Source organism: Castor canadensis, chromosome 1, assembly GCF_047511655.1.
Source record: "Castor canadensis chromosome 1, mCasCan1.hap1v2, whole genome shotgun sequence".
Lineage (NCBI taxonomy): Eukaryota > Metazoa > Chordata > Mammalia > Rodentia > Castoridae > Castor > Castor canadensis.
Genome location: NC_133386.1, coordinates 169,569,675 through 169,641,061, shown reverse-complemented (window position 1 = coordinate 169,641,061; position 71,387 = coordinate 169,569,675). Strand labels below are relative to the sequence as shown.

At 44.9% G+C, this 71,387-nt stretch overlaps 1 protein-coding gene across 7 annotated transcripts; it reads left to right on the top strand.

The window, feature by feature from the left end:
- Positions 1-15,538: 15,538 nt before the first annotated feature.
- On the top strand, positions 15,539-58,586 carry Wt1 (WT1 transcription factor). 7 transcript variants are annotated; one of them, XM_020152843.2, is made up of 10 exons: positions 15,539-16,299; positions 21,743-21,865; positions 22,240-22,342; positions 30,949-31,026; positions 31,989-32,039; positions 48,546-48,642; positions 51,310-51,460; positions 54,146-54,235; positions 54,835-54,918; positions 57,170-58,586. In XM_020152843.2, exons 1-10 carry the CDS (start codon positions 15,855-15,857, stop codon positions 57,289-57,291), a joined length of 1,344 nt encoding a protein of 447 aa, XP_020008432.1. In that variant the 5' UTR covers positions 15,539-15,854; the 3' UTR covers positions 57,292-58,586. The 7 variants fall into 7 exon arrangements, with proteins under 7 accessions (XP_020008432.1, XP_020008431.1, XP_020008433.1 ...); XM_020152842.2 differs by having other exon boundaries at positions 15,540-16,299; positions 54,835-54,927; XM_020152846.2 differs by lacking the exon at positions 15,539-16,299 and adding an exon at positions 19,436-19,985.
- The last annotated feature ends 12,801 nt before the right edge of the window (positions 58,587-71,387 follow it).

Genomic DNA, 71,387 nt, shown 5'->3' with positions numbered 1-71,387 from the left:
CATTATGCTGTTTACCAAAATCACCAACATGAAACTATCTTTGTTATTATTTAACACCTCCATTTAGTAAACCCCACAGAGGCAACAGAGTGTCTCCTGTTCTCCATTACTGGTAGTGCTCAGTACACTGCCTGTGATATTGTAGCCCCTCAGTAGACATTTCTTGAATGGACAGATGGATGGATATACAGACTTATTACCTATTCCTGGGCTGGGTCCTATGAAGGAGTCCCCTTGTCAGGAAATAGTACAATTAAAGAACATTGTGTGGACATTTTTGATTGCCAGATTCTGGGCTGATTACATTGTTAGACGTAGTTAGATATGACATTCACGGACTCTCCCTTTCTGGGGCCTGTTCTCAGGCGTGTGATGCTCATTGCCAGGCAGATTTATGAAACATCTCCACAGACGCTTACATTCCATATGCTACAATTTACACATTCCTGCTGGGGTCAAGGTAGGGAATGGCATGCATGCTAATAGCTGCATTTCTCACATGAACTTTCATATAAACCCTCTTCCCAGCTCATTTTACTGATGTATTATAATATACTTTTATAAATGATATTTTAAGGTCATGAATGAATGCTCCCTAATTTCCATTTTTAGAGGATTATACATTTAGAAAGGGCAACTAGAGGTTTCTTAGTGTAGCTTATTTCACTGGCCAGAACTCTTTCTGAATCATCCTAGCCAATTGCCAAGAAAACAAAAAAAATATTTTTTTCCATGAAGTCTCATAATCTCTCTCCCATTCTTTTGTCCTAAACTTCGATTGTGATATGTGTCAACTGTGCATGTTTTACTCAAATTACGTTTACAGTCCTAGAGAAAGTACCCTTTTGCAAAAAATATTCAACAAAATTGCTGAATCTAAGTGGCCACCATCCAACCAGTCCGCCATGTTCCTGGAAACCTCCCACGGAGTGTTTGCTTCTTGGCAAGCAGCAGATGGACACAAGTCTGTGCCTTAATTTTTTTTTTCCTGACCTGAATTGTCTGTCATACTCTAACTTTGTTCAATTTGTCAAAACCCCATTGTTCTCTCTTTGCCCTGTGGCAGTTTCATTTCTATTGTTAAAAATATCAAAAGTCAGAGTAGCCTTGAGTTTATACAGCCAGGTCTTACTGTGTAGTGGAGCTTGTGGCTATGAGCCAGCTTCTCATTTTTGTGCTCAGCAGACCATGGAAATCATCTCCTCCCCAACCAACTTTGGCTCCATGAGGAGACTACAACTCACGAAAGAGTTTCTGCCACAATATACTGGATGGTGGGTTCCTACAACAGGACAATCTCTTCTCCTAGCTCTAATATCTTTATGTAAAATAATAAGCTCATTAAAAAAAATCACTTTTTCTTAGAGAAATATCTGGCAGGCCTGCTTTTTGAAGAGTTGTTGGTTCCAAATTGTTATTATAAAGACACACAGTTTAATGTGTGTCTGGGCCTGTGACCTGAGAGCCATTTTTATGCCACTTAATACTACCTCTGTAAAAGTAGCTGTTATTATTATCCTGTGCCACTGCTAACACCAAAAACTGCCTGTTCTATAAAGGACCCATGTGACCCAAATGAAGCCCCAAAGCTGTATTTGTGTCTCCTAAAGGGTTCAAAAGGAAGCTGAACCTAAGAGGGAAACTTTACGCCAGGACTAAGTGTGGCTTGGGTGGGGAGTGCTGCTCTTGCTTTCTGGGTTGAAGCTGGTAGGCAGGACAGTATCCTCTGGCAGCTGACTCCAAGTTTTGCCCACAGACTTTGGTTCATGATCATGGCACCCTTTGCCAGAGAAAAAAAGAGTTACTGGAACCCAGACACATTTCTTACAAGAGTTGTGATCCCCAAAGTCTTACCTGAGGACTTCTAAGGAAATCAGTCTGGCAGGCCTGGATCAGCTGTGGAGCATTTCACTCCTTGCTTGGGGTATCTAATCCTTCTGTCCTACCAACTGCATGAGAAGCCCCAGAAAGTCAACCTTGGATGGAGTTCTATCTTTTAGCACGTGTATGCCAGTTTGCCACTACAAAGCCATCTTTCTTTTTTATTCCCAATACTCACTACTTTAAGACTTCACAATTGTTTGTGTGATGGGGGCATGGAAGGAAAGAGGAGAAAGTGAGAAGTCCCAGCTCAGGAAATGATAGTTCACTGTGAAAGGGAAGAACAGAAACAAGTCTAACTGGGAGGAGTGCTGGTGGAGTGGCTCAAATGGTAGAGTGCCTGCCTAGCAAGTGTGAGGCCTTGAGTTCAAACCCTAGTACCACCAAAAAAAAAAAAAAAAAGCAAATAAAAAATAAGGAGACTTTAACATACAACATAGCTCCCATAATTCAGAAACGTGTGTACATGGGAATATTTGTACATACTCACGAGCCTCTGGGTTTATGAAGGAGCATTTTCTTCTCCCTGAGGCCCTCAGAATGGCCTAACTCTGAGATCTTTTGAGAGCCACCTTCAATCTAGCTGCCTGCGCTTAATTTAGATACAGTATTGTTGTGCTCATAATTCCACTCCCTCTCTTCAATCCTGACATATGAAATTAAAGTTCGGAGAGAGAGAAATAATTCAGAGGGGGAAAAATCACCATGGGATTCCTTGAAGTAGCAAATTCTTTTTGTAACTCCTCCACAGTGCATTGATGCTGTTATTCACACACACACAAATTAATGAACAAAAAAATTAATTTCAAGGACACAGGACGAGTATGCTAGAATTAGATACAAACAGGAAATGAGTGGGTCAGACTTGAGTTAGTGTTGTATGGGAGAAACATTCTGGGGCAAAGCAGCTGACTTTCACTTTGGCCTGTGGATCTTGGCATGCTTTGGTCAGATGGCAGATTGGACCCTAGGATAAGCTATGGCCAGGGTGTGTGCCAAAGTGGATCCCTAGCATTTAGTTTGTCCACTTCCTTCCAGAATTCTGAAGCTGTACTATCCAACCTGAGCACTGCTGCCCTGGGTACACCGTATTCTAGGCTGTTGAGAGTGGCTGGCCCAATCCAACCAGCTTCAACTTCCTTGCCTAGGACATGGTGGTGATAGCTTCTAACTGAAATACTGGTTGTGAGAAGCAGAGAGAATGGAGGAGAGGGCTTAACTCTCAAGACATGGTGGCTAACAGTAATAACAATTATTATTGTTAAAAGAAGAGGAGGAGAAGGTGGAGGAGGACAGAAAGAGGAGGAGAGCACATTTTCACTGCATGAAGAAGTCATTCCAAAGAGCCATATGGGCAGCGTAAGAGTGATTTTACACCATGCTTTGAAAAATCTTACTTAACAATCTCTTAAATAAACTCACTAATTTTCCTGATAGAATTATTTCTTTGTTTCTAAGCTTCAGCATTTTATTGTTTTAATTATACAATATTTTAGGTCTGGCATCACAACATGCATCACTGGTTTTTATTTTTCTCATCTATATCCTTGGTTACTGTTGCCCAGTAATCCTGGGGTCACCCAAGTACTTTTGTTCTTAGAGACCTTTTAAAATAAACCAAGGCAATGGTTTAGAAAACTGCTCTTGTTTGTAGACAAAAAGTACATTAAAACAACCAAGAAGAGTGATTGCTTTCAGGGATAATTATTTTTAATGCCTTACTGGACACGTTTGAAATGCTTTTCAGGTCCTTTGGGAGTCCAATTGGGGAAAAAAAATCTTTTTTTTTTCCTTGCTTGTATTTTTGTTTAACATCTTGGAATGTGATCTTTGGTAAATGTCTGTGATGTTTGCACATTGTGTAACACTCAGTTGACCCCCACCCCCCCAAAATGCTGTCAGGATTTCATCAGCCTCAAATAGGCAACAAAAATACAGGGTGGAGCAGATTAACAATCTCTTTGTGACTTTCTGGCTGTCTTTCTTTGTCTATGCTACTAAATGCAACTTTAAAAGACTTGTGCTTTCAGGTTTGATCAGTCACTTAGTCCAATTCAGTTCCAAACCAGAAGAGCTCCCCCTTCAGGCATCCTTGCTGCTAAGCTATGAGGCATTATTGACAAATTCAAGCAAAAAGATGCTTTCAGACTGTTACAGGTGCCTTTATAGGTTGGTTCTTGGGGAAGAACAGCAATGCTTTCCTACTTTTAATATTGTTATCAGCTAATTATTTACATACTCACCAGAGGCCCTCTCTGTAAAACTTAATGAAGTGGCTTTTAGTCTCCCTGAATAACACAGGAAGAGACTGAATTCTTGGGTCGGTGGCAGTGATGGTTGCGGTAAGGACATTTCTTAGAGTAGAACTTCTACGTCCTACCTCAATTAGGAGGAAGTACTGTGACTTAGCCAGACTGTAAGGCATTGGAGAGCCAGGACATGTCCCCAGTTAGGCTGCTGGGTCTGTAGAAGGTACTTGGTAAGTGTAAGTAGATGAACACCTGTTACAGGAACATGGCTTTCATTTCACACAAGCCTGATCTTAAGGAATGTTCTGCCACTATCTTGGTGTGTGATCTTGGTGTATGAACTCACATAATGTCTTCTCTAAAAAAGAAGGAAGAGGATCAGATGCACTCTGATGTCCCTTGGAGCTGTACCTTGCTGCAGAGCTATGTTTCAACCTGGAGAAAAACTATCATGTATCCTGTGCCAACTGAGTGATACTTGAGAAGGTGACAGATTGAATTAGGAAAATCAGATGGCAAAGAACTTCATGGTAAGTAACACTTAGATTCCTCTTACTTCACATGGTTACTTAAGACACAGACAATACCTATTTAAAAGCAAAGAAGATCAGCTGCCTACAGCATTCTCATCTTTTGGAAACAGCTCAGTGGATGGACTTCAGAAGAGAACTGCAGTCTCTATGCAGCTCTCTGGGCATATGACCTACCTGAAATAAGGTGAAATTTTTCCTCTTTAAAATCTGATTTCCAAACACAGAGGTGCTAAAGGAACAGGTTTGGCATTATATGCATCTTGGATCCATTCGTGACATACATAATTAGAACAGTGTGCAGCAATTCCAATTGCCTTTAAGGAAACAGAACAAAGTTGACCTCACAGATGTTCGTGCTTGTCCAATAATAATAATAATGATACACTGTGTTTATTTGGAACAGGACTAAGTTGTTCAGGCTGACTTCAAGGTCCCAGTGCAAAATTCTGGATTCAGATCCGGTGGATTTATCACACCCACCGGAGGACACTGGCTTTCTAAACCTCTGAATGGATTATCAGCTTCCATTAGAGTGGGCTCATTCTTTCCAAAAGATAACATCTTCCTTCTCTGGCCTGAATTTCCCTCCACTTCTTTCAAAACACAATTTGTGAAAACAATGTGTGAGAACACATGACAATGGGAAGTGCTCAGCGGGAATCCTGCAATAAATATGTCAGGTATATAAACTAGCTGATGATATTTATTTGGTTCTTAAAAGAAAGTATTGGGATACGATAAATTATGGTCATTTTTCACCATCTCAGATTTCTCTAGAAATGCATATATGTTGGCAGACCTTAGGAGATCATGCTAATTTATTTATAAATCATCAAAGGAAGACATAAAATATATGTCTCCAGGCAAGTGAATCTACTGAGAAGCTGAATTGGGCAATAGCAATATTTTCCTACGCCAGAAGTAAACATGTCAACATGGTGACGAGGGTTTTGTCCCACTCCTGGCTGAACTTTTGAGGGGTGAGATGGCTAATATCGAGGGACTCAGCTTTGTAGTCTTTTCTAACAAAGCGTTCCATGACTCAAGAGAAGGACAATCTGCAGCGTGACACAGAGAACTAGGTCAGAATAATATTTCTTAATGGAGATTCCTGTGGTGTCATATAATTACAGCAGTGATCCAGAATTTTTTGTGCCTTGATAGGTTGAGTTTTTTAAGGTGGTACCCATTGTTTAATGTGATATAAAACTCAGTTCCAACGAATCCCCCTTATGTAAGTGGTAAAAAAATGATACGGGGTAGAGGAAACAAAAGTATGTGCATATACTTATATACACTGAAAGCCAGAAGATCTTTGAGAACATAAAAGTTTATGCTGCCTTTGATTTGTGTGGTTTTAAAACATACTAACAATATTTAGAGGTCTTGGAGCAAAACATCAGGACAGAGACTCCTTGCCCTAAATTTACACGTACTCTGGGGCTTTCTCTATTATTGCTCAACGTGAAGTCACCTTCTTTTCTAAACTAGTTTATCCCCAATTCCCTTTGTGGAGCATCCCAAAGACGTGCCTTGCTTCTTCTCACCTCCCTAATTCTTTTCCTCAAATTCCTTGAGCTTGGGGAGAGACATTCTCCAGCCCCACTGGGTTGGGGTGGGAGAATCTAGTTCAAGCCCCCCTCTTTCTGTGAGGCTTTTTCTTTTTATCACAGCTAGAAATGACCCCATCCCTTCTACCAGTGGTACGCTAAGGCAGGTTTCTTCACTGCACATCAGGCTGAATAGTTCTTCCTTCTGTGGCTGTCCCAAGCATGGCATTGTAGAGGGTTTAGCAGCACCTCCTGCCTCTGCCTACCTGATGCCAGGGGAGCTCGCCATCACAAAAGTCTCTAGACAACACCAGATATCCTCTGGGGAGCAAGTCACCACACTAAGAACCCTGCCATTGAGCTCTCCTCTGTCCTTCACTGCTACTGGAGAGCAAGGATCAGTTTTTAGCTATGTTTGGGCTCATGTTCAAAGTTACTTAATGATTAATGACTAAAAGATGCTTTTGAAAAATTGCCAATGGGGATTTCTGAAAATTAATAAGTAAAGTTCATTTGAATCAGGTCAGATTGCTCATGCTCCAAAAACTATAAAAAAGGAAATATGTTATTACCTCTCTCAGAAAAAGTCTATAGAACTACAGTTTTAATATGATGGTCATTGGGTTGAAGTGAGAAAGCACCAAGTAGAGAATGTCTTAGCATCTTTTGAAACAAATTTGAAGTTACTAACCATTGTCTGATGATCCTATAGGAAAGCCAGTGTGGTAAGTTCCTCTTAGAGTTTAGTACCAGAAAAGTTTGTGTTTTCTGAAAAGCTGGGTTTCTTGCTTCTCTTACAAAATGAGAGATACATACCTAGTGTTTTTTTCCGAGTTGGCTGTCAGGGAGCTCAGAACTAAGTCTTACACTCACGGTAACTATTTTTATTCTTTGATTTCCAATCTTAATCTAATCTTTTCATCTCAGTAGTCCCACTTAACTCTTGTCTTTCGTCCTTGCTCCCATGGCTTTCTTCAATCTGCCTTTCTCACAAAATAAAAATTCAAGCAAATGGAGTATTTATCATTTACTATCAAAAACAGGATACCTTAGGATAAATGGAGAACAATTAATAATTAATTTGGAATAGCAGCTTAAACTGAGACTGACCTGGGCAAAATTAAAATGTGGTACCTCTATGTATAAATAATGAGCATAACAGATAACATTTATTCCATTCCCAGGTGGGAGGATAATTAAAGATAAAAATGTGCTCTTACCTAGGGAACCAAGGTTAAGCTACGAGCATCTTATTTATCTTGTGTCGTATGTGTTGATTAGAGTTTAATGTTTATTATTTCTTGGGAATTTTTATAATTAACCTCTGTATTGGTAGGAAGAAAAAAATATTGGGCTTTCTGAAATGGATTTGAATTTCTGTGTGAGGGGGTGATGTCCTCTAGATCTGGAAGAGTGATCACAATAGAAGTTTCACTGGTTTGTGATTTATGGAGACTTGGATAAATGCACTGTTGAGTAGTATCAGATTTCTAACGACTTTATCTTGGTTTTCCTGAGCAACTTCATATAAACTTTTGTAATATCTACAATGGCAAACTGATACTATGTTCAGCCTGTTTACAGAACTATTAATAAATGCTATGTGGTACCTTTAGGAAGAGGGTCAAACAACTTTTTCTCTTCATTAGTTGAAAACAATTCCTTGCTTATTTTGAAAAGCATGGGATACACGTGGAGTTTTCTGCAAAGACACTCAAAGAAAACAAGACTAAAAATTTTCACCTAAAAAGCTCATAGTCAAAAGTAAAAAAGCTTAGCCAATGCCTTGACTGCTGAACTTTCCATTTATGATAGTGAAATTTCAGTGTAGTAAATAAGCTTGAAGGAAGATGGAAATTTACTTCTGTGCATGATCAGAAAGCAAGGTTAATATTGTCTGATTCGAAAATTGAAAGTTTAATAACTACCAGTTATTAATGTCCTAACACATGTTAAGCACCATGGAAACACTTAACATATGTTGTTTTAATTTTTTCTCAAAATGCTTCTGCTGAAGTAACTGTATCATCAGCCCCATTTCACAGTTAGGACAACTAAGGCTCAGAGACAATCAGGAAGTCACCCAAAGTTATACAGAGAATAAGTAGTAGGGGAGGACTTAAACCCCAGTCATCTGACTCCAAAGTTCTGCTTTTTCTGCTAGTCTAGACTTCTACAGTGAGAAGCTATCAGTGTGAAAATTCTAAGATTTTGCTATGGGCCTAGGAAAATAGCCAGAGAAGGGTCACAATTATGATAACAGTGACACCTACCTACATAGCACACATTCTATGCTAGGTGAAAGTTTACACATGCAATCCTGTTTATTTCTCCCCCATGAGAAAGGTACCATGTCCACTTAAAGAAACATGGCAGCCAGTTTGCCTCAGTGCTCTCAGACATCTTCCTCTCCACACGTTCACATGCAGCAGATTCTGGCCCTGGGTGCTGTCTAGCACTTGACAGTTTTAAAATCACTTCTGGGTATTTTATTTCGTTTTTTATTATCCTCCTCATTTATAGATAAAGGCACTAAAAATCAGGACTTAAGTTATTTCCCTCAAAGTCATGATCACTAACAGAGGTAGGGCCAGGTGAGTTTATATTTCTTTCTTCTGGACTGGCCTCCACACCTGAAATGTGGCTGGAAGGAACAGTGCAATTCCAAGTTTTTCAAGCTCATGTTATTCTATAGTCTTAAAGAAGCTAAGCTTAATTTTGAAGTAAAAGTCACCTGCTTTAGAGTCTAGGTGTTGGACAAAATTATTTGTTTCCATGGAGATAGCAACATTCCTATTTAAGGTCTTTAGCAAAACAGCAAAGACTCTTTATCAATGGTTTCACTTCCTGCCCTTCTCCCTGACCCAACCAGAACAGATTGCTACCTTTTTTCAACTCACACCAGTTCTAATACTAAGCTTAGAACTTGTCAATTAGAAACAAAGCAAAGCATGCAAGCTGTGTCTATGTAGGTAGTAGCCACCACATATTCATTGCTTTCTATAGGCTAAGAAATTCCCTTATCTAATTCTCACATTTGCAATTGGTGCTGTTATTTTTACCTTAAAGAGGAGAAAGTTTTTTCTGGGGCTAAGTAACTTTCAGAGTTACTCCTCAGCTGCTGGAGGTGACTTTAACCCAGCTCCATGTGAACAGCTGCCTTACTGACTCTTTTAGAGCCCCCTCTTGTAGGCCGAGATTTATGGAGACCAAACATTCCAAATGCTTCAAACCCGTGCTACATTTGGACAGTCTGGTGGGATATTTACTTAGCGCATTAAAACAAGACAGTGTGGGCAGAGGTGAAAAGAAGTGATGGCTCTGTGTTGCTCCTCTTACTCCCTTACTGTTTCTCCCTTACTCCTTCTCTCGCCCTGCAGGTCCCCTTGTTCCTTTACAGCAGTTGTGACTACCTGAAAGTATCTGTTTTGTTTCCTTGTGACTTGCCTGTCATTCCTACTGGAATGGAAACTCCCTGAGAGCAGGGGGAGCTGTTATGTCACTGCTGCATTCCTAGATGCTGCTACAATGCTGGCCCATGAGTGCCAAAATAGTTGGTGTGTGGTGAATGGCACAGAAAGGATGAGGATGCCACTGTTGAAAAAAATAGGGGAGGGAATATCCACTTCTCTGGTGACTCTTGATTAAAAAGCATCTTGAGAATGATCATTCCTAAAAAGCAAAGAATGCCCTGATTTGCCAAGATTTAGAGAGCCTTGGTTGTGAGTTTCAGGAGCAACTGCTCTTTAAACATTTTGTCTGATTTTTGTCTGGGTAAACTTCTGCAGGAGTTTAGTAAATTCCCCTTCTCACTCCCCCAGCCCTCTCCTCCTCCTCCACCTCCAGTGAGTATACATCCTTCTGCCACCAGCTGCACATCCGGGTTTGCAGACGGAGGCCCAGGTGGCTCTTCACTAATGGCTAATCTGTTATCTGTATGAAGAGTCAGTGCCTTTCCTAAGTAGATTTTTTGTGAAGCTGAATTGACCTTAGGGGGGAAAATGCATTCTATAAAGAGTGTTGCCTTTTGTCCTCTAGTCATCTCTTTTTTCCTTACCCCTTCGCACATCACATACACTCTATATACCATTCTTCAAAACAAAACAAAACAAAAAACTTCATCTACTGAAGACTCCAAATGCAAACTGTTGAGATTTTCCATTCCTATTTTAAGGTCCTGAGTTGGGAGCCACCAGTGTTAACAGGCTGCTCTAGAGAATATCATCTCTCTCCCCTTTCCCTCCCCCTCCTATATTCCTAACTTACCATTTGGATATTCGTACACCATGTATTCAGTCTGAAAGAGAATACTGCTGCCTTGTTTTATATGAACATTTATATACCAAGACCCTGGCAAGAGGCTGACTTCATTGGGATACGTATGGCTTAATACATCTGAATGATTTATATCTCATTTTGTCTAAGCATCTATGCTAATAAATTTAACAGATTCTCAGTACTGCCTGGTCCTTCGTTTTTTTTCAGGGGGTCAAAGTCAGAGGAAAATAAAGGAGAGTGTTACTAAAGAAAGAAGGAAGAAATTGGCCCGATGGATTTAGAATACAAATAAAATTACAACACAAAATCTCTGATTATAGTTAAGCTGAAGTAACAGTCAAAAAAAAGAGGAGAAAAGTTCCTAGATCCAGGTAGAATTCTAAAATTATACTACATATCAAAAGGGACTTCACAAAAGATATTTAGCAAAAATATCTTGATCCTATGTAATTAAATCCAATGCTGAGGGAAAACTGACAACTATTAAACTGAGTGCAGTAGAGAGAGTGAAAGGGGACGAGATAAAATCCAGTCTATAAAATATATTCCATTATCTTTTATAGGTTAAAAAACACAAAAATACTTGGAAAGAATTTTCTAAGATGGAAAGATCTTGAGGTTGAGGATTTTTTTATACAGGTGCAGAATAAGTTCCCCTCCCCTTGGGTTTTTTTCTTTTCCCCATTTTCCCCCTGTTTGCAAAGTTGAATCTGGGGTCAGGAGTTCTAATTGTAACCTCAGACTGGAATTCCAGATGGTGCGCTCAGGACTGGAAGCAACTCTCAGTTCATCAATTTCATGGGCCTAGTATCTGCTCTGGCCACGGCCTGGCCTCTATCCCCACTGTGGCATTAATGCAGAACAAATTGAGACATATCCTCTATATAATTAGTTCCAGAATTTAAAAAGATTTACGGTATAATAATACAGGCCGCGCTGCGGAATCCTTTTATTGGGAGAGCTCGGGGACCATCTCGCGGTGGCATCACAACAGACGGGTAACCAGGCGGCTCCTGGCACCGCGAGTTGGGGAAGAGGGGACAATTTTGCACCGCTCTCGATGGTTCTAGGCCCCAAAACTGGGTCAGAGAGGAGGGTTTGAACCGTAGATGGGAGATTGGTCAAAAAGATTCAGATACTTTTCGAATAAACAGAGGAAGTCGAGGAATGGGCTATATCACAAAAGCCCTTCCCATGCTTTTTAATTTTTTTTTTAAAGAAATGAAATTTCCACCCCACCCCCTTAGCTCTGAGCTGGAGACCATGCAGCCCGGGGTGGGCAGATTTCTGAGCTAGAATTGACTAAGAGAGAAGAACAGCGGTTAGGCTGTTCGTGCTGCCCCTGGGGCTGGGGCACGGGCCCCTGGGAGAGCTCTAATCGAGTGCCAGTTCCTCCTGGACGACAGGCGGCCGAGAGGTTGAACCACTCTTCACGCGGGTCTGCGGCCCCGGGCGCCGGCTGGTAGACCCAGCCCTTGACAGATCGCAGCCCTCTGGCGTGTTTATTCAGTTGTCCGCGGTCGCGGGGTGACCGCCAGAGCGCGGCCCCCGGCGTGCGCGCTGGTCCCTGGGGCCGCGGTTGTAACTGACCGGCTGCGCGCAGTTGACAGCGCAGGGGTGAAAGTGGGGTTGAGGTTTTCACTGTCTCCGCCCACCTAGTTGCTACGTTTTCATCTTGCAGTAATTATGCACCTTCCAGGCCTGGATGCGTGCACTTTACCACGGTCTCTCCTCCCTGTACCATCAGCAAAACCTGTGGTTATCCAGCGCAATCAGCCACCTACCTTCCTATCTAATCCGTGACAACCCACGAGCTGGAAGCTACTCGCGTATTTTCCCGTTTGACCAATCAGGAGAATGAGGCTCAGAAAGGCTACATCGCGCATCTAGAGTCACAAAGTTGTGGGTTACCTGGCAAAGCTGAGAGTCCATTCTCAAGCCGCCAATTCCTTGCTCTTAACTACTTGCGCTGCACAGTTCGCCTTTCCTTCCTCTGTCTGGACCTCAGTTTCCTTCTCTGTAGAACAAGGAGTTTCATTTCCAGCTTTGCCCATTGGTAATTCAGACCCAAGATCCTCTTTGCTAAGGGTCTCGGCGCTTGGTAGGGACAGGAAGGTGGGTGAGAGTAGGATGACAGTCCAGTTATTCGCCGCCTTCGTTTCCCTGGGACCTTGGAGGGTCTCTCAAGCTGAAGGAGTTGCACAGTGGGCGGAAGGTGCGACCCCCTCCCGGCCTGGCGGTAGCTCCCGCCACACAGCTCAGAGAGCCTAGGCCAAACAGAAGAGTGAACCGTGGGTTTCCAGCAGAAAACGTGACCCAGGGGAGGGAGGTGGAGTGGAAGGAATGGGTGCCCTGTGACCCCTGAGGTTTATGGTTCTCCCAGCATTGGCTTATGGGTGCCTGGGTTACCAGGCATGGGGATGGGTGAGGGGGTGTTTGGGAGCCTCTGTCCAACCTGGGGGCCTCGGACTACAAGCGCTTCCGACGTGCAGCCGCATTTACTTCTCCACCGCTTCGGACTGCGAAGTCGCAGAAAGGGAGGTACTCTGGGGTTGAAATGAGGATCGAAATTCCTCTTTTTTCCCTCAAGGATTCTGAGAAAACAAGTGACAGAAGAGAGAAGGGTCCTAAATTGCTGGAGGCCCCTTTCCTCCCACCCACCTTTGTATGCCACCTAACTCCACCTCCAGACAAAACTTGACTTTTTAAAACCGAGGGAGAGATTTGTCTTTGCCCTACTTGGGATTCAAGAACCCAAGAGTTTGCATTCAAACCAGCCTCTCTCCAGATTAAACCTCCCCTCGCCACCTCCCCCCCCCCGCACCGCCCCCCCTCCCCCCGGCAAAAAATATCTTGTAGAGTAAAAACTCTGTCTTGTCATAAAGCGTTCCTCTTTCCCTCATAGTGCCTGAGCCCGAGTTTAGAAAACGACTTCCAAGTAGAAATAAAGAGGTAGGAAGGAGTGTTGAAGAGATAGGGGTCTGGGACATTCCAGGGGCAACTTGGCTTGAGTTTTGTCCCCACCAAAACCACCCAAAATCTGTGTGCATCTGCCCAGCCTTGGAACCCCACTACAGATTAAGGAATGGGGGATGACGGAGAGGAGTAGGCAGAGTGAAGGGGGTGCGGCCTCCAGGGCCTTTCATTTCTAAGAAAGACAAAAGAAAGAAGGAGAGAAAGAGAAAGAGAGAAAGGAAGGAAGGAAGGAAAGAAAACAAAGAAAGGAAAGAAAGAAAGAAAGAGAAAGAAAGAAAAAGATTCTGAGTGGAGAAGCAAAGAAAGTCCGGCACCAAATGTAGCGTGAGAAGTGTCCACCACCACCAAGGTGAAGGGATAGCAAGAGGATGGCTCACGTCCCCCAACCTTTGACTTCAGGATCTTCTGCTCAAAAGAGTACGCAACCCCAAGAGGAGGAGGGAATTGGTTGCACAGCACTGTACATGGTGAGCCCGCACAGGCTTCGGGTCCGCAACTCGAACTTAGGGCGACTGTGTCTATACCATGCTAGTTAAAAGCAAAGTATAAACAAATGGAGAATAAATCAAGGTCATTGAGACGCTCGGTTTCTTTATAAAACTGCAACTCTCCTGATTGTTGCTTCGCGTAGGCTTGGCTGGAAAGCTGTAAGCCCCCTACCAGCCTGTTTCGGGAAGCCTGACTTCGGCCGCTTTCTGTCCCGCGCGCCTGGCAGTCCCAGGCTGCGCCATCGCCACGGCCTCTTGGCAGTCCTGGGTGCTTCCACGTGCCCTTAAAACGCACTTCACTCTGAGCTCCTGGCGCCTCTCCTTGCCTATGGGCTGTTTCCGGATAGATCCTACTACTTTAGAAGAACCCCCAAACAAAACCAACCTTCAAACACCTGTTCTAAGGCGCTGGGCTCCCAGAGGGAAGAGTTCGTTTTAAGGAAGCCACGCGCTCCGAGCTCCCAACCGTGCGAACACGCTTCTGGCTGTGGGCCAAAGGAGGCTCTCTCTGCCCCACTTCTCCGTTGGCCTGAGTTGCACCTCCCAGTCCATCACTGCGCATCCAGAATGGTACCCGGCTCCCGAACAGAAGCAGTGCTTGGCGGAGCGGCTCTAGGAGCCACATTCTCCCCACTGGCTTCCTGTCCAAACCCTCCCTATTTCTCTTCCACCTAACTGGACGCCAGAATGCTCCAGTCGGAACAAAGTCAGGAACTCTGGGCATCTCCCTAAGAAATTTCTCCCCTCTTAAACTACCTGCTGTTTCCCCGGCTTAACCGTAGACGAATTAGATATTCGTCCCTAAAAAGGTAAATTAAGTGCCGCCTGCACCAATTTTAGGTAGATGGCAACCACCCTTCGCTGGGATCAAACCTTACCAAATAACCAACTACCAGACCATCAAAACGTCCCGCCTGTCATAACTGATGCCACCCTTCCTGGTCTCCCACCCGGGGCATTTTCGCCTTGAATTCCGACTTTCCGAAGCTATGGTGTTCCTCGTCAGTGACCCGAGATTAAGGCTTTCGAAGAGCTGGACTCACGGGAGCTAAGCAGGGGTACCAGCCTCTGAACCCCGGAGAGTTTTCAGTGCTCTCCTGAAGTTCCCGCCCTACTGGAGCCCACCTGCCCCTCCTCCCTCCAACCCGCCCTGGAAGATTTACCCATCTGTACTCCCATCGCACCGGGACGGAAAGTGGACACTGGTTACCTGGAGGAACTTGCCAGTGCTTCGAGGCGCCCGTATTCCGAAGGTCCAGAGGGGAGGTAGGGGGAGGGTTGCGCCTTTACAGGCGTGCAGAGAGCGCGTGGCGAGCAGAAGAGGAGGGTGTCTGAGAGGGACATTCCCTCAGGCCCGCCCCCACCACCCCCGCTGTGAGGGCGCCCCAGGAGCAGCGCGCTGCCTGGCCTGGCTAGGGCTGCTACGTGAATGGAGCGGCCGAGCATTCAGGCTCCTCCTCCTTCCCGGCCGCCAGCCCCTCTTATTTGAGCTTTGGGAAGCTGGGGGCAGCCAGGCAGCTGGGGTAAGGAGTTCAAGGCAGCGCCCACACTCGGGGGCTCTCCGCATCCCAACCGCTGTCCGCTCCCCCTTTCCCGCCCTCCCTCCCACTCACTCACCCACCCACCCAGAGCTGGGACGGCAGCCTAGAAGCCGGACCCCGCCGCCTCCTCGCCGCGATCCTGGACTTCCTCCTGCCACAGGAGCCGGCTTCCACGTGTGCCCCGGAGCCGGCGTCTCAGCACACGCTCGGTTCAGAGCCCCGGTGCCTTCAGCAGCCCGAACAGCCAGGGGGCGGAGGCCCGGGCGCCATCTGGGGCAAGTTAGGCTCGGCCGAGTCCAGCGCCGATCGTCCTCAGAGCCGGAGGACCCGTGGGGTGTCTGGGTCCGAGCCGCAGCTAATGGGCTCCGACGTGCGGGACCTGAACGCGCTGCTGCCCGCGGTCCCCTCACTGGGTGGCGGCGGCGGTTGCGCGCTGCCAGTGAGCGGTGCAGCGCAGTGGGCGCCGGTACTGGACTTCGCGCCCCCGGGCGCATCGGCTTACGGTTCCTTGGGCGGCCCTGCTCCGCCGACCGCTCCGCCGCCACCCCCGCCACCGCCTCCGCCTCACTCCTTCATCAAACAGGAGCCGAGCTGGGGCGGTACGGAGCCGCACGAGGAGCAATGCCTGAGCGCCTTCACGGTCCACTTTTCTGGCCAGTTCACTGGTACAGCCGGAGCCTGTCGCTATGGACCTTTCGGTCCTCCCCCGCCTAGCCAGGCGTCCTCCGGCCAGGCCAGGATGTTCCCCAACGCGCCCTACCTGCCCAGCTGCCTGGAGAGCCAGCCCGCTATTCGCAACCAGGGTAAGTGGGTTAGGGAGCGCCCTCTACACGCGGGGCAGTGGCCCCAGGGCTCTTGCAGCGCGCGGCCTCCCTTGTCTCCTACCCCTTCCTGACTCTAGCTCTTACTCAGTTGCCTCCCCAAGGGCCATGAGAGTAGCGGAAGCCGCGGCAAGGGAAAGAGTGCATGCCGGCACGGGCTCCCGACATCCTCCCCTGCCTTGCCTGACAGTTCGCATGAGCCGGGAGGCCATCTGGGGTCCCTAGAAGCGCGGGAGTTTGCGGCACTGAGAGTCACCAAAGAATGGAAAGAGGGGACTGGTGCAGTTTTTGGCTTTGTCTCCGGAAGAGAGAGGTCTTATAGCTCGGGGCACCACCAAATTGCCACCAGGCATTGAGTTTGTTAAACATCTAGGCTGCGAATTCCGACTGGGTCTAGCATAGGATGGATTCACTGTGCGCCTCCGTGGCGCCAAAATGTACAGGAGCATCCCAGCCCTTCCTACCGTGTGGGTGGGTTCTCGTTAGGTGCACAATAAGTATCAGGGAGCCCTAGCATGAGTGGATGGGCACTAACTAGATGGCTTTTGGGAATGGTAGAATAGTGAGACTGTATCCAGGACTTGGCCAGGCGCCGGCCACGCAGGCTACGGGGATGGAAGAGAACCCGGCTTGTCGGATTCTAATCTTGGTGGGACCAAATCCTACCATAGGCAGTGGAATGAGGCCCAAACGTCCGCCTGCCTTTCAGAGTTTCCTCGTCACGTCCACGTCAGGGACCTAGGCACACAAATATGTGGCTTTCTCATCCCGCGCTGGTGCTTCCAACAAGTCTCTTTCGCCAGACCCAGCGCGGACCTCCCCGTGCTAAGCCACTGCAATTTGGCTTACTCACTTATTCTCATTTGATTTTTTTTTAATGTTGAGAATTGGAACTAATTTGGTTTGATTCACTATTTTAGAAAATGCTTTAGTAACACAATGGCGGATGCTTCCCCTGGAGGAAAACCTCGTGCTGGCCTAAGGAGTGGGATGTTTCTGCAATGCGTGGGATGGGAGAAGCAAAGCGTGTACTGTTTGCTGGAAGAGAGAGAAAGGCTCTGTTCTTGCATCCTTCTTCCGAGCCTCCTGAGCGCGTGTCTTGAGGCCATTCCTACCTTAGCCCAATCGGGAGCACCTGGCCCATCCAAAGCCCTGGCGAAACCGAAACCGCCCTTTTCACAGGCAAACTGGGATCCGTGTCCTGTAGAGGAACCTTGAGCAGACCCAGTCCTTCACTCTAGATCTTTCATAAATGAAACTAGCGTTTTGTACCCAAGCGTTGTTGAAACAGCTTGGTGTCATCGCAAAAGCCCGTGTTCTCAGATCCTGCCACCTCTTTTTATCAGGCAGGTGTCACCTGTGGCGAATCTCCCTTCCAGGTCTGTTTGCTAATCTTTAGAGGAGAGCTGAGATGGGTAACTTGGGTTTTTGGGTTGGACAGAAGTTATATGCAAAGGGGCGGAAGCCTGATTGCCCCACACATGGAGCTCTTAAATACAGAATGCTGCAGTCACCTAAACATCACTGGGTCAAAACCATGGCAAGGTCAGGCAGGTGTGTGATGTGGATGAGCCTGTGTGAATGTGTGCTGTTTGGAGAGGCTGGAGAAGGCTCTGATCTAACACCTGAGGTACAAAATACTACTGAGGCGGTCTTTTATTTGAGCCCACTTAGGTTCTTCTGGGCTCTTGTTGAAACCTGGTCTCTTGGTGCTTTGGTTTGGGATGCTGTAATCAATGTTCTTCACTGCCCTGATCCCAGTCACCCATCATTGGGGAGTGGGACTGTGGACTTAACGCTTATGGGGAAAAATCTGGATTCCTCTCCAGTACACAGGCCAGACTGCCATAGAGAAAAAGGACTTGGCAACTGAGGACCAGGACTAGCAGGTGAACAAGTCTTTCCACCACCCATTCCACTTGACTAGGGTCAAAGCCTGGAAGTTTGGTCCTATGGAGCTTAGGTTTTCTCTTAAGAAAGAAACAAGGAGGTGCCCACACCCAGCCCTTTAGGCTCATCTTGGCATCTGGTTGCTGGAGTGAGATGTTGAGAAGCCCCTCTACCCTCCTACAGGAATAAGCAACAAGGGCAGGCCCTTGAGGCCTGAGATTCCACATTTATTCTTTTGATTTTCAGGGTTCCTGTGGCTCCCCCCAGGAATGCAGGCTTGGCCTGAAGCTTAAACTTGAAGAAACAAGGGTGTCAGCTCTTTGCGAAAGTGTGAGAACATCCATCAGCTAACCAAGCCCAAACTCCAGGGGAGAGGAATCCAGGCTGTCTCTGGTTCCCTGTCCTCCAGCAGGGTAACCTAACCATGGCCACAAGCCAGGGCACTTGCTGGCACCCACTCACCTCTTCCAGAGTTTCTTATAAGTACATCCATATTTTCCTATTTAAGTATAGCTGGCATCTCAATCTTCTAAACATTAATACACATCAAACCCTAGTTTGTTTCAGGCACTGGAGATGATTGCTTATTAAGACAATTAACGGTTGCAAGAACCTTTGCAAGAAGCTCACAGCAGGACACTGAAGGAGCGTCCTTATTTCTGAACAAGGAAATAGAAGTTAAGGGGCTGAGAGTAGGTGCTTGTCAGAAGTCTCAGGTTTTGACAGAGCTGGGGCTTGAACTCACACCATTCTCCTGTGCTTTTCCTCGGATCTTGACTCCACTGTTGAGATGAATTTTCTCTGGTTGGTTGGCCAGGCACTAAACTCGTTGACTTTGTGCGTGGTGGGGTGGGGGTAGGAGTTGTTTACTAGTCAGCGCCTAATCCTTATCCCCGCTGGTGCGCAGGACCTTAGCACAGGGTAGGTCTTGGGATCACCAGGCTACCCTAGGGTCACGTGGAGAGACCAGCTCTGCCCCAAGGCCAAAAGAGCCCCTCTGAGGTCACATAAAAGAGGGTATTTCGTTGGGGGAGAAATTATTCCCGAATTCCAACGCAGATACAGCCATCTTTTTTAGCCTTTCGAGCACCTTTGGCTGGGCCTGCTTGCCTTCTACTCAGCTTCCCAGGGGCCCAGCCAGGCCAGGCTGTTCTAGGGCTCCTTCGCAGCCACGGTGGGGGGGGGGGAGGGGGAAGGCGGGGTTGGGGGAAGGGAGGCTCAGAGCGCGTCTTGCCTCTCCTCGCGGTCAAGGTTGCGCTCCCCTCCCGGGCCAGGGCTAACCGTGGGAAAGGCGCTACCTTGGCCGCCAGGGCCTCTCCCAGCAAGGACTGTACAAGGAGCCTTTGAACACACTGCTCCTTCCCGCCGGCAGCTGTCCCTCCCCCGGCTCCCGCCTCCGCTCTCCGCGCGGGGCCGGGGGACAGCGAGTACTAATCAATCCCGCGTCCGATAAGCGTCTAATTAAAAGAGCCCTCCCTCTGCTCGGCGGGCGCTTTCATCACTGCCCCTCCCGGGAGACCTAAGGGAGGGGTTCGAGGCCAGCCGCTGCCAGCCAAGGTCTGATCATTTTGTCTGGGAGGGGGGCTTGGGGAGCCTCCCCGGACACCGGCATCCTTGAACAGGAGCTCTGGGGTGTGGAACCGACGCGGCCGGCGCGGAGCTGCAGCCCACCCAGGACCCGCAGGCCACACCACACCAATCGTTGAGGAGCGGGTCTCCCAAGACTGCACGGGGGACCTGGGGTCATTGCCTGCTTACCTGCTCAGGAATGGAAAAGGGTTCGTTTAGAGAAATTTTCTTTGTCGCTTTGATATTCCCTCTTTATTTAAAAAGATGTTCTTTCAGAAATTCGGCCTTTCGTCTCTGGGCAAAATTGGACTCCAGAAGCCAAATTTCGTTTGTAAACTGATTTCTAGGCCCTAAGGAAAGTCAGACCTCTACTCCCAAAAGGAAGTTTCTGGATACTCAAGAGTGCTCACCCACGCCTGGGAGCTAACTGTGCGGGGGGGGGGTTATCTTTACCCACTTAGCAGGCGAGAAATGGAGGCCCTCTGGGGTCACGCAGCTTAAAAAACTGTTTGTTTCTTAAATCACCGATCTGCGCCGCCCTGCGGTGCGTGAGACTTTTAAACGTGACCTGTACCACCGGATAATTTAAGATTTGCCCCTTCCCCTCCCTCTCACTCTGAAACACCACCATCTGGATGGTGCCTTTATTGCCCCGGAGTGAACGATGGAATCTCGATTTGTGTGGGGAAGGGGGGGGGAGATGGGTAGCTCTGTTTTGAAGATGGAGGTAACCAGCCTTCTGTCACTACTTTTCGTGAACACTTACTGCACAATCTTGATCGTACTGCACAAGAGTGGGAGAATGTGAGCCGTTTGCCTTACTTCAGCCCCAGTAATTTTGTGGGGTTTAGAGACAAGTTGGAAGGAACCGAGGCTGGCAGGGAGGGAGCCGATTTGAGCGTCCTGCGCCTCTCATTTGCCAACTGGCTTGGACTTCGGGCCACAAACTTTGGCGCTTGAACATAGGAAGAGACTCCACCCTAGGGTTTGGGTTTTAGGATGATATTTAGATAGGACGCTTCTCCCCAACCCCCTGAGGCGCTAAACAGGTCTAGAAACTGGCGTGTGCGCGCGGGGGTGGATAACAAGTTTGAAGCAGTTTAATAGCAATAATCATAAAAGACTGCGTTTTTCAACCGAGACACCGCACCCCTTTGTCTCGGTTTCTCGGCTGCGAAACTGAGTCAGAGAGCCCAGACATTGCGGCGAAGGGGAAAAGATGTACATACAATATCCCGCATACGCACATTTTAAAAGAAATTGGTTTTCTGGCCTGTGGAGTGGGAAAGTTGACCACCTCAGCAGTGGTCACAGTCAAAGTCCCTAGGCGCCAGAGGAAGGGTGCGATCTTCCCCGCCCCCCACGAGCTTTCCCGAGGCCCTTGGGTGTTGTGGTGTTGTGTTGGGTTGTGCAGCCCCAGGCAGATAACGTTACTCGGTAATTACTCTCCCATTTAAAGCGCAGGCCATTTAGCTGGCTCCTAGTAATTAATGAAAGTTGGTGCGCGGGCCCCTGATTTACAGCTCGGAGTCAGCGCGGGGTCAGCAGAGCAGATTCATTTCGCTCACCCGCGCTGCCCCTGCACGAAAGCCTTGGTGGGTTTTTTGTTTTTGTTTTTGTTTTGGGGGGAGGGGAACAACTTTCTCCGTCGAGCAGGCGACGATTTTTATACCTGCCAGAGGTTCGGTGTAGAGGACGAGGCATAAATAAATTGGAAAACAGCTGGGAGCTCAAAGTTTTAGTCGCAAAAGAAGTCCCGATGTCACCCCCAAGGCTTGGGCCCGGCTTCCCGCTGAAAGTCCTAGAGGCGGTTAGTCCGGTGGGGCCCGAATAACCCCAGGCTGAAGACCGGAATTTGGGGGTCAGGCACCCCTCACCCCGTGTGACTCTGATTCTGATTCAGACCCATCGCCACTGCCTCCCAAGTGCCCCGCTGACGCTGTGCCTCTATCTGCCACTCCTGCAGGATACAGCACGGTCACCTTCGACGGGACGCCCAGCTATGGTCACACGCCCTCGCACCATGCGGCGCAGTTTCCTAACCATTCCTTCAAGCACGAGGACCCCATGAGCCAGCAGGGCTCTCTGGGTAAGCACCACCCACCCCGGAATTTGTAACTCCTACCAGTCTGGGAGAAGAGAGAGTATCTAAAGGCATCTAGGAAATAATCAGCGTAGTCACACTCTATTTAAAAGAAAAGATGGAATCTCCTTCCATCCCAAGTACGTTAAGTGCCACACAAATCAAGTTTACCAATGTCCGAGGGTCTTTGCCGCGCGCCACGAGGTGACTGCTAAGGGAAAGAAAGCGAGAAGCTTTTAGCTTATGGTGTGGGCGTCTTCGCTGGGGACGACCGGGCATCCAGGCCCCAGTGCCCTTGGGTCAACATCTTCTCCCCCAACCGCCTGCGCACTGCCCCGCATCCCTGGCGCGCTCTCACTCTGGTCCCTGCTCTCTCCCAGGCGAGCAACAATACTCCGTGCCGCCCCCGGTCTATGGCTGTCACACCCCCACCGACAGCTGCACTGGCAGCCAGGCCCTGCTGCTGAGGACGCCCTACAGCAGGTAAGAAGACGCTGGGCACCGGGTCTGCATCCCTGCGACCCTGGAGGGGGTGCGCGAGTGGGAGGCGTGGGTCCGGAAGGTCAGATTCCTCGCAGCGCTGACCGCAGGCGTGCGGGATCTTGGAGGCAAAGGAAGTCTTTGCCCCATCCAGCCACTTAAAGCAAATTAAAACAGATTTCCTTTGTCTCCTGGTTCTTGTTTTGAATATAAAAGAGGGCAGTTACTGGAGGGACCAAATACTAAATACAGGTTCCACTCCCACTCTGTTCTTCTCAAATCCCTCCGTGCCCACTGGCTACACGCTACAGAACGCTTAGACTGCAAGGATGGTCGGCCTCAGCCCCGCGCACCTCAGCGGTCTACAGTTTTGACCTGCTGCAGTGCTTGGTGGACGTCATTTTCAATGCCACGGGTGTGCGCTAGGGCGAGACTCCATCCTAGGTGCGGGGTGATGGTCCAGGCTCAGCAGGGCCCTGTGGGAAGAGAGTACCTGCCCACCCGCGCTCTTCTTATTGTAGGGAGGAGAAAATGCAGCTTTTTTCGCTTCTTCCCGCCCAAGCTTTCCCCTCTCCCGCCTCTCGCTCCACTCCACTCTCCCCCAAATTTATTCTTCAACTTTGGGTGAACTTGGCCGGCATCCCGCGTCTCCGATAGGGTTGCTTAGTAACTGTGGCGCACACACCGGCCCGCGCCCGGGCGGGAAGGTGGGGAGGAGGCTGGGAAGTGGCCCTAGCGCCCTTTGCGGCAGGGGATTGGGTGCACATTACCTCATAGTCCTCCCTCCCCCGGGTGCGTAGTGATCCTGACACCGACTGCCCCCAACCCATCCCCATCCTCCCGCCCCTCCGCGCGGGGACCCGGGGCTGACGTCAAGGGAAGGAGGTAGTGAGGTAATGAAGGAAGGAAAAGCGCCTGCCTTGGGAGATTGGGTGGGGGAATGGCTGCGCCTGGGGACCTCCTGTCTCGCAAGTGGAGGAGGGGCACGGCGCGTGCGTGCTCATGAACCCGCAGTGGAGCATCCCAGTATCCTGGCTGCACTTTATAAGATTGAGCCTGGGACTGGTCTGACTCACCAGGGACTCGAATCCATCCTGGGAGTTTCTAGAAAGGTACAGGGTTGGGCCTTTTATATTTTTGACTCCTGGGGCGCGCGGACTTCGGAAACTTTTCTTTTTGATCCGAAAATTCGGCATATCTAATATCGGATCTTGGATTCCGCATCACTTTAGGGGAAGGAGGCAGAGAAGTGCACTGGTACAAACAGAACACACCCCCACATCCTTTCTCTTCCTCCCTAGCTAGAAACCAATTCTATTCCGGCATCTCAGGACCAGTGTTCTGCCCTAAGCCCGCTATCTCATTTCTCCTCAGTGGGTCAAGTCACTGAAATGGGTACAGAATTAGCACCCTTCTCTGTTGCAAACCTTCTTTCTTATAAGAAAGGTGACAGCTGAGTCGTTGACATCCTCCTAGAGCAGAGGCTCCCACCTATTGTCAGGGTGTCATTGTTCTTCTGTCATTGTTCTTCTAGTGGCCATGAGGGGGTCAGCTGGAACGGAAGACCTTGGCCCACTCTCCCTCCTTGGCTCCTTGGGTGGACCCAGCCGGGTTCTCAATCCAAGGAGGAAGGCCTTGATGTGGGAGCCGGCATTGTTGAGATGGGTCGGATACCACCTGGGGGGGGTGAGGACCAGGAGGCTTTGCAGACATTCCCCACCCCCCCTTTCTGCTGAGCCGAGACCCACTCTGTGGGACAGTAGTAAGGGCTCATAAGAGAGGCGGAGCAGCCCAGAAAGAGAAGGGGTGTGTGATAAATGATCACAACCATCGTTTAATAGCAGTTCTCCAAATGGAATCCCTGTGATGGATTTTGACTTAGGACTGAGTTTGTGGTTACTGTGGAAATAGGGAAAAAGTTACCTAGACCGCTAAATTTTTTGGTGCTGGGCCTCAAGCCTGCTCAGCCCCCATTCTACCACTGAGCTACGTTCCCCAGTCCCCAGCTTATATTTTATATATAAAACTTTTGCATTTTCCCATCCAGTCACTAACCGGCCCCTGCAGAAAGCAATTTTGTCAGATTCCTCTTTCAGAAATACTTGGATATCCCTTTCTTCTATGTAATTCTAGAACTTTTGTTGGTCTTATTTTTCCACACATCTCATAAAAATACCTTTTTCTCCTGTTACAAAAATTTTCTAAGTAGAAACTCCTAAAAAAAATTGTGATTTGTGTAGGAAAAGAGTTTGGTCCTTTGAAGTGTACACTCTGCATCTTTGAAGCTCCATCCACCCCAAATTCACAGCACTGCCAATCACTTCCCCAAGGTCTTCTCCCTCCTGCGCAGTAATGATGAATGGGCAGATGTTGGATATTCTAAAATTGGACCTGTGTTCCAATATTACTGCAGTTATTTGGTTGCCTTCTTTCCTATTTCCAAAGACATTCTAAGGGTATCTAAAGGCTTTTGTGAATGCAGTGTTTGAAAAGCATTGGAAACAGGTCTACACTTTTACTTGCTTAATGGGTTAAGGTTTGAATTTTGGGTATTCTGTGGTGCTTCCACTGGTCCCAGGGTCTGTTCTTTTTTCTGTCTACAATTGGGGCCTCCTGAGAAAGACTGGCTGGTATTTTGATTGCATTGTTGCATTTGGCCTCCTGTGGCAGACTGCTCAGCTTTTTTTTCTCCTGTTCTACTCCCATACACAGCTTTTGTCTCCCCAGTCTTGGGACCTAGGTTCCTTCCCCAACCTGAATTAGAGTATCTCTGAGACTAAATAAACGGTGAACAGTGTGAGTTTGCTCTTCCCTTGTTCCCTGCATAACTCCCTTCCCGTTCAGGTGGCAGTCACCTTATGAAAAGTGATAGGAGGTGGTTTTCCCTATCCTCTCTAGCAGCTCCTCCATCCCCACATATTGAAGGTGAGTAGAGTTTTGTCTGAACATCACTAAAGCTTCTGACACCAGATGCTGGTTCCTTCAGAGCCAAGTGATCATAGTTGGGTGAAAAGATGATTCTCTGTAACATGATAGCCAGGATTTATTGTATACTGACTGTGTGCTCTTGGGCACTATGCTAAGTACTTCCTTTAGTTCACTCATTTAATCCTCTGGCTACTGTATGAGTTAGGTACTATCATCTGCAGTTTACTGACGAAGAAGTAAGTTCAGAGTCTCCGGTGTAACTCACTCAAGGTCACACTCAGCAAGAGTCAGAACCAGAATTTGATTTTCAGTCTTTTTTGACTTCAAAACCCAGCTGTGCTCTGAATTAGAGTGATTCCGAACACTCATGTTCCTCACCTGACTTGTCCCCCACATAGTCCATGCCAGCACTGTTGGTTGATAAAGAAGTACAAATGCTTATGATTTAACTGGCGGCTGTGATCAGAATTTATATTTCCAGCTTCTGCTATCATGACCCTGTCAGTTCTTACTATGAGCCACGTGCCATGGTAAGCACCTTACTAGTATTGATTCCTTTTATCCACATAACAATACTTTAAGGTGATCAATATGTTTTTGTCACTTCCTGTTTACAGAAGAGACCCTGAAAGGTAAAGTTCCCCATTGTGACACAGTAAATTCAGATACCAAGGCTTCAGAATCTCTTCTCCTAGCCTCTGCACCCTGCTCCCTTTCACCTGGCTAGGTGCCCTTCTCTTTCTGAAGATGGCATCTGCTTCTGTCTTGCTAGAGGACTGACTTTACTTCCCACAGTTGTGAAAGTCCTACTAACCATTTGTTTTACCCATAGCTCTTCATAGGAAGCTCTTAATAGTTGGGAAACTGTTTTTCCTGTTGGGTGTTGTCAGAAACAGATTTGCGCTTTCTCCTGAAATCCTTACAAAGCAGCTGTTTTGCAAACTCCAGTCTCCTCCAAGTTTACCTTTACCACTGGGCATGAGGTACACAGCATTTTCACATAGTACGATCCTGCTGTTTGTTTCCTGCTATGTAGGTAGGCAGAAGTTGGTTTCCAGGGTGGTAGGGCAGTATTGTTGAAGCTGCAGGCTTGAATTGAACCCGTCTCCAGGGAGGGGGAAATATCTAGTTCCAAGTATTCCTGTAACTTTTGTGCTGTCCCAGTGTTTATTAATAGAAATTGAATCCCCAGTGGGTTTTTCTTTGGTTAGCTGGAGAGCTTAAGAGAAATTACAATACCGAGAGTGTCTATGAAATAATTATTCACCGTGGCCTGCTGGGCAGAAAGTTCAGTCAGGGCAGGCAGCCTCCGAGGCGCCTTGAAGGGAAGAGAGCAGGAAAAGGGCTGCGTGGATGTCTGCATGAGCCTCTCTGGGTGCGCCTTGCTTGGCAGGTAGAGGCAAAGCCACAGAGGTACCCGACAGGGTCATGATAGCAGAAGCTGGAAATATCATAAATCCTGCTGGGCATTTTTTCCCCTCAATCCTGTGGGGAAACTTTACTTCTGCTAAGATGCCAATTTGGACAGCCAACACATGGCAGAAGAAACCCTAATCTCAAGTAAGTTAGATGGCTCTGTTCTAATGGTGACACAAACCTTTCTTTCTTGTTCTGCTGAATATAGTAAACACACTTAAAGATGAAAACATATTTGAGTCCCACATGCATTTGAAGAGTGGAGGAGTTCTGGTCTAGATAATAGGGTTTTTTTTCTTCCTTTCTTTTTGTGCAGAGGTCGAGAACTCAGTAATACTACAGTCCAGGCCAAAACAAACTCTATATGATCTACTACTGACTTCCTTTTAAGTTCCCCTTTTTGCTAGACTGACTTCCTTTTATTTTACTCCAACTTGCATTAATCCCAGTTATAGAAGTTTCTTTCCTCTCTCCCTTGCCTCTAACTTCAAACATTTCTTATATAGGAAACCAGTGACTTTAAAAAAGTGAACTACTTAAAAAATATAAAGGATACCACGACTTTCAGAATATATTTTGGCAGCCTGCAGTTTCAGAGTTCACTTCCGAATAGGTGGAGTTAGACGGTTGGAGCTGAAATGTCTACGTGACCACTGTGGTTGCTGTGAACCAGATCACTTGCTTATCTGATCTCCTCTGGGAATGAGGTGGTTGACACCTACAGTGGTCATTTGATAATTAGATGCTTCATTTGCCAGAGGCCTTACTTTTCCTGAATGGGGCTGCCTCTTTCTATGGGCTTCCATGATGAGAGCTGGGTATTGACTGATTGCCCAAAGAGATCATGCTTAGGTTTAGTATTTTTAGCTCAAGTTCAAATTCGGTTCTCTTTCTAGCAGTAGTTATTGTCATTGCTGTCACTGACTTCCAGAGGAAAGGTTATGCCAGCCAGGCCGGCTCACTGAGCCACTCAGAGCCCCAGTCAGCAAAAGGCAGGATGTGGTTAAAACTGTGCTCTGATTCTATCTCTGGCCTCAAGAAGCCTATTAGTAGCTTGGGATTTTCTGAAAGTCCTTCTCTTCTATCCACCTTCCCCACCTTCTCTCCTCTTTCAAGGGTTTGCAGGCTGAGCTTACCGGGACAAGTTGAATCATAAAATGGGGCTCCTACTGGGATCTTAGGTAACAGAAGAGGATTTGTTGTCCTGAGTGAGATGGGGAGGCTACTGTGGCCATCACTGCAGTTTCTTGGAGACAGAGTTGGTTGTGATGTTCCTGGGAGCATGTGTGCTTTCACCTCTTTCACTTCTTTTAGAAGAATCTAAAGAAGAGCTGCTTCTTCATTACTATTGGTATTATTATTATTATTATTATATTTGAGTGGTAGTCACAGGACTAGGTCCGGAGGTCAGATAATCCCAGGTTACCTCCAAAGGGCAGGGCATGGTGGCATTAGTCATGCCAGCTCTGTGCCTCTCTTGAGTCCCAGCCCTCATCTGATAAATGGAGCTCATGCTTATACCTACCTCACAAAGTTATAGGAGCCATTGAGAATGTGTGAAACTGCTGGGAAAAATCTGATAGGTTAGAAAAGAATTAAAACATTATCTGTATCATCTTCAAATTGCCACTGTGGGCCTTACCTTCCTCGAGCCTCAACATCCTTGTTAAGTGACACTGAGATTAATATTCTCATTTGACAGGTGAGAAAACTGAAGTGCAGAGAGCTGAACTGGGATTTTTCTCAATGTCATAAAATACCATTTTGAATAGAAACATACATAATAGAACCATCGAATAGAGCCATACATAATTTGAAATTTGCTACTAACTGTATTAAAATAGGAAAAAATGGAATTAATTCAAAAATACTGTACTTAACTCAATATAACCAAAATCTTATTTCAATGTGTGGCACTAGCCATGTTTCTACTGCTTAATAGCCATCTGTGGCAGGTGACTACCACATTGGCAGCACAGTGCTTATTAAGGTCCAAGGAGGAAGATACATATATGTAAGACATGGGCCATATATTTGAGAAAGTTTGCTTTCTGGGGACCAAGGAAATGCACTTAAAAATATTTCCTCTTTGAGATTCTTCTAGATAGAGACCCTTCAGAATCAGTGGACTTCTAAGTCTTGTGAGAAAAAAACCCGAAATCATAAAGTTGGATATTTAGTATTCACTTATCCTTGTGCATTAACTTACGTCGTTCATCCTGTTCCCCAGAAACAAGATGAAAATTACCATATTCTTAATCGTGTGCAAAGATTGAATAATTTCAGAAAGCTCTCATATCCCAAAAGGGCCCAGGAAAATTGTCACCAAGGGCTGAGTGATTTTAGTTAGTGAACAATTTTTTAAAAATTAGTGACAAAAATATAGAGCTACCTGGGGAATACAATGCCTGTTGGCTGAGATTAATGGCAAGATTAATAAGTGGATTGCTTGATGAAAAGGCGCAGGAGAACAAAAACCAGTGGAGAGATTGTGGAGGAGGCTGCTTATTAATGAACTGTCAGCCCAAAGAAAGTTCAAGAAACTCTCCTGTGGTAAATGCAGCAGGCTGGCACTTCTAATAAAAGTTGGGGTCCTTCAGGAATTAATTACACCAGCCTTCCAGCAAGAATTTGTGGAATTGCAAAATTCAGTGGCACAGACCGGCACGGGCCGCTGCCGCTAAAGAGGAAGCTGCAGGAGAAAGCAATCATTTTTTCATTGATATGTAGGATATTGTAGTAGCATAATAGCTAGTCAGACATGGGGATGAATGATGGGGTGCAGATATACACTGACTAATGAAACTACACATACTTCCAGTTTGAAGTCACTTCACTTTTCATATGCAAAATTCCCTCTTGGAATCTGATTTCCTCCTATCCTGTGTACCTGACACTAAAGAGTTCTAAATAATTTTCAGAGTGATGATATGAGAGTCAGATGGACTCTCCCATGATTTATTAAGCTATGCCAATAGAGCGCACAGTATTCATTTATTCTGATTTGCTGCAATTTCTCTCACCCCTGCACGAGTTCTCAGTTCAGTTGGCTCAAGAAAACCCTCTCTGCATTAAAAATTCCTGTTCCTCTGCCCGATGAAGTAACCAAAAGGAATGCCATGACAAGACAGAGATTGTCCAGGATTTGCGATCTGATATCACACATTAGATACCGAATGCTTCTTATCTCCTTTCACTTCTGCCATGAAGGTAGAGTGAAATTTTTTTTGGTAATGTGTTTAGACCAAAGGTTCCCAGACAAACCATTAATCTCTTGGGTCTCAGATTTCATAATTAACCATTTCAGTTCAGGTCTAAATTTATTCCTAATAGAACTTGGTAATGTTGGAGGTCTCTGGTACTTGGTTGATGTGCTAGTTTTCTAGGAATGAGATAAATAGAAAGGGAAAAGAACATCAGTGGCTGGTTGTTTTCTCCTTTGGGGTCTTCAATGTAAATTTTTCCTTTTTCTCCCTTCGTTTTTGGATTTTTTCAAACTTCACTTGTACCAGGATTGTAAAACCAATAGGAATTATTCCTTCAACTTGCAGAGATTTTTATCATCCTCTTTTTTTTGTTTGTCACATATCCGTGTATTAGTCCATCTATCATCCATCATGCTTTGACTTTTCAGGCCCTCATAAGCCACACGATGCTTATCCTTTTGATTCAAACAACTTAATGGCCTTTTCACGAATAATTAATCTGCTGTCTTTTTACTCTCAGCTCCAGGCTTTTAACTTTAATGTTGAGTTATCCAGCCTGTGTTGCCTTTCAAAGTCTCACTCCCTTTAGCCTCTTCCCCTCCAATTTTAATACCTTTTTAGAAACGCTGTTTACTATGTAAGGTTTTTTTTTTTTTTTTTTTGAGACAGAGTTTCGCTGTATAGCTATATATCCCACACTGGCCTCAAGCTCACTATGTAGCCCAGACTGGCCTTGAGCTCAAGATCCATTTGAATGTTGGGGTTACAGGATGTGCCGCCATGCCTGCTTATGCTAAGTTTTTATTTATTTATTTATTTTTGGTAAAGCTTCCAAATTACTTTCATATCATCTCTGCTGTGTGTGAAGTGAATAACTGCAGAGGTCAGTGGGGTGAAATGAAAATCATTTCAGATGAGTATATTCTATCATTATGAAAAATGTGGAGGTTTGCAATTTTACATTGTTAAAACAAATTAAAATATTATTGCTTTTTGAAGAAACAATTGTGTGCATGTGTGTGTGTTTATGTGTTTCTAACTCTGGGTGTTTTCCAACAGTGACAATTTATACCAAATGACCTCCCAACTTGAATGCATGACCTGGAATCAGATGAATTTAGGAGCCACCTTAAAGGGGTAAGAACTTCACTCCATTGTCCTTCAATGGTAATGTACACCTGTTCAAACCATTTTTAAGGAACTGAGAGCTTGTGGAGGGAGTACAGTTGAGAAGAACGGGCATAGCTCTCTAGAGCACTAAGATGCTTTACTCCCTCTCCCAGTTGGTGGGTTGTGTGCAGCACTAAATTTTAAAAAATGCAAATAGTGGATGTTTTTGTCTGGAACTAGGGAATTGGAAATATTGGGCCTTTCCTTGCTGAATGTTTTAGAATTCTTCAAAGCTTTTGTGTCCATTTACTGTTTATGTTTTACTAGTGATATTGCAGATGTTAACCACACATTATCTTATCAAGAAATGCTGTGCATGTACAAAGTCCAGGATCCAAATTTGTAGCTGCGAGGTGATGATTTGAATAATCCAAAGTCAGATGTTCCCATTCCTGGTTGCACCAGTCATTTTTGCTCACACATGATACACAGCCACCATAGGAAGAATGCAGCTGCTGAATATAAGTAGAGACTTCTCTTTGCACACGAAGCAAAGAAGGCAGGTGGGGCTTTTAATTTCAAGTAAGTCTCAGGAGATGACAGGAGAATGTCACACTCTTGAAGTGCCTACGATCAGGTGCTCTTTAATCACCTCACCTTATCTTCCTAAATAACCTTATGATGTTTAGGTACTATTGCCTGTTTATAGATGACAAAGCCAAGCTCAGAGAGTCAAGACACTTCCCAGGTTCAAATCCTATTAAGTAGTAGAGCTGGGATTCCAAAGCTTAGGGTCTGTCCAGCTTAATCTGTGGTGCCTTCCACCCCACCACTGGCCCCTGTGGGACTAGGGACTTAGTTCAGCACTCTTGACAGCTAGCTTTGTGTTCTGTGTATTTCCTGGCTTCTCCCTGGATTCTGGGATCTGGGGGGCTGGCCAGAGCCATGCATGCTCCATTCCCCATCCCCTACTTCTTCTTCTCTTTTAGAGTTGCTGCTGGGAGCTCCAGCTCAGTGAAATGGACAGAAGGGCAAAGCAAGTGAGTGGACAATGGCTTTGTTGACTGACATCTGGGCAATGCAGGAGTTAGGAGTGACATGGGTAATCAGGATAGCTGTTGAGGGATGGGAAAACCTATGCCCACCCTGCTCCTGCCTCTTGTTTATCATAGACCGCAAACTTCATGGGCCACATGGAGTTGGTGACCTTTCCCATCAGTGTACCCCTGGAAAACAATTTTAAAAGCTATGCAACAGGAACCCTACTCATTTCCTTATGAATGTGTCACAAAACACTAAGTTTGTGGCATTAAACATGATTCTTTTAGTTCAGTAACGTCTTTCAGTCTTAATTCACTTTAAATTTCCCAGGGAGAACTTACTTTTTACCCCAAACCTGTGGCCAGGTTTTTTTTCTTTTTGAGTTTCTAAACATTTGTGCTTTCTCCAGCCTCATAGCTGTGTGCCAGGGGCAGTTCTGTAGCTATTTCTTTGGATTTTATTTTCTCTGCTTAAGCACCAGAAACATCTTTCTTCCTTCCTTCTTGGCTCAGTCCTGTTTCTTTTGTGTTTGTTTGTTTGTTTGTTTTTAATCATAGCTTCAGTAGTCAGCAGAGCTGCCTTTTCATCTTCAAGTCTTACTGTTAGATCTTTCTCTACACTTACAACCCCAGTTTTTCTGCTATTTTATCCAGATCTCCACTTTTTCCCTCTGGGTCAGAAGTAAAAAGCCCTCTGTAGCTTTGAAGTGCTTTTCTCCCCACTTTCATTTAAAGGGGCTACTGAAAATTTTAGCATTCTGTCTCTCTACCTGCTCTCAACTTCTCTTACATTTCTTGGCTTTTGGGTCCCACTGTTTCTTTCTGTATTCCTTCCTTTTCTTCTCTCTCCTCTACTCGGAATTTAGTAATGTTTCCCAGATTAAATGCCAAGAACAGAAAGAACACAATTGTGAAGGCAAAAAATGTTTCAATTTAAGACAATTTCTTCCTGTTGGAATACAAGGTTGGTTTGTTTATTTGACAACAAAAATACAGACAAGGAATCTTGGCCTGTGTTTGAATTGGAGCCATCCACAGTTGAGATAATTTTAATACTTTAAAGGTCTCTAGATATGTGAGAGTTGTCATTTGCTGAACAGTCAGAAACTGTCTTGTTAGAATGAAGTACAAAGTGTGAAATATTTGCTCAATCCTATATAAGGGAAAAAAGCTGGAAGAGTTTTTATTGACCTGCTACTTACATCTTGGAAAAGGATTTCTGAAATTAAAATGCAGTTTTGATTACTAACTTTCTTCAGGAAGCTATATAAAAAGGATTCATTTTTCTCAAGGGTGAGAAAAACCATGGTGGTAGATTAAAAAGACTGGTGATTTGATTCATGTCTTAAAGAAAAAAGACTTGACTCCAGCAAGTTTCTCTGTGTTTTAAGTTCAGAGGTACCTTTCATTAGTGTCAGGGAGCAGTGGTAGGAGGGGTGAGGACAGTTTTTTAAGTGGAATGTAGTGAGCTGAAATGAAAACATGACATTGTGGTGGTGGTGATATTCTTGATCCTCACTCATTCCTTTGCCTTCCTCTCCCTTTTTCTCATTTTCTCATCTCTGTGATCCACTGGAATTGGAGTTACTCTCATGACCTCTAATGAGAAAATCCTATGTTTCATTTTAAGTCAGAGAGAAGGTGGTTTATCTTTTCTTCCTCTTTCCCATAAACAAATGAAATTTGATTTTTAAAGTTGGATCTAGGAGAAAAGAATTGCTGGGGAATATTCTTTCTTTCTAAGCATTAAGCCACTATCATGCATACTTGCATTTATGATGTCTGTATTGTCTGCTTTTTATTTGTTGGAAAACATTTTTTGTGTGTATTCTTAATGGCTGCTGATTTCCTAAGGTTGTTAACAAGCCTTAGCTACCCAGTTGGCCTCTGTTTTGTCTCTTCTGAAGAAAATATCCTGCAAAATGGAGAAACACATCAACCTTGACTGTGATCCAAGTTATTAAAACAAGGAGGAAGTTACTCTCTGGGGACAAGGGTAGGGGGAGTGGGAAATCCAACACAATAGAAATGTAAAAGGAGTGCTGAACAAAATGAATGTCCCTTTGCTGGTCCAAGAAGTTCACAGGCTGTTAGGAACACACAGTCTTTGACCTGTGGATGCTTAAAGGGAAAAAGGGAGACTCACAATGAGTGATGGATGGTGAAAACAAAGCTGTGCATTTTGGTAGGGCCAAGGCTGTCGAATCTGGAGAAAATCCCCTCTAGACATGGTCTCATCCCTGAGAACCTGTGCCAAAAGAGATAGCTGAGGCTCTGGCTGGGAGCTCCAGTACACAGCCCGGCACCTTCCCTCGTGGGTTCCTGAACATAAGGTACCCATCCAGGAGATTTACTTCTTGAAAACAGATAGCCTGCTTTTAAGTGGCCCATGGAGCTTGAGATGCAAAACCAAGGTGAAGTGTCGGGAATAGAGCATTGCAGAGTGTGCTCCTGCATCTCTGCCTCAGCAGCAAGCTGGTAATTTCCCCCTTTCAAACAACTACATTTATGCTGTGGAAACACTTCTCTCTTTTTTTGGAGGTACTGAGATTTGAACTCAGAGCCTCTACCACTTGAGTCACTCCACCAGCCCTGAAACTATTCTTTCTCTTCTCTCTCTCTCTCTCTCTCTTTTTTTTTTATGGTGTTGGGATCAAACTCAGGGCCTCATGCATGCTGAGTGAGCTCTCTACCATTGAGCCACACTCCTGGCCCCACTTTCTTTATTGATGCCTTACATTTAGACTTGGCTGTGGTCTGATAGCTGTACTAGCAGAAGGAAGAATGGACTCCTGGGTTTGATGGAGTTGGTGACTTGTGACTTGGTGCTGTGTCTCCTGTCCTCTCACTTGAGGAAGACTAAGTCATAAGGTTCTTTACCTTTATGTCTTCCCTTCCTGTTGCAATTCCTCTCCTTCCACCTTTCCCACCCTTTTCTTTTGTATATATAGTTAACCAATATATGCATGTATTTATTTATTTTTGCTGTATGGGGCCTCAAGCACTCTACCACTTGGGCCCAGGCCCTAGCCCTTTTGTATTTTGTTTTTGAGATGGGATCTTCTCTCTAACTGCCCAGGCTACCCTCAAACTTGAGTTCCTCCTGCCTGCAACTCTGGAGAAGCTGGGATTACAGATGTGTAGCACCATGCCCAGCTAATATATTAACTTTAAAATTATGCAAGTAATTATGTAAGTTATAGGATCCTTAGAAAATATAACTATACAAGGAAGGAAATTATAACTCCCCTAATAGCTCAGATGAAATAATTATTAATATTGTGTTGCACATACTTTTAGACCTTTTTCTATGCATATATTTCCATCTGTGTTATTTTCCTTCTTATAAAAAATGTTTGAGCACTTCCTAGCAAGTATGAGGCCCTGAGTTCAAACTCCAGTACTGCCAAAAAATGTTTGACTTCAGCTTAGATCAAATTCATTCATTTATAGGCCATTATAAAGTTCTGAGTTTCTAACCATTATAAGAGTATTTTTTAAAAAAACATTCTTGGCCTCTTAAAAAAATACCTAATTTAAAAAATATTTGGAGCTCTGTGGCTTGTGTCTGTATTATGTTTAACTATTTTATTTTGTGCTTATCTCATAAACTGAGGGAAAATGGCAGATTTGATCAGATCATAAAGAAGCCACATAGGAAAGATAAGAAAGGAAGGTGGTGGTGAAGAGACCATCTTAGAATTGAGGATCATGGTGGTCTTTGCATAGGGAGATGACTGGGCTCAATGAGAATATTGGCTGGTTAATAAGGTACGTGCGTATACAGGCCTTGGAGGGGGAGAGGGTACATCAGGTGAGGGTGAGATGTCTCCATGACCCAAAGAATATTTTGGACCTCTCATGTCTGCAGTCTCATCCTGGCCCTTCTGAGACCCTCTGCTCACCATTCATCCTCTCCTTGTCATCTGTGCAAGAAAAGATCTAACCTCCAGCTAGAAAAATACTGATTTAGAATCTACTCTCATAAAAAGTCATCCAAATGTTTCTCAGAAATGAGGAGCTTCTGCATTCTTCAGTAGGTGTTTTTCTACTAAAAGTGAACAAGTTTGTTTATTCTAGCTTATTTTCCAATTCTTCATTTTTAAAACAAAGCCACAGATGAGTGCTCTATGAAGCTGAGATGGATACTTTATCTAAAACGAAAACAGCTTTCCTTCCTGATTAGAAAAGTAACATAGGCTTATCATTAAAAAAAAATTCAGACAGTGCAAAAACATTATAAAGAAGCAAAGTCATCTGTCATCTCACCAACAGAGATAATAAAAAACAAAAAACCCATTTTGTTGTGTATTGTATCTGTGGAGAAAAAAAATGCTGGAAATATTTAACTATCACAGTTACCTCAGTTAAAGGGAAGAGGTGAAGAAAGGCTAACAAAGATGGGTTTAAGAGATAATAGGGAGTGGCTTGGGTATAGTTCAGTGGGAAAGTGCTTGCGTAGCATGCGTGAGACCCTGGACTCCATCTCAGCACACTCCACACACACACACACACACACACACACACACACAGAGACAGAGAGAGAGAGAGAGAGAGAGAGAGAGAGAGAGAGAGAGAGACAGAGAGAGAGAAGATGGTGAACTGGGACTCAACAGTGCAAGATGGAAGGGCAGGGAAGAGCTCCATAGCTAGGATGGCCCATTTAGTAACAGTGTTGGTTTATAAGCATGCTTTGTTTTTTTAAATATATGAACTATAAATGTTTCCTCTAGTTTGTATGTTAGTTTTATCAGTAGATTTTTATTTTCCTGTCAGAAATTTGTTATTTTTATGGTAAAATTAGAAGTTTTGTTTCATAGTTTCAAATTTTGGGACTTTTATATTTTGCTTAAAAAGATTTCCCACCCCAAGCCTTTTTTAAAATTTATTTACTTGCCATTTCTGATATTAAAAATTAATTTAAGTACTTAACTCATCAAAAATCATTTCTTATTTTATGTTTTTCTGTGCGGGAACCCAAAGTTTTGTGCATGCTAGGCAAGCACTCTACCACTGAGCTGTACCCCCAGCATGCCCTTGTGTTAGTCAAGGTCATTGGGTGGGTGGGGCAGGGGGCTTGCAGAAGCGATAGTTCTGCACTGATTCCTCACACCTGTAGGCCGTGGGCTTCCATTGCAACCAGAGACACAAGAGAGACCTTGGTCTCCAGAGTCCCATGCAGATCCTGGTGTTTTAGGGAGGATCATTCTTCATGCAGTCAAGTACCTTGAGTAAACTGTCAGGCCCAGGAGTGTGTGAGCAAGCCTGGTGGCAACTTCTGAGAACCCGGCTAGAAAGATCCTGCTTCATCTTTCCCAGATGAGATGCAGGTCCATCTGTCATGTGAGTTTGGGCACCGTGTCTGGATGGAGTCAGCAGCCATCTCTGCCCACGGAGCCAAAGCAATGAGAATAGAGAACCCAGGGAGTTAGGTGAATTGGGATTCTGATAAGCTAGCACCCGGTTACCACAGACTTATAAGAGAGGCTCCAGATATTAACTGCACTGATGATGTGGCCTGTGAGTCGTGGGTTCCTGTGTGCTGGTGTAGGAGGGAGAGGTATGTTTAAAAACACGCATCTGAGCACGAGCAGCAGTAAACACCATGGGGAGTTTTGGACCATGTTCCCCTGAAACTGTGATAGGAAGCTGGGTGTAAGAGTATCTCTCAGCTCTGCTCTGAGTGTGAAATAAGAAGGTCCAGGTCAGCTGGGTGAGGTTTGTGGACCGTTGCAAGTGGTGAGGAGAGCGTTCTGGTTCAGGCAGGTTGATTTATATGAGGGAGTTGTCAGGCTATTAACCACTCAGTCTGTGTCCCCTATTAAATAGTGTCTGAGGACTAGGCTGCATGGGAAGTGGAGACAAATGGGCCGTGACTATAAAGAAACTTTCTTTTTTATTGGCTGTATTGGGGTTTGAACTCAGGGCCTGCGCTAAGCAGAGCTCTACCACTTGAGTCCCAGCCTCAGCCCCCCTTTTTTTTTTTTTAACCTTAGTTATTTTTTGGATAGGGTCTTGGGTTTTTGTTGAGGCCAGTGGTGAACTGTGATCCTCCAACCTATTTCTTCCTCAAAGGTGGGATTACAGACATTTGCCACCATATTCAGTTTCTATTTGTTGGAATGGTATCTCACTAATATTTTTCCTGAGCTGGCCTCAAATCACAATCCTCCTGATCTCTGCTTCCTGAGTAGTTGGGGTTATAGGTGTGCCCCACTATGCTTTCCCCAACTATAAAGAAACTTTCCAAAGAGTGATACAGGGCTTGGAGTGTGGCTTAAGTGGTAGACAGCCTGTCTAGCAAGGACAAGACCTGAGTTCAAACCCCAGTACCACCAAAAAAAAAAAAAAGGAATATAACCAAAGTCATATTACTAAAATGAAAGTTTTAGTAATAGTAGCATGTTGAGATAAGTGGACATCCTTCAAAAGGTGATAATTTGAAGGGGCCAGTACTCATTTACAGGTATCATGTTCTGATATGTCTTTGAAAAATAAACTCTATTAGGTTACTATTAGTTTATGCATTATTACCTAGGGCTTTTTTTTTTTTAAATAACTGGTAGTAGAATCCCAGTTGTAACTGATACAGATCAAAAGGGGAATTTAGTAGGTTGTATTGTATTTTAAACCCTTGTCCAGATTCTGGGACTCAGCAGTGTCACTAGAACACTGTTTCATTGTCATCTGTCTGTGTTCTCCATACTGGCTGCCAGTTCAGGCAGGCTTTCTCCACGGTGGTGAAAACTGCTCTGGTTTTTTGGCATTACAGCTTCATGAGGACAATGTGTCTCTCTTGGTTCGTTTCCAGCAAAAGACCCAGGACAGGGTCTACCACTGAGCTATACCCCGCAGCACACCCTTGTGTTATACAAAATCATTTGGGCTGGGAGCAGGTGGTTGCTTGCAGAAGTGATTGGTCTGGATTGGGTCTGAGGCTGGAGAATGTAGTGACCTGATTATTGAGGTCTTAGCCATGTGCTCTGCCCTGGAGCCTGAGAAGGGGATTAGAGGAAGAGGTTCCCTGACAGGAATGGAGATTCTTTTAGCCAAGGCTGGTGGGATAGATGTGGGTGAGCAAAACCAGAGATTTAATGGAGAATTTAAAAAGTTGGAGTGAAAGGGCTGGTAGAGTGGCTCGAGTGGCAAAGCACCTGCCTAGCAAGCGTGAGGCCCTGAGTTGAAACCCCAGTGCCACCAAAAAAAAAAAGGGAGAGAGAAAAAGTTGTAGTTAGTGTAAAGTGGGGTGAACGCTATTCCCCTCCAGATGTGATGTGGAGCTCGGTGCCATAGGGGTGCAGAGAGACATGGAGAGAACAGGAAGAAAGGATGGGGTGGTAAGGGGGTCTGCTTTCTAAGGTTCATGGGAGGAATGTTTATTAAAAAGCAGCATGGTTAGAAGTAGTGCAATTTTTAATGAAAAGTGACTAAAATACATCATTTCTGTTAAGAGCAAAAAATGCATCTTTTTCTTAAGTTCTAAACTGAAATGAAACACGTGGGAGCCGAAGGAAGGTAAATTGTCTAAAAAAAAAATAGCTGATTCTTTCCTGTTGACTATTTTTGAGGAAACTTTTATGCCTGTGAATTGACGGATAACAGACTATGCGTCTGTGTGTTTAAAGTAAATCAAATTAAACTTGTTTTTAGGTTTTTACTCTCTGTGCTGGCTTAGTAAAAGAAGTTTCATTTTTTTTCTTTCCCTTTATATGATCAGAGCAGGGAAATCCTTTTGGTTTTTAACACACCCATCAATTTCTTATAGTCCCACTATAAAAGTTGTATTAAATTGCACAAACAAAACAGTATGTCTCGGTGGCATTGCTAATGACATCTGTGCAAAATTGTGAATTTTATTTTAACTACTGCCCTGGGTCTATTGGTGCAGTCATCCAGGGCTGGTTGGTTCAGTTTTCTAGTTCACCTTGGTGGATTGTGTACATTCCTATAGAGGTTGGTTCGGTTGGGCTTTGTTTTATTTTGTTGGTTGTCTTTTCTTGGGTCCCTCTTACACTGACACTGTCCCCTCCCCTGTTTTGTCTCTTGGATTTGTTGGGTAGGGTGTGCCACGATCTGGATTTGGCAGGTGGCTGCCTCTTACAGTCCTCTCATTTTGGGCCTCTCTCCCCTGTATTTCTTGATATCAGTTTCTTGGATTTAGAGACTTGGTCACATAAGTGTTCTTTTTTCTTAGGCAAGTAGAATTGGTGAGTGATGCCAAGTTCAGCCTTGTGTCTTACGTTTAAACATTAACATGATCCCCGCGTTCTCTTCCCTCAGAAACTGGCACACTAGATAAGGGGGTGATGGGGCCCCAAGGCTTGCAGCAAAGTTTATTGTCGACACCAAAAGGGGCCAGGCACTTAAGCATCTTATATATAAGCCCTGAGTATCAAGGATGGAGAGAGGAGAGGGCTTGCTGAATAAATTCCATGTTCTGGTGCACAGGAATTTAAGGTTCCCCCTCCCCCTCACCAGAGCTTTCTGATGAGCTCTGCAGAGGGAGGCTGAGGTGAAGAAGGCGGGGTCCACCTGGCCAATAACTAGAGGTGGGAGAGAGAAATCGCAGGCTGAAGTCTCTCCTTTTTGAATATTCATATTAAATGATAATTGCTTTAAAAAAAACCCCGTCTCTCTTCTTTTACTTTCTTTCTTCTTCTTCTTATTTTTTTTTTTACCTCTTTGTTGATAAGGGATTTCAGGGCAGTTCTGGTTTTCTTCATCTGTAAAACCTCGATTCCCTTTTATTAATCTTCTTGTGCCTGTGGAATATCAAAATTAACCATTTCTAAAGAAGCTGCTCTTCAAACATTATTATTTTTCTCCCGAGCCAAACCTCAATATACACGTTTTTAGCAAGAAGAGGGCTTACAGTTTGTGTTCTATGAAGGACGTTTTACTCTTCCTGCAAACTTCCTATGGGCACATGTAGATGGATTTTAAAGCTGTCTAGGAAAAGCAGACTTTGTCAGGATCCATTTATGCATGCTAAAGCTGCTTAGGAAAAGGTAGAGTCCAGGCCACTGCCAGAAACAAAGTCAGGGGGCGCATGCTCTGTTAATAACTGCTTGGTTTGGTTTCCCAATAAGGTAGGAAGAAGTTGATTTTTGTACCAGTTGTGCACAGTTTGGACTTCTTCGTCACATGCAAGCAGGACATTTCCATCAGTTAGCCTCGTGCTTTCTTTTTATCCAAATGCACAATGCATCTCACAGTAGAAGCTAGTGTGGGGAAGAGGGGCTGTTTTGAACTTGACCCTTCTCACTGCCTCCATGCTCTTATCCGTTTCCTCTACATCCAGTACATTAAAAAAACTTCAACATGCCTAATTTCATTCAACCCTTGGGGAAAAGAGCTGGGAGTCATTCAAGTGTCATGATGATAGAATCCAAAAGAATTGAACCCACAAGGGTGGGGTTGACCACCGGAACTGTCCAGCTCATTCTGAAAGAAGAAGAGAAGCATTGACCTGGCCTTAGACCTCAGCTCTGCCTCTTGCTCTCTGTCTGACTTTGAGCAAGTAACTCAACCTCTTCTTAAACCTCAGTGTACTTTTCCGAAAATGGAGATGTGGCTTTGTAAATGACAGTTAACATTTATTGAGTGCACACCACACACCAAGCATTGTGCAGCACTTCCCTCATCTCATTCAGTCCTCCAAATGTCTGATAGGGCAGGCGTTGTTGTTTTCATTTCACACAAAGTGGAGGCCATGAAAGCCGAGGCCTTCAGTGACAACCTTATGACTCCTCCTCAGGTTGTTCTGAGGACCAAAACTAGAAACTTACTGATGTCAATCACCAGACTCATATGAAACATATGATCTACAATTTTTATGGCTGTTGGCCATTGATCACCTGTAATCACAGACCTCCTGAATAGTTTGTCAGGGGGAAAGCTATTGAGTGATGTTTAACTTTTGCTCCTCTGATAACTCTCTTCTTTCCTCTTCAACCAAATCTGGAAGATAGATTATTAGCTTCATTTTACAAATGATGACTCTCTGATACAGAGAGGATTATGTCTCACTCATGGCCACAAAGAAAATAACTAAGAGAAGTGGGCCTAGAACACAGACCTTCAGATGCTGAATCCACATGTTCTCAGACTAATCTGGAGATAAAGGATCCATATTAATTTAGTTTTCTCAAATATAACTGCCAGAAATGGAATAGATTTGGTTTCCTTGGGATAATAGGTTAAATAACAAACTTAGAGATACCTAGATTCTAATTCCTGGAACTTGTGAATGTTGTCTTATGTGGCAAAAGGGATTCTGTAGACATGATTCAGTTGAGGGTCCTGAGATGGGGAAATTCCTGAATTACCTGGGTGGGCATTCTTATCTAAATGTAATGACAAGAGTCCTTATAAGAATGAGGCAGAGACTTGACTATAGAAGAGTAGTAGGAGACAAGTAGCAGCAAAAGATTGGACTGATGAGAAGGGACCAAGGAATGCAAATAAGTTCTAAAGATTGCAAAAGGCAAGGAAAGAAATTCTCCCCTCAGAGCCACTGAAGCAAAGCAGCCCTGCCAACACCTTGGGTTCAGCCTAGAAAGGTTGATTTTCTACTTGATCTCCATAATTGTAAGAAAATAAATTTGTATTATTTTAAGCGACCAGGTTTGTGGTAATTTATAGCAGCAGTCATAAAAAATGAATACACTTGAATCGACACTACAGCAAATACGGTTTTCTATCTGTTACTTTGGTGCTTAAGCTTACTTTTAAGTGGGCCAGTGGAACTTAGAGGCTAACTACTGATATTTGCGGATGAAAACCTCTAGATTTTCTCCTAACAACATTGGCCATTTCAGCTGTGTAAGTATTGTATCCTTTCAAGCTTTCAGTGTTTGGAAGTTTCTAATCCCCAGTTTTTAAAGAATTAGGCATATCCCCACCTCTATTTTGTTGCCATGTGGAAGGACAGAGCAGACTCAAGATGGAATTTTCCAGTTTGTATGGTAAACTTCACTACTCAACCTTGAAAGCAAAAGTTGCAAATTAGTGGCCCTTTGTCCAAATATGTGTTCCAAAATTTCAGTTATTTGCAAAAATGTAAATTCAGGTGGTCTTAGAAAATTCCAGATTTCCAGCTTTTCTTGATGACTGAAAAGATGGGACAACACTAGGTTTGTATTGATGGTAATTGGCTGGCGGAGCTGAGTAGTGGCTGCCTCTGTTGGGCAGGGGGCAGTGTGGCCAGAATGGTGGTGACATCTGATTCCTCAGGGTCTTCTTCATTGAACCCTCTTGGTGTATTTCTGCTTTAAACAAACAAGAAGCCAAATCTATATTCTGTCTTAAAATAATTTCCCACTTGGCCAATCTGGAAGTTCACAGAGAATAGAGAGGTGACAGAAGAGTCGAGACAGGTAAATGGCTTGTTTTTTAAGTGAGAATAAAAGCAGTGGATTCTGGAGACCATAGAGCAGTGAGTTAGCATGAATTCTTGGGTATGTTATTCATCCAGATCTCTGGGAACATTCAGGGGACAAAGCAGATCAGTGGGAACCAAAATTGGTTAGACATGTACAAGACATGTGCCCAGGTTCATTTATTTTTGTGGTTGAATTACCTGTTCAAGTGTAGAAGGTAACACATACAGTGAATCTTCATTTTAAAAAATTTTGGTAGTTATTTTTGATGTTCTATGGACATGATAGGGAATTAATGGGCTAAAGCCTTAAATGGATGATTTGTGTCTTCTTGAACAACAAAACCAAAGACATGTGTGAAATGTCTTTGTCAGCCTGGTGAGTGGTTTCAAACAGAGTGGCCTCTGAGGCAGGATGGAAGAAGTCATCATATTCCCGTGAGCCTCTTCTCCCATGTCTTCACCTGCCTGCCCCAGGTTCACCAGCTCTTTTCCCAACTGTCCTATTACACCTCATTGTAAATCCCTGTGACCTCCTTGACAGTCTTGGCCAAGGAGCCATCAAATCCCTTTTCCTTGTCCTTTGGTTGAATCAAGTATTTTATCTTTTATCTTTCAAAAGGAAGCTTACTAGACCAAAAAAAAAAAAGAAAGAAAACTTATAAAGCATGAATTTCTTATCCTGAGAAAGTCCAGGTTTTCTGTAGTCATGGCTCATGTGCCTTTCTGTGCACAGCACCAGCTTTCATTTACGTTCCTTCTCATTATCTGGGTTGACAGTAGATCAAGCAGTTGCATGCATTTTTACCCTCAGAAAGGTTTGGGCCTCTCAATCAGTCAGCCTCTGCTGTAGAGCCTGCTTTCTGGTATCAGCTCCATGAATGATAACACTCTCTGTCTCTGGGTTGTTCTGCCGTTTTGTTGTTGCTGTCTTGTTTTGTTTTTCACCCACAGCTATCCAGGACTCTGTGGGTTTTTTACTTGGACCATGCATCTCTGGTCATAGAAGTGTCTCACTAGGCTAGGAGCCTCCTTGCCATTCTTGGAAGGCCTCATGGTGCCAGACCTCTGGAAGTCCCACCTTCATTCCTGTTTGGTTCATCCATAGCATAGTTACAGGATATGGTGATGATTTCTCTTGGGATAAAACTTGGCTTCACTTGACCATCTAAGCTAGCGGGTGAGTCTTAACCATGTTGTCTCAATGGCAGCCATCATCTTCTTGAGTCTCAGGTTAACTTCTGGTGATGACTGGATCCCACCCAAGTGACTGAATTCCTTGTGATGGCTTCCCTCACACTGCCTCATGGAGAAATCTTGTAGAATCCCATCACTTCCTGAATACCATAGAAACATATTTCATACATAGTGTAAATGTAGTAGGCCCCATCTACAGCAAGGAGGATTATCTGCTCTTATGAAAACCCAGAGAAGGTGCTTTTCAAACACAGAGATAATATGAGATGGGGATGGAAGACAAATGTATTAGAAGCCAAATCCAGAGTCAAAAAGACGTCAGCATTTAGGAATGACTCACTGAAGAAACAGAGTGGAATGTATAGAGACTATACATTTATTCTGAATTTCAGTTTGAAACAATGCTGTCTTCATGCTCAGGGTTACAGATGCATGCCTTAGTTCATGCCAGGGGTAGGAATGGGGGTGGGGAGTTGGTGATTTTACTTAAACAGGAAGGTCACCATGATCTGAGTGTAAAGGAGTTATTAGCTCTTAGATGTGTTAATAGCAGTACTTTGTTCACACTGAGCCCAGAGGTCCAAGCCCTCTGCCCCAAGCTTCAGCATTGGCAGCCTGTGGACTGTGCATGATACTGGCTTGACTGGCATATTGAATTTGAAAGATTGGAATGGAATCCCTTTGGGTGAGGCACATACTCTCCATTCTTCAGCTTTTATGTTCCTGTCCTGATTCTAAAGGCGTTTGTGTGTGTGGATGACCCTTTCCCATACCCATGTATAGAAACATGCTTTTGCAGCACTGGGATCTAGCCTGAGTCACCACTTTGAGAAGGACTTAACTAAAGGAAGAGGATCTAGAGGAGGGCAATAGGGATGATAAAGGAAGGACTCACCTTGTCATAGTTGAGAGAACATAGTTCTGTAGCCTGGAGTACTATCTTCAAAGGGTTGTAATGTGGAAGAGGACTTAGACTCAGACCATCTCGGGAATATTTATGGTCTTTGCGCTTACTTTAGTCACTAAAGTTCCAAGGATGCAGAGAAGTGTGAGGAGTCTGCACTCAGGGTCAAGTTCACCATAGAGCAGAGAGATACACAGAGGTGGCTGTAACATAGTAATACTCAATGGTTCCCCAGAAGGCAGAAATAAAGAGGCAGATTTTGGAAGGCCTTTCCTAACAAAACTCTCCCCAAATAAGATGGACTGCTTGAAAACTAGTCACCAGTCATGTTGTCCAACTGTTAGGTATAGCTAGAAGAGATTCCTGCTTTGAATGGGGTTTGAACAGATGACATTCCTAGATCCCTTTCCTACAGTCTATGGTTCCAAGACCATCACCATGTATTCCTTTACTTGTTTAGAGAGAGTTGTTACCAATTAAACACCCATGGGTTGTATGTGGTGTCTGTGCAGACCACGCTGGGAGGCATGTTGGCTTTCAGGGGGTTTCCTGAAAGAGATGCAAGAACCAACGGGGCCAACTTTGTCTTATGCAAGGACTTGTAGAAGAATCTTGTGGCACAGTTGGCAGGTACAGTCTTGTTGCTGGTTGCTGCCTTTGCTTGTTGGCATCTGGCTATGAGGATCAGTATCTTCTCTTGGGTGACACAATGCTTCATGTCATTGGGCAAGTATCTTGAGGAAACTAATGCTTCCCATTTACCCATCCCTACCTTCCAGGAACCCAGCCAATACCCAGAGATTAGCTGCCAAGACAGAGTCCCAATTCTTCCCCTTTCATGGCAGAACTTTAAAATAATTCAGATTTCTACTAATGTGTTCCTTGGCCCTAGAAAATGTGTGATCACAAGCAGAAGGTAGAGCCTTCTCCTCCCAGTCTTGAGGCACAGTGTCCTGACAGGCCCGTTGTGGCCCTGCTTTCTTTCTGCTGCCACACAGCCATGGTGACCACTCTCACTTCCCCACTGTGTGAAACATAATAGAAAGGAAGGCAAACAGGGCCTTGCTTTCCTGACCAGCACATTCTCTGGGTCAAAAAGGCAGATGCTGTCTGGGTTTGGAGTTTTTCCTCAATTTTTGCATGTTTGACCTTGGTTAGCGCTTTGTGTTTTCTGTCTCCCTTCCCCCTATGGTATATAAAAAAAACACTTGAAATGGGATATAAAGACAAGGAACAAACTGCTACCTATCCCCAAGTTATGCAAAGCAGACAGGCAGTTCTCTCTGAAATGCCTGGAGCTGGAACTAAAAGGAAACCCCACAGTTGTCATGGCCCCAGGCTGAGTGGACATTGCAGTTGTCCTGGCAGATGTTTTTTTTCCTTCCAGGAATTTTCTTCTGTGGCTGAGTGAGAGTCCAGTCAGCCCCAGGCCTTCCCCATACCCTATCAGATAGAGTGGGCTGATCTGCCAGGTCACCTGCCTGCCACCTGGGGACCTCTAAACTGCTAGAGTAACAGAGACAGAGGGTGGAGTTTCTCAGCTCCAACTGCCAGTTAATTTTACCTGCAAGCTTTAAAAAATGGTGATGCATAATTTTTTAAAGTAGCTTTATTGATTTCACAGACCATACAGTTCACCTGTGTAGTGTGATGTAATGGATTTTGGTATATTCACAGACTTGTGTGACCATTTCCATAATTTTAACACATTTTCAGCAGTCACTGTCCATGTCCCTCTAACTCCCTCAACTGTAGGAAACCAACCACTAATCTACTTTCTATAGATTTGCTTATTCTGGACATTTTATATACGTGGAGTCATGCACAATGTGGTCTTTTGTGACTGACTTTTTCACTTACTCTAATGTTTTCAAGGTTTGTACAAGTAGTATGTATCAGTACTTTGTTCCTTTTTATTGCCAAATAATATTTCATTGTATGAAGATGCTATAAAATTTTATTTATTCCTTCACCAGTTGATCGACATTTGGGTTGTTTCTGGTTTTTGACTTTTATAAGTAAATAATGCTGCTAGCAAACAATGGATATAAGTTTTATGTGGACATCTGTTTTCATTTCCTTGGAAATATACCCAGGATTTCTGGGTCATGTGGTAACTTTAGTCTAATTTTTTTGAGAGGCGACCAAACGTTTTCCAAAGCAGCTGCACCATTTTACAGAGATGTTTCATAAAACTTATTTCATCACCATCCCCATGGTGATTCTTGATGTAATTCTAGTGCACTGCCAGTGTGAATCAGTCTCCTGGCTCTGCCTCGTTTGGAAATACAAATCACTGCACAGTGCATACCAACACTGTACCTGAAGGAGAGAGTATGTGTAGAGGAGAACACCCACCCCTTCCAGATTGTTCTTTTCAACACTTCACTTCCCTCGGGTCTCACCAGGGACCTAGTCAGTCCCCTGCTGGAGGAAGATGATCCAGTGCTCACTGATGGCACAGGTTGCTATAAAGAGTGAGTTGATCTGATCAAATGAGCTATAGGGTAAGTATGGTGGGGCCACCGATATGTAGCCCCTGTTTCTGAGGACGTGACATTTCTTCTTGTAAGTTTCATCACTCTCTTGGTGCTATCTGGTAAAAACTGAGTCATGAGGTGCCGACAAAAATCCAGCATGCTCCATGGGAAGTTCAGGCATTCTGCTCATTCCTGAGATATTCGCGGCTGTCAGCCTGCCGTTCAGATGGAAAACAACTTGCTGGGAATGAAATCCTGCCACTGCGGCTTTTCTCAGCTTGTCTGAGCAAGACACAGACCCAGACGGTACATCTGTAAGGATCTGAAAGTGAGGGAGGGCTGCATGGTGGTGACAGGCGGATAGGGAAGCCTTGGTGTCGCTGAGCCCTGTTCCAGACTAGCCCCAAGGAGGGAGGCAAAAATCCAGTTGTTGTTGTCCTGTGAGCTTTGTAAAAATCGCTCTCTCCTTACTGTACATGGGCAGTTCCAAAAGGCTGTTATAAACCAAAACAGAGCCTTAGCCCCTGTTTTTTTTGTGTTTGCAGCCATGGCACAGGGTATGAGAGTGAGAACCACACCACACCCATCCTCTGCGGTGCCCAGTACAGAATACACACCCATGGCGTGTTCCGGGGCATTCAGGTGAGTACTGGGGATGCCTGGCTAGAAGCCACCTTCAGTGCCTCCTCTGCTCAAGCACCCTCAGCCACTTGCCAATGGACTACCTGGCCCTGGCAAGTCTTTGTCATCAGGGACACCCTCCTCTTCCGCTGGGGTCAGTAAGGCACTTCTTCCTTCCCCAGAGATGGCTGACTCCAAGCAAGATGCTCCCTGCAGAATCCCTCCCTTACCAACTTCCTGCTTTACCACTTAATCCTGCTTCTCCAGGGTGGGCTGCGGGGCGGTCATATTTGAACCACCTGGGCTTGAATGAACCAGCTGGACCCTTGACTTCTGAGAAGACTTGGTCTACACTGTAAAGTGCCCAAAGGTCAACTGTTCCCTAAGTGTTGATAACAGAATCACAGCGGGGCCTTCATAGCTGGGTATTCTCCACGTGCTGTTTCATAGATGAACTTAAAAACACGGACTTTATCTGAATTTTAAGTTTACATAAAAATGGCACAGAAAGAGCAAAGTGTTACCATTGTCTCTCTTTCCCCTCCACCCTTACATACTTTCTCCTGTCATTAACATCTTGTATTAGTATGGTACATTTGTTATCTTTGATGAGCCAATCTTGATATGTTATTGTTAACTGAAGTCTGTAGTACACATTAGGGTTCACTTTTTCTGTTCTGTAGCTCCACAGGTTTTGATAAATGCATAACACCATATATCTATCATCATGGCAAAGGTTTATCACCTCAAAAATGCTCTGTATGCCACCTATTCTATTTGCCACTCCCCTTTTCCACTCCTCCCTCCCCCAATAACCACTCTCTTTTCTCAGAATGTCACATAGCTGCAATCACACTCTATGTAGCATTTTCAGAATGAATTCTTTCACTTTCCTACATATTTATACATGGCCTTTCTTCTTTCATTTGATCCTTAATACAGACTCTGAGGTGGGTGCAGCGATCATTTCTATTTCATAAATGGGGGGGAAACTGAAGCCTAAGGAAGATCATTTGTACCAAATCACATACCTAGTAACTGGTGAAGCTGAGACTTACAACACAAGTTTTGTCTGCCTCCAGAACCCCTGGTTTTAACCACTCCACAGTTGTGGAGATAAAGGACTGTGAGCAGCTTAGGAGAGGGAGAAGTCTCCAGGGAAAGTGAAGAAAATAAAGTAGGAAAGGTGAAAGTTTCAAAGAATTCAGTACAATTGGTGGAAGGCCACTTTCAAAAATAGTGTCTTTTGGACAATCAGCACCACTCAGAGTTACCAAGGATTCTTATTTGTGACTTAACAAATGTGACTCAGTGGCTACAACAAGAGAAACAGCTGTGATACTCTCACCAGAATAGTCAGTACCCTGTGTGAACAAGTAACTCTGAGCTGTGATTAGTTTCCAGAAGTGTCATCAAAATGGAACAGTGTGCTTCCTCATCCCAAGCCTTCCCATGGGGAGAAATAACTGTGACAGAAATAGATTTGACAGAGGTTCAGAGTTGTCAGTGTCTCCCCAACAGATACCATCAGCTTCCTTTACCAGGACCCTGACTGACATTAACAACTCATTTTTAATGTCCTATTCCCATGTGCACTGTACCAAAATTGAATGAAAGGTTTCCTTTGCCCTCCTTCTCACCAGACCCAGTTTGTCAGACTCACTGTTTTTGCCTGCAGGAAATTCTAGACAAGTGTTATTTCACTACCTACTTATTTTCTTCTAGAGCCACTGAAACTGCTGACGTGCCATTACATCTTCTGCTACCATTTATCCTCTCAATGCAAGGCAATGTGAAGTAGGAAGGTGAACATAGCATGGGGTAGAGTGGAAGACTCACAGGGTAAAGCTCAGAAGTGAGCTCACAGGGTCCAGGTCTTGTCACAGTCATGGATATGCTTTTATGTCAGCCATTTACTCCCTTTGTCCCCAGCCTGCACATCTGTAACAGAACGGGGAGCATCACCTGGCCCCTTGGGCACCTGCCCTGCCAGTCATGATTCTTTGAGCCAGAGAACAGGTTAAGGGTACAAACCAATGCCTTGAAAAGGACATGACAAGTACCTAGAAGGTGAACAGAGTCCAGTGTTCTCAGCTGTCACTGTTGAAAGCTGCACTAGCTATACCATGGGCTTCTGGTGGGTTCAGCTCCCCTTCACAGACAGAACCCCCAAATCCAGGGCACCTTTTTCTTTGTCATTTATTTACACATGGAAAGTCTGGTTAGTTTGGGACTCATTCAGTACCTCATTTTTTTTCTCTAATAAGAATTTCCTCACCCATTTGTAGATTGGGCCCAAGTAATCACGTCTCCAATTCGGGGGGGAATAGAAAGAATCTGGAACTCTGGACATCCAGACCACACAGCCTCAAATGGAGCTGCTGAGACACAGGATCGGTTGGGAGATCTCCGGGCACCAGCATTTCTTCTCTAGAGGCTCTGTGTTGGGGACCCAAAGTAGGCTTCCTTTCAAATACCAGTTCTGGTAGATGAATAGCGATGACATTGGACGTCCTTCAAGTCCTGATCTATCATCCTTCAGTGTGTCTGCCACAGGCATCTGGGGTGTGGAGGGAAATGGTCATATCTCACATGCACCTGCCACCCCTTCTGTGGATGTTCCAGTGTCCACTTTCCTGGGGACTGACTTGGTTTAAAGCCTTTCTTCCTCTTACACTCTGCCTGTAGGATGTGCGGCGCGTGCCTGGAGTAGCCCCGACTCTTGTCCGGTCGGCATCTGAGACCAGTGAGAAACGACCGTTCATGTGTGCTTACCCGGGCTGCAATAAGAGATATTTTAAGCTGTCCCACTTACAGATGCACAGCCGGAAGCACACTGGTAAGTGTGTTCACTGTCCAGCCTCAAGCAGGATTGGTTTTAAGAGTTCCTGCTTCAAGCTTTCATATTGCTAAGGAAACAGGTGATTTCTGGGATGGAAAGTAGGTACTGCTTTTAAAAGCTCAGGCCAAGGGGATGGAAAAAGACAGTAAGGACTTCTATGTTTTGATATCCATCCTTTGTTGTAGAACCCAGTGAATTTTCTTCAGGAAGGGCAGAACAGACTGATAAAAAGAGAAGCTGTAGAATCAAAGAGACCTATGTTTAAAAGCTGGCTTCACCACCAAATGGTGAGACCTTGAGCAAGTTACTTTGAACCCCATTTGCTTCGTATGGAAAGTGGAGGTGATTATGCATATTTTGTGGCATTGTTAGCCTAGATTAAGTTAAATCAAATTGCATGGAAGATGTAGCTATAAAGCACTTAGCATAGGAGCCTATGTTTACAGGTCTGAATGACTGATAGTGTTACTGCTGGAGTACCCATAGCTTCTCTAGAGAGAGGAGCAAGCTTTGGTGGGCAAGACCATCATAAACTTTGAGGGGATGGTCCAAAGAAGAAATGAGCTGTTTGGGTTAGTAATAACCAACCAGCTGGGAATGGGAAAATGCCCTGTAGTTTAATTTTTGTTATAAGTCTTTAAGAAACAAAGATGGTGATTTTTGAAGATTTGTCAAAGAAAACTAGATTTCCTACCAGGCAGGCCAAGGAGTCCATGTTTGGGGCAGAGAGAACTGGCTTTGTCTGATTGTCAGCCACCTTAGATATGAATAGCTACTTCATAAATGTTCACTCTTGGCCTTGAGGGCCCAGGGTAGGAGTGTGGTTGAGTCTCCCCTCCAGGGAAACAGGAGCAATCTGTGGGGCCCCCTCAGGGTTTCCTACAGAGGAGCAATGTAGTTGTAGGAACTTTTATTGAGAAATAGGCACTTAGAACTCAGTGAGGTTTAGATGGTTGAACAGAGTGAAGACAGTGAATGTGGTAGCCATGACCCCCAGACTTGCTAAAACCTTCAACCAGATCTTCCTTGCAGTAGACAAGGTAAACAGGTTGTTTTTATCCTATCTACAGCCCCCTTCCTGAAAGAATGCAGTATTTTCTTATGCATTGATATTAATAGTACAGACTAGTATATCAAGTACATTTTTTGCAGAGGGCTTCCTACTTGTATTGTTTCATATAATCTTCACACACAAAACAGTTATCAAGAGGGTAGGATGTAGTGGAAGCAGGACTCAAACTCCAGCCTTTCAACTCCAGCCCCCTTCTCAAAGGGTGTATATGGGAGGTAGGATAGACACAAATGAGAAGGGACTAGTTAAGTGTAAGATCATGTACTAAGCAAGAGCCTGGAGCATCTGAGGAGTTGAGAAGGAGTAGATTTAAGCAAGAGGCTTTGGAGAAGGTTTCTGGGAGCAGAGAGGCTTGGGCTAACTATTGAAGTAATAGAAGAAGGAAAGAATGAGCAGAAATTTAACATAGGAAAGAGAAATGTGACTGAAGAGGGGAGTTCTCTCCTACAAGCTGTACAGCTGAAGCAGAAGGCACTGGGCCAAAGCTAAGGAAAGGCTCCTGCCCTCAGGATTTTCCAGCCCATAGAAGAAGGCAGAATGGGACCCTAGCTTGCCACAGTAGATATTATGGGATCAATTCTGTGATGAGAGAAGGAAGGGATTTCAACCTGACCATGAAGTTTCCAAGCAGGCACCGCAGAGGACATGGCATTTGTGATGGTTGTATTATGGTCAAGTCTGATGGGTAGATATGTGGACACAGAGATGAAAGGCATTGAGTATGAGCAGAGTACAAGGAAGACTTCAGGAATGGAGAGGTTGGCTATATCGGGAGTACAGAAAAACCAGAGGACATCAGAGGTTATGAGGTGGGAAAGGTGACTGGAGGCTGCCCTGCAACAGAAAGAACCTACTGACCTTTGGGTGGCTTATTCTCCGTCCCAGAATGCCATGACTCAGAATTCTCCTACTAGGTGGGAAGGCCCCACAGATGCTCAGCGCACTGGGGCTTGGTTCCAAGAGTTTGGCTGAACTTTCTCTGTGGAGGACAGGGGTGGAACCATCCACTGAGAGGCAGTGGTTGTGCAATCCCACTGCAGACTGTTCTTGGATAAAGGGATTCCACAGTCTTTCTAAATGCTTCAGCTCCTGGTTTAATTGAGGTGTCTCACAACCCTGGAATCATTTATGCTTGACTCAAGAACAAGAAGTCAATAGCAGAGAACACCCAATCTTCAGGCCATAAAACATAGAACACTTATATCATTGAGCCAGCCTCAAAGCATATCCATCCCAGAATTTTGTCTCAGACTCAGCCCAGCCTGGGAATTAAAACTTCTTTGATTTGTCTAAATATTCCCTGCTCTTACGTTTTGAGTATTGCCTCTGTGCTAGGCACAGAGCCCTTTACATGGATGGTCTGATGTTATCTATTTATAAATCCTTTTAAGTTGTCAGATCATTGGCCCTTTTTCAAAATGAGGACACCACCTCACCCAGGCCAATAGCCGTTCACATGTGGGTAAGTGGCCCTTTTATCTCACACTACCCTCACAAGCTCCCCTGAAGCACTTTAGGCATTTTGGGATCCCTTTGGTCCCAGTAGGAGATGCTGCCTCTGAGATCATATTTCCAGTATTGTTCTCAATAGAATATGTGTCTTCCCCAAGGTGAGAAACCATACCAGTGTGACTTCAAGGACTGTGAGCGAAGGTTTTCTCGTTCAGACCAACTCAAAAGGCACCAAAGGAGACACACAGGTTTGTAGGTTCACCTCTCATTGCCGGCAGTCATGTTCTCTTGGGTTAGGGTTGCTTTTGTGATTCTTTTTTCTTGTTGAATATGGACAAGAGAGTCAGCATCTGTTTAGGCTTTTTTTTTTTACCCTCATCTGGAGACTTTCTTTTTCTTAAAAAAAAATTAAAAAAAAAAAGGAAAGAAAAAGAGACAGTCCACATTTCTTCCTGCAAACCACAGCACAACTGAAATCCCACAGGAGTGGGCTGGTGATGCACTGAGCATCAGTCAGGAATGAGGGTGGCAGAATGCAGAATCCGATTTGTAGCATGTGATTCACTTTTTTCGTCTCTGACACAGCTGAGACCTTGCTGCTGGTGAGAAGCTGGACATTTATGGTTAAGGAATGGTTGTTCCCAAGGCAGAAGCAGGTCCTTGAGGTCACTGTGCAGAGTCAGGTGGTTCCTGCTGGGCCTGGGGAATTGGGAAATTCTGAGGGCCAGGCAGATACTGCAGGTACGGATGGAAATGCCGGGCTCCTCCAGCCACCATAAAGCCAGCTTGTGGGCCTCCCTGTGCCCACATTGCTAGGGCCGAGGCTAGACCTTCTCTGTCCATTTAGGTGTGAAACCATTCCAGTGTAAAACTTGTCAGCGAAAGTTCTCCCGGTCCGACCACCTGAAGACCCACACCAGGACTCATACAGGTAAAACAAGTGCGTAAACTTTTCTTCACATTTATTTTTCATTTTTTTTATAAAACTTGAATAAAGTTGGTTGTGATGAGAGAGATTAGAAAAACCTTAGTTCTAAGGTTTAGACTCAGTGAAGAGAAAGAACAGTGCATGACTATGTTTAAGTGATAAATAATAACATTTTTCAAAGAAGGGCAGGGGGAGTACAGAGCAGGAGAGAGATGTGAAGGAAATGTCCAGAATGAAAATGAAAGGATAAACTGGGTCCTAATTGTTCAATATAATTTTTGTATCACATTTTTTATCATTCCATTTGATGTGATAATCAACTTTACAGGAAAAGCAGAAATTCTGGCAAGCCAAACATTTGTTCTCCTGAGAGCCCATGTTTCACAGTCCTGTTTGGAGAGTGGATTCCTTGCTTTGCTGAAAGTTAATGGCCCAAGAGAAGCCTTGGTTTCTGCTAGACTAACACAAACTTATGCATATTGTTTCCTTCACACTATTACATAGAGTAGAATATGTGCATATATTCTGGCCATATCCACTGGCCGTTAAAGGATTTTACTTGTCTACAAGGCCAATGTGATTCATAATGAAAATGTCACCACCTTTGTTGCTTATTTGGAAGTAGGGTCATTGCTTAGGTTATCTCATTATGTCTTCATGGCATCTTTGTAGGAATAGTAGGGCAGGTGTGTTTTATTCCCATTTTACAGTTGTGGAGTCTGAGGCACTTAGTAATGAAATGACATGTCTAAAGTCACAGAGTAGCAAACTCAGTTGTGACTGCTCCCAGCCCACCTTGTCCCATTGTGCTCTTTTGTGCAGAAAGAGCATGAGTTCACACAGCAGTTCAGGGAGAACAGAGAAGCAAAGAGGGAGCCAAAGTCAGCCAAGTTGAGTACCACTGAGGGACTGAGAAGGAGGAGGACTACTGAGAGTAAGGACTGGGACATGTCCATTACGAGGACACCTCGCTTTCTTAGTATGTTCAAGTGCTCCTGTCATCGGTAGATGGTTTGATGCCCAGTCTGGTCCTACAATGACACATCTCTTGGGACATTTCTCAGTGTCTATCTTGATGAGTAGCCAGAGAAAGCCAAGTGGGACCAGCTATACCCAGGGGGAGATCCTTCAGGTGGTAAGGGATTGGCTCCTGTGGCATTTTCCTCAGGAAGGCCTAAGGGTGTGATATGGGGTAGAGTCTGTTCTCACCAGATGTCTGACCTCATCTGTAGAGTAGAGACATTGCTCTTATGGGACTATTGGAAGGAATACACAATGTCCAGCACAGGACGATATTTGGTACATATTATGACTTAATCTAAAGTCACAGAGCTAGTGAGTAGCAAATTCAGTTTTGACTGCTCCCAGCCTACCTTGTCCCACTATTGACTTCCTTGGAGAATGAGCATGAGTCACACAGCAGTGCAGGAAGGACAGAGAAGCAAAGAGAGAGCCAAAGTCAGCCAAGTTGAATGCCACCAAGAGGCTGAGAAGAATGAACAGTATTGATTAAAAAAGGAAATTATTGTTCCTAATGAAAATGAGGACTCCTTACGTGGAATAGCTTTCATCTTTTGCCTTAGCTAGAAACTTCTATATACTAGAGATTATGCTTTGAGTAACACTTTATAGTAAAAGAAGCAAATGTACAAACTGGTATTAGTGATTTACTTAAAGATCTCATCTAGAGACAGTAAAGCAGTAGCTCCTCTGCTTCCAGTCAGAGATCAATCAATGACATCCAGTGTGACGATCCAGAGGCCTTGTTGCCCAGTTAAGCTCAGTTCCCTGGGCTGGGAAGGTGGTAGCACACCTGCCTAGCAAGTGCAAGACCCTGACTTCAAACTCCAGTACCACCCAAAATAAACACACCCAGTTCCCCACTTAAACAGCAGTAGGGAAACATCAACACACACAAAACATTCTGACAGTAGAGATGAAACAAACATCTCCCCCTTAATTAAATATTAATTGCCCAGACATCTTCATGAACTAGACTCATTCCTTCTCTCCCATTTCCCAAGTCTTCTGACTTAAGAATATTGTATAATTTTTATACTATTCCATTCCTAAAGCCCCCAGAGGCGCTGCCATCCAAGACTGCCTGTAAAATGAGCCAGTTGTTAGCTTAGGGAGAGACTCAAGGGAGTCTGGGGCGGGTGCCTTGTGATGACTTAACATGGATCTTTGATAGTTGACCTTGTGCCCAGTCACTCCGCTCGCGAGTGTCTCTGACCAGCGATTGTATCCACAGGTGAAAAGCCCTTCAGCTGTCGGTGGCCCAGCTGTCAGAAAAAGTTCGCCCGGTCAGATGAATTAGTCCGCCATCACAACATGCACCAGAGAAATATGAGCAAACTCCAGCTGGCGCTTTGAAGGGTCCAACCAGGGACAGTTCAGCATCCCAGGCAGGACAGCGTGTGAACTACTTTCAAATGTGATTTTTGAAATTCCTCCTCACTCACTTAAAAAGCACACAGCCATTTGTCTTCATCTAACTTCAGGACAAGACACCTGTACGACTGGATGCTCCCAGGTTTGCCCAGAGGAGTTGGACTCTGCTGTGCCAACTTTTAATTGACTCACAGACCTGAAGAAGCGGCTGACAGTGTCTGGTTAGTTAAAAGCCCATCGCCATTTGGTCTGGATTTTCCACTGTAAGAGGAACCGTTGTTGATAATGTATCTCCCGTCCCCCCCTTCTCCTTTTGTGCTCATCTTCACTAGAAATGAAGTGCTTGTACCATTTTCCATCATGGAATATTTATAGGTCAAGGCATGCATATGTGTCTGCTAATGTAAACTTTGTCATGGTTTCAATTTACTAACAGCACCAGCAAGAAATAAATCAGAGAGCAAGGCATTGGGGGGCGAGTCTCAGCCAACATTCCTGAGGTCAGGCAGGCTGCTAACATGGAAGACAGGATGTAGCTCTTACCAGGTGACTTTTAAAACTCATGCATTTCAAGCAACTGAAAATAAAATTAAAAAAAAAGAATCAGAACTAACCAGTACCTCTGTATAGAAACCTAAAAGAATCTTACTCTTCAGTTAATTCAATATTAACATTAACACAATTCTCTTAAGAAACTGGTTGAAGATCTGAGATTTTGTTTTTGTGGTTTTGACCCTTTTTGTGAATTGTAATCACGTGTATCTTCAGAGATGTTTTTATTGCCTCACAAAAGGAAGCAGAATTCATTTTCATTACTTGGGGTGTCCTTAGTGTACGGACCACACTGGCAATGCAGCTTCAAGTTGTAAAAATTAAAGTGACTTTATAGGGGTCCAGGATCTTCACTGATAAGACTGTTCTTAATTAACTTAAGTAACTTTGGGTCTATAAGTATATGTGAAAAGAAATGAGACTATTGTGAGGAAATCCATTGTTTAAAGGTGGGCGTGTGTCTGTATGTGTGTGTGTGTGTGTGTGTGTGTGTGTGTATCTTGGTTTTTTTTTAAGGGAAGGAGTTATATTATTTACTGTTGCTTGAAATTGTGTAAATATATATATCTGAAAATGATTTGCTCTTTGACAACTAAAATTAGGAAATGTATAAATACTAGATGCATCACTGTTTGAGTGTTAATCTTACAGCGTACTGATGATAACACTGAAAATGTAACTGCATTTTTCACTTTGCGCTCAATTAAAGTCTGTTGAAAAAGAAAGTGGCAAGATTCTATCAGCTGTATTATGTTCAAATGTAAGGCCAGTTTAGCCTCTCTTAAAGAGGAAAGAAGATATCCCTGACATTGATGGCTACTAGTAAGCCTATCTGGGTCCTGACTGCAACTATGTTCTTGTTGTCAGACTTCAGGAGGGAATTATCTGTTCTAGAAGCAGAGGGTGCCACCTCTGCCTTGTATTGTGGTTGGATGGTTTTGTGGATGGTGCGGTGGTAATTGTGGTGTAGGGCTTATTTTAATCAACTTATCATTGCATCACTTCTTATTCCAGACTGGCAAAAGAGTCTAGAGAGGTGCTAAGGATAACTGGTCATTTTGAAAAGTTCACAGATACATTCCTGGGATCAGGAGGGTATAAGCTGAACACCTAGTACAAATGAATTTACAACTGTAGTTGCTCTAAGTCAGCTCAGCAGGTGAAAACCTGCTTAGACTTCCCAGGACAGCTGAATGTGAAAGCACAGGTCTAGATAAATATAAACTCTCTGTGGTTAGCTGTATGGTTTTCAGTTGTAAATAAAGAGATTAATTTGGTGGAGCCTCTCTCAGCTTCATTATCTTGGAGCTTGCATGCATTCAAAGTTTCATTTATTCATTTAAAACTATCTTTTGAGCAGACAGAAGCTCAGCCTGGAGACACTTCAGCAGCTCAAAGTTGGAGCAGCCTAAAAGCTGGGTCTGGAGGCCCCTCTTCTTTTGCATCTGGCTCTTGCATCACTGTTAATTATAGCGAGTTCAGTGACTCATGTGTATCAGCCGTTTTTATCTTTTCCTGCCAGAAGACAGCATTTCTCTGGAGAAGCTCAGAACAAGCACGGTAGACGTCAGCAAGTCAGAGAGAGCAGGTTTCACAACAAAAGTACAGCCACATTGTTTCCACGGCTCCTCTAGCTCAAGGAAGACCAGAGATTCTGACTACCCCAGCAGGGTGGTTTGCAGCAAAGGTCATGGAGTTTGGAAAGGAGAATAACCTGGGTTCAAGTCCCAAATCCCCAGTTTTCTCATCTATGAAGTGACAAGAGCCTCTGCTAGAATCACAGTGAGGATTAAACAAAAAACAGAAGGTATGAAAACATCTAATATTGGCAAAGGATTGTAAGAATGATCTAGAAAAACTAATACCCATTGATTCACCCACTAGTTTGTTTTACCTCCTTCTCTCAGCTTGCAGTGTCTAGACATCCTCACAGGTCAGTTCTGCAAAATGACAAAGTGTCTATTCTCTTGACCTCAATTCAGAGGGGTGTTTTGTAGCAATTGGGCTTCTTGCCAGCCTCTCCACAAAAACCACGTCTGTTTGGTTTGTGTCCTTTGTAAAGCACCCAGTGACTACTGACTGCTTCTGAGACCCTATGGTGTTGACATTGTGCAGACTGGCAGGAAAGCAATGGTGGCCGTTAGTCAGTGAGCATTTTCTGTGGCTCAAGTTAGGGGCTGTATTGATGTGCGTTTTTCCATTCTGCTTCAGGGCCTGGTTTAGCATATGGCTCCATATTTCTGCATCCCTACCTTCCTCTGCTGGTTCTTCCCAGAGCGTTCGGTCATCTAGAGTTCTCTCACCTCTGAATTTCTCTAGCACTCACAGTAGGTACCATTAAACAATACCTTCTACAAGTGTAGTGTTTTCCCATCTTCATTTTGATCTCTAGGACAATCCTGTAAGGCAGACAGGGCAAGTGTCACCCCCACTTTACTGATGAGGACACTGAGCCTCAGGGAAGTAAGCAGGACTTGATCTTAGTATCCCGTATCTGTCTCCTATTAAAACAGATGTAGGTCAGACTTGCGCTCGGCCTCATTGTTTTACATCTATAAGTCACGTCTTACATCTATAAGCCTCTAGAGGGAAGAGCTTGTCACCTTCCTGTGTTGCCAATGTCAGGGGTTCTCAACTTTATTGTCTATAGACATCACCTGAGGAGTTTCTTAAGATGTAGATGCTAATGCAGAAGTTCTGGGGCAGGGCCTCAGCTTCCGTATTTAGCCATTTCCCGGGTGATTGACACCCTGCTGGGCTATGGACAGCACTTTATACAGCAAGGACCCGCAGGGTGAGCTCAATAAATACTTGCTGAAAAATGACCACAGAAATTTGCACTTGACGATCATGGGATGTCACTGAACTCTGTTAGCCCTTGGGAATGGCCATGAAGGTGGCCCAGGGCCCTGCTGTGGTGTTCCATGGGGCTGTGGGTCAAGACATTCCTGCAGAATGCAGTCAGTGGAAGCTTGTGCATAAGCCCAGAAGGAAGTTAGTCTTCAAACATGGTTGGTAGGTCCATCCACTGTCAGTGACTTTGCACAAGCAAGGGAGACTTCCCTAGGTAAGATCACTTGCAGCAAAGGGCCACACCTGTATATCCAATCTTTGTATCTCACTCAGTTGCACATCTTGGCAGTGGGCCACTCCCTCCTGACACGCTGTTTGCCAGCATTTGCAAACTGAAATCATGTGGCTTTGAAGAGAAAATATTCTCTGAAAGCCTGAAGCCAGTCTATATTTCCTGCCCCACTAGGAACCTCTTGCCTAGCTCTCTTGGGTACCAAAGGAGCCCTGTCTTTCTGGCAGGGTGTTTGTACCACACTGAACTTGGGTTATGTCAGGGGGAATACATGAGTGCAGAATAACTGCTCTTAACTGAGAAAGACTTTGCTCCCCCAGGGGCCACTTGGCCATGTCTGGAGACATTTTGGATCATCATGATGGGATGGGGGCAGGGTGCTAAAGGCATCTGATGGGTAGGGGCCAGAGATGGTGCTTAATAACCTACAGTACGTGGGACACAACACCCCTCCCCTCCACCAGAGAATTATCTGGCCCAAAATGTCAGTGGTCCAAGGTTGAGAGTGGCCCTGGTATAGAAAGTGTGAGTCATTTTCATCAGACAGAATTGTCACCAGGTAAGACAATTGGAAGCGGGTTGCTGCTGGTTTTTAGGTCAACCTTGACTGATCCAAGAATTGCTATCCAGTCCCTTTTAAACCCACCTTTCTGAACTGACTTTTGTGAGGAATTTTGCTTTAAGTTCTCTAAGCAGGAATTTCCCAGAAGTAAATGCTTAAGAGCCACAAAAAGGAAAACAAATCCCAAAGAAAATATGAACGTCCTGGTCCTTTTCATTCATGTTTTTGCCTCTAGTGACCATATTATTTATCAAGTGATTGAAATCTGGACAAATAGTTATTTGATAGAATCCTGAAAAAGTTAATAAATACAAATTTCCATGGTGCTGACCTGGTGGGTTTCTATCACCTTTCAGTACCACACTAAGAAGGTAGCTGCTTTGGTGGAAGGCGATGGAATTTTCTCTGTTATAACAAAAGCTGGATTCTATTGGTTCCGACTGGCTTGGAGAAGGAGAGAGAGGCAGAAAACAAGGGAAGGCCCCAGTCTGAGGGTAGAAACCCCAGACCATCATATCGACAGCCACACACAAGCAAGGTTAGTGCCCAGGTTTCTCACAAACTTCTGAGTAAGTCTGAGTTTCAGAGGTGAGGGTGGGTGACAAGGACACTCCTGAAGATAAGGATCTGGAAGGCAGTGGCTTTAAGCATAGACTGAAAATTAGTCTGTGATGAGTGGCAGTCTCAGAGACATGGAAGACAGATATAAGCAGCTAACTAGGACCAAATCAGCAAATGAGAGTTGAAGAGACAGCGGAGATGTTCCTGGAGCAGGGGAGGACTGGAGGATGCCCTGGGGGGATATGGGGCTGACATAAATGTGAGGGGTGGTTGGTTGGAACAAGTGGCTTTTCCCCCTTGCATTTGTCCCAGGAGTATTAATGACCTTGGCAGTGGTCAAGAGGGATGGCCTGACATAGAGGACTCTGAGGCCCACTGAGTGAGCTGTGGGACTCCACAAGAAAGACAGAGGGGTGGCAAAAGGAAGACAAGTCCAGGAAGAAAGATGAGACAGATGAGGAATGAAGTGAGGACTTTAGGAAGGTCTGACAGGAAGAAGGAGCTTCTGTCTGGCAGGGCCTGACCCCCACATGAACCTGCACCCCCACTATTAACACTCCACTTGGGACTTGCATAAATGGGGGTGCTCAAGTGATAAAGGCAAATAACAATGCATACCCAGTGCCACTGGACACACGTTCTCTTACTGAGAGCAATCCCCATTTTCCAGACTCTTAAGAAGTACCTCACCCAGGTCACATAGCTCGTGCGTGTGCAAGGTTGATTCAGAACCACGAGCTTAACTCCTACGCCGCACTGCATTTATTCCCCAGCCTGGTTGGCTCCCCAGGTGGGGGCTGCCAAGAGACTGCTAGAGCCCTGCCTCACCCACTTCCCTTGCTGGGACACTAGGGGTGACTTTCAAGTGTCTGGAGACAGGACAGGCATGATTGTCAAAATGTTCCCTCTCCCCTTTCCAGTCATGCAAATGTTTTCATTCAATATTTTATATTAAAGACCGGAACTCAAGAAATGACATAGCATAAATGTTAGCCAGCTAGTGATAAAAGGGGAAAATTGAGAAATACATTTTGAAAGTTCAAGGTCAATGATCACTTTTTAAAAGCAGCATCCTCTTTCCCAAGGAGTGCTACGTCAGAAGGAGCTGGCCCAGAAAGAAGCTGATAGTTTCTATAGTGGGGGGTAGGGGATGGGAGAACCATGCAGCTGTGCCCCCCACCTTTTTTTTAAGCAGGCAGTCTCCATTATTGTGAGACATATTTGTGTCCTTAATCCAACAAAGAAGGCTGGGGACTCTTCAGAGAGGTCTCCTGCCCAATTTTTTGAGCTCTGAAAATGTAATAACCCATGTCAGTGGCTTTTATTACTCAATGCAAGGACAGCCTTTCTTCTAGCCTGGGCCCCAGCAAACCTCTGCCCTAGCAGAGCCTATGGCAGCCTTGGGAATGGGGGATAGAGAGAAGGAAGCAAGAGGGGCCAGATGGGTCAGTATCTGTCTTCACTCCAGAACCAGGCTGTGAGGCAGAGTGGACTTCTTCCTGATAAACATGTCTTTGACTTGACTGGGTGGATTACAAAAGCATTTTCAGTGAGGTTCTGATGCCATGTGAAGACAAGATGGTGCCGCTTTCCAGTCCGGTCTGACAGCAGCTTCCTCTCTGAGGCGAGACAGATGGGGAAGTGCCCTGGCCACTCCAGTTTCTTCAACATCCCCATGCCAGCAGGTCAAAAGAAGAAAGCAGAGACATTGTGTGACAGCAGGAGTTTGCCAGTGACTGACCCTGTCTCCTACCTGCTAAACCCAGCACAGCCCACCACTCCTCTCTGCAGTTAAGGAAAGGTGGAGGCTCATGGGATGCAGGCCAGGGTTCAGGGGCCTGGCTCTGCTTCAGGCCTTTCTGAAGAGCTGAGTTCTGCTTCATGCACCTGCTGTGACTGAAAGCATGTGGACTAAGATCACACAGCTGAATGGTTGTGCTCTTCAGGTTGAGGCTCTGAGGTACAGAAGGCATTTCATTTCTAAATGGGGCAAAAAAGTAAGGTGACAAAGGTATGCCTGTGCCAGGTCCTTCAGACACTTTCTTCCTCTCCTCCTATGTGGAAAGTCTGAGTCAACAAGAGGCATTTGATGGTAAGAGGGATGGTAATAAGGTCAGCCTCCCAAGTTGCTGGTTCTAGCAGAATAGAGATTCAAACAAAGCAGTGGTAATTAAAAATTCTGAACTGGTTTCCAAAATGAATTTATAGTGATCTTTTAAAATCCACAATGGTAGATCCATCTCTTGAATTATGGTCTTCTCCACGATGCTCCTGCCTCTGGCTTGCAACTGAAAAGCTTACCCATTTATCTGACCACTGCTATGGTTTGAATGTATCCCCAAAAGCAAGTGTTGGAAGCTTAATCCCCAGTGCAGCAGTGAAAAGAGATGGGAACTTTGAGAAGTGATTAACTTGTTGAGGTCTCTGTCCTCCTAACTGGGTTGGTGCCAGGTGTAACAGGCTGTGAGCTCCCTCTTTTACTCTTTTGCCCCAGGGTGCAGATCCCCTACTACTGTGGCCCCTGATCTTACACTTCTTACAAGGAGAATTGTGAGCCAATGAGTTTCTGTTCTTTATGAATTATCCAGTCTTGTGTATTCTGCATAGAAGCAGGAAACAGACCAAGACACCAAGAAACTCCACACTTTTAGTTTTTTTTTTTGCCTATCTTCCAACACATTTATACTTTTAATATTACAAGCTCTGCCTAGACTGCATGAGGCCTTGGGCTCAATTCCCAAAGCAGAGCCAGGCCTCTGAAAACAAACAAACAAACAAAAACACAAGCAAAACCCTTTTAGAAAAGATTGCAGGCTCTGTGGAGACATGAATTTGGGTCTGCCACTTACCAGCTGCTATGGTTCGAATAGGTTCCCTCATGTTAGTCAACTTTCTGTCACTGTGGCAAAATGTCTGAGATAGTCAACTTAATAAGGGAAAAGGTTCATTTTGGCTCATGGTTTCAGAAGTTTCAGTCCATGGTCGCTTGGCCTTCTTGCTTTGGCAGCACAGTGTATCATGGCGGGAACAGATGATGGAGAAACTTGTTCACCTCATGGTGGCCAGGAAGCAAAGAGAGACAGGGAGGGGTTTGGGTCCCAGTATCCCTTCCAAGGGCATGATCCTCATGACCTAACTTTCTTCCATAAGACCTCACTTCTGAAAAGGTCCACTACCTCCCAGTAGCACCATAGCCTTCCACTGGGGACCAAGCTTTCAACACATGAGAGTTTGGGGGATATTCAAGATCTAAACATAGCATCATCTAGGTTCATGTGTTGGAAACCTAGTCCAGAAATTCTTATGGTACTGGTATTTGGAGTTGGAGCCTTTGGGATGTAATTAGGATTCAATGAGGCATGAGGGTGGGTCCCATGATGGGTTAGTGGATTTGTAAGAAGAGGAAGAGAGATCCAAGATTTTCTCTGTCTCATTGCATGGTGCCCTCTACCATGTTGTTATGTGGCAGCAAGGCCACCCCAGACGCTGAGCATCTCAGATTCTGGCACCATGCACTTGGACTTCCCAGCCTCTAGAACCATGAACCAATAAACTTCTATTTTTTAATAAGCTACCCAGTCTCAAGTGTTTTTTATAGCAACAGAAAACAAACTGAGGCACCAGTTTCATGACTAAGACATCAGTGTCATGACTCTGGACAGAGTTACTTAACTCTCAGTTTGCTCATCTATAAAATGGGGCTCGAGCATGACCTCTAGGACAGTCTTGTGGATTAAATGAAGCAAAGTGCCTCACCGAGTGCTTGGCATAACAGAAGTCTACCCAGCACTGCTTGTGTTTGTACTCTCTTTGATGTTGATGACACCCTCCGGTTATCTGACTCGGCATGCTGTGGGAACCCTTTTGATCTTTCCTGGCCACCTGGTCCCCAGTTGGAAGTCAAGAGGATGGCCCAGGATTGGGGCAGGATGGCTTCAGGAAGGCAGAGCACTTAGCTTTTGTGCAGCTGACACCCGCATTTCTTGGCGACCCCGTGGGGAAGAACATGCAGGACCATCCCCATACTCCCGGGATGCACTCCCAGAAGCAGATATGTGTAGGCTCCAACCTCTTAGAAGAATTCATTAGGACAGTCTGTGATACGGTGCTGAAACCAGAGGCTCGCTCTGCGAGCTGGGGACGGGAAACCTCATCCCTGCTGAACTTTGCAGCTGATAAAGGCAGCTCCTGCTGGCAGACTTCATTTTTCACTGAGCCATCTGCATCCAGTCAAGGATAACTTGTCTTTCTGAAAAAGCTACTTTTCAGCCCCGACCCTGCACAACCTCCCCCCTGTGCGACAGGCACCACTCTGGGTGCCTGGGGTCAGGGGGGTGGGGTGGTGTCAACAAACCAATGTCATCATAATATACATGGAAGCATTGAAGTGGCTGGGTGTTTATGTGGCTGATGCCCTGTTGCTTTTTATCAGCTCAAGTTATTGCCGACGTAGCTCTGTGTGAGCTGGACTATAAATCTTCAGAGCAGTGTTTTTATTTTCTGAATTTTGTCGTTGCTGTTATCAGCTTTTATCACCTGTTTATGTAGAGAGTGTTACTCTCGCTCTAGTCGTTCTGGTTTTCCCTCTTTTCTCTCTCTCACGTTTTCCCTTTTCATTCCATTGCTCTACTTCTCTCTTGCAGTGTGAGGCAGTTGGTCTGGCCTGTCCTTCTGATACTCAGGTCCTTATGGCAGGTCCTGAGGGGACACCCTTTCTGCAGTCCACCCCTACAGTGGACTCATAGGTTTGGGGAAACTTCGAAGTTGGGCCAAGTTCTGGCCTTAATATCTACCACCTTCCCTTTGTCAATTGCCAAAGAGTTGATACCAACTGTAGTGCTGCAAGTGTCCCCAGAATATCCTCTCAGAGCTGTGAATGGCCAGGAGGAGCTCTGCCCCTGTCTGTGGTCAGCTCCTGCCCACGGTTGGTTAGCACTGTTGCCCCCTGGAATCGTTTCGATTGACCTTCTGGAAACATGAAGATTTAAACGAGGCTAAGGAGGGATGTTGTTCACTTCTTAATTTAAAATCACAGAGAAGTCTACAGTCCCATTCATTTCGTGGACATTTGTTGTGAGCCTACTAAGTGTCCAACCACTAGTCCATGGATGAGTCAAGCATTGCCCTCTTCCCGAGGTCAACGATCCTGGGGTCAACTAGACTCTTCCATAGTCAAGTAGGAGAACCTTAAACAGACAATACAAGTATGGGCAAAGGAGCAAGAATGAGCTCTGTGGGCAGGTGCAGTGGCTCATGACTATAATCCCACCTGTTTGGAAGCAGAAGTAAGAGGTTTGTAGTCTAAGGTATGCCAGGCAAAAACACAAGACCCTATCTGAAAAGTAACTAAAGCAAAAAGGAGTGTGGCTTAAGTGGTAGAGCACTTGCCCAGAAAGTGTGAGGCCCTGAGTTCAAATCCCAGTACCACCACCACCAAAAAAAAGCTTTGCTCAAAGATGCCAGAGATGCTTAAAAGAGTATTTTTTTTTTTAGCCTGGGTCTTGAAAGATATATAACTATTTTCAGAAGGAAAAGAAGGGGAATAACTTTGCAGGTAGAAGAAACTGCAAAAATTAAAAGGACAGGGAGTATCTTGGTGCCTGGAGTCACAGTGAGGAAGGAGAACACTCAGCCAAAAAGATAGTGGTCAACTTTCAAAGCTGCAGCCCAGGGGATATGGAACCAGTTTCCACTGGTTTGCTAATAGGAACTAAGCTACCAGCACTAACGACCAGCTCACAAAATGCCTAAATATTTACCAATTGGCCCGGAGAAGCTGTTCAAATACTAGCAGCCTGAATTGGAAGAACTGGAAGTGTTTTTGGTGGTGGTACTGGAATTTGAACTCAGAGACTTGTGCTTGCCAGGCAAGCACTCTACCATGTGAGCCATGCTTCCAACCCTTTTTGCTTTTAGTTTTTTTTTTCAGATAAGTTCTCTGTTTTTATTTTTTTTTCCCCCAGACCAGACTGAACCTTGTTCCTCCGATTTATGCCTCCCTTGTAGCTGAGATTACAAGCGTGTACCACCATACTCAGCTTTCCTGGTTCTTCTTTAGTGTGTATTTTTCAAAGATGGGGTCAAGAGAAAAACAGAAGAAGAAAATTCAATTCTTTCTGTGTTTGAAGATGGTGTTGTCAGCACAGGCCTTGTTCCTGCTTCACAGCATGCTTGCATGTTTCCTCCATTGGCTCAACCCATGAATCGGTTTCCCTGAGATCAGAAACAGGCCCTCGATTTCTGAGCAGGACAGACCTTGTGCAGAAAGAACTTCCCCAGGCAGGAGCTGGATCTGGACCCACACAATCTTAGCTCAACTTTGTAAAGAAATATTTCTTCTTTTTCACTGAAGTGACCAGTTATTTCCCTGTCACTTGGCCTTAATAAATGTGTGTCTGATTGCCCAAATCTGGTTGCTCTAGCCACAAACAATCAAATGTCCCAATGCAGTGTGATAAAAAGGGTAAAAAATACTCAGATCTTGGCTTAGGTGCTGATCAGTGGTGTTAAATCATTTTCTTTTTGGTGGTACTGGGATTTGAACTCAGGGCCTCGCACTTGCTAGGCAGGTGCTCTACTATCTGAGGCACTCCACCAGCCCTGTTTTTCGTGTTGGGTATTTTCAAGATAGGATTTCACAAACTATTTTCCTGGGATGGGTTTGAACCATGATCCTCCTGGTCTCTATGTAATGAGTAGCTATGATTATAGACGTGAGCCACCAGCACCCAGCGTGTATCAGTCTCTGAACTTCTCAGCATCTCGGTGTCTCCTGTCTGCACAGTGGAAATAATGAGCTCACTCTCAGGGTGAAGATTACCCTCTCCTGTAGGTATTTAAGGAGGTCATGTGTATAAGATGTGTGGCTTTGCTAGTTAATGTCCCTTTCCCTGCCTTTCATTTCTAACTACCCCTACCACTTCCACCCCTTCCTTATCCTCATTTATTGCTAGCACAGACTTTAAAAAATAACCAAGCATGGATCTATGATCTCAGTCCATTTCCTGTTGCTAAATCTGAATGCCACAGACTAATTTACACCCGATAAGAGTTTATTTGGTCAGGGTTCTGAAGGCTGGCAAGTTCAAGATCAGGAGGTCGTTTCTACTGAGATCTTTCTTGCTGGTGGGGACCTTGCTGAGTGCCAAGGCAGCAAAGGGTATCACATGGCAAGACAGAGCATCCTAGATCAGGCTCCTTTTATAAAGCCTCAGTCCCACTGATTGAGCCCACTGTTGAGACGTCATTTAACCTTAATTACCTCCCAGAGGCCCCTCTGCCAAACACCATAATCAGAGTAAGTTTCTGCCCTTTGAAAACCTCACAATGGGAACTAAATTTCAACATAAGTTTTTGGTGGTGCTGGGGTTTGAACTCAGGGCTTCACGCTTGCTAGGCAGTCACTCTACCACTTGAGCAACACTGCCACCTCAAAATGAATTTTGATGAGGACTTTCAAACTACAGCATCTATCTCATTTCTCTCACTGGATCCCATTTGCAGTATATTTGTCAGGTGAGGGCAATAGTAACCCTTTGGGCAGAGGAGTCACAATGTGGCTTTGTTGTCAACATACTATAAGCTCTCAGAATCTGTGAATCCTGGATAAGGATAGTGATTACCTCATGGATTTGTAATGAGACGCCGATGCAATCATGTCATACATTTGTGACACATTCTGAGTGTGCTCAGTGATAGGAGCCACCACTATTCAACTTGCTGGAAGTAAACAGAGTTGAAAGGATCCGGGAAATCAAGGGACCACAGAACTAGAGGGGAACTTAGATCCAGTCCTCTTGTGCACAGAGGGATACAAGGCCACAGAATTAATGGCAAAGACCGAACTCAAATCTAGGAATCCTGACTCACAGTGCAGAGTCACAGGTTCCAATTAGCAGGATGTGGTAAATCCTCACTGCAGACTCTTTCCTGGTCCTACAAAAGCCGAAAATACAGAACAACCTTCAAGGAAGACCACTGATATCTGGGCTTATTGTTTGGAAGCTAATTAGTTTATCTCCAGGGATAAACTGTTAAGAGGAGGCCGGGACTTGATTTCCAGGAGTATGGAAGTTGTTACATGCTCCCTCCAATACAGCACCACAGGGGACCAGAGCCCCTTCAAGCTGATGGGACAAATATCACACAGAGAGCTGGTTGCCTTGAGCCAAATAGAAATACAGGCAAGACCCAAAGCTAGGACTTTGGTTCTCTCCATAGCGAAATGAGGCATTTTACCCGATAAGACAAAGCTGGGAAACTGGCAAAGTCAAATAGCCTCAAAATAAATGTCTTTGAAGCAGAGTATTGACCATATGTAAAGTAAGTGGTATTTAAGTTTAGAAGGTATTTTTTTCTCCCTTGTTTCTCAGTGTGTTTATTTTGGCCACTATCTTAAGATGACTATTGACATTCTTGACCATTGAAAAGCTTCCTCTAGGAACTGGCTTCATTTTTGCATTTTTTGGCCCTTGTTTTAATCTGAAACACCCGGAACATAGAATCATAAGAAAGGAGGGGTGGGGAAAGGCTCACCCACCCCATTGTCTTATGTGATATCTTTACACCAACTCCAAGTTAGTGTAATGAGTGGTGAAAGGCAGTCTTGGAGTCAGGCAGTCCTGGTTTGTGTCCACTTCTGCCACACTCATGCGGTCCTCTGTAAGTCACTTAGCCACTGAAATCTCATTCCCTCATCTATAAAATGTCACCAGTTTTCAGATGAAATCTTGGTAGTATCTGTCTGTGTCTCTCTGGATCCAATCAGGAGACAGAAACCACACAGCAATTTGAACAGGGATGTTTTAATCTAACGATGTACCCAACTCTGATATTGCATTAAACTGTTACTATGTGAAGAGAACTCTAAAGGGTGCCCTAGAGCCAAGAGTAAGTCCCCGAGGAAGGACAAACTTGGAATGAGGAAGTCTCCTGTCAGGCTGGAGTTCAGACTGGGTTGGAGAAGACAAGATGGCTGCCCACTGGGTGATGGAGAAGTTTTCTGCGTTGTCTGGGTCAGAGCTGGTGCACGGTTGTCAGGCATAGGAAATAGCCCTTCTAGGCACAGTTGAGCCAAGATGAGTGAGCCAAGGAAGTCAGGATGTTGAGAATCTACTTTCTGGCAGGGTGAAATTGACCTAGGATCATGGTGTTGGTGTTAGAAGAGCCATGGGAAACAATCCTTTAGGGTACAGCCAAGGCCAAGGGTGGTGAGAGGGTTGGGGAGACCTGGAGTTACTGGTGTTTGTATTAGGAAGGCCACAGCAAGGTAGGCCTTGGGCTGTAGGCAGAGCTGTGAGGCAGCTCAGGGACTGGGCA

Excerpts from the sequence above, each read along its gene's own strand:
- Wt1 (XM_020152842.2), top strand. The coding sequence starts at position 15,855 with ATGGGCTCCGACGTGCGGGACCTGAACGCGCTGCTGCCCGCGGTCCCC. Across the intron at positions 48,643-51,309 it reads GCGTGTTCCGGGGCATTCAG|GATGTGCGGCGCGTGCCTGG; the intron begins GTGAGTACTGGG and ends CTCTGCCTGTAG. Across the intron at positions 51,461-54,145 it reads GCACAGCCGGAAGCACACTG|GTGAGAAACCATACCAGTGT; the intron begins GTAAGTGTGTTC and ends GTCTTCCCCAAG.